This window comes from Silene latifolia, chromosome X (genome assembly GCF_048544455.1).
Source record: "Silene latifolia isolate original U9 population chromosome X, ASM4854445v1, whole genome shotgun sequence".
Taxonomy (NCBI): domain Eukaryota; kingdom Viridiplantae; phylum Streptophyta; class Magnoliopsida; order Caryophyllales; family Caryophyllaceae; genus Silene; species Silene latifolia.
In genome coordinates, this window is record NC_133537.1 from 333,705,422 (window position 1) to 333,777,510 (window position 72,089).

Genomic DNA, 72,089 nt, shown 5'->3' on the forward strand with positions numbered 1-72,089 from the left:
GCCATCTCGTCCAAGAGCTTCTCAAATTTATCCCACGGAAAGGAACCATCGGGGACGACCCTTTTTATCGCCTCCCTGGTCGCCTCCTCGGCCTGGTCCCGGAATTGGGCGCACATTTTTGGGAGAAGTTCATCTTGGAGCATGATAATGTCCTTCTCCTTTTGAGCAATGACAAACACTGCGCGTCCCTAAGCGCCTCACTTTGGTTGTGGAACCGATTCTTCCACTTTTCCCCTCGGCAACCGCGGCTTTATGAGCGTCCTTGTACCTATCCCGCTCCTCCATCATCTTGGCGTAGCGCCATCGCCTTCCTCAACTTTGGCCCTCTCGGCCCCCCGCCTTCTCAACCTCCTCCGCGCGCTCTCGCGAGTAAAAGAAATCCGTTTAAACTTCGCGGCCTCCCCTTGCGGAGAGAGGTCAAGTCTAAGCTTCGCCATCGGCGGCGCAGCTTGGCCCATGGTTTTCTCTGCTCCGCGATATAGGAGCCGGCTTGTTGGGTCCACTTCGCCACCCCTCTTATACATTCTCGGACCCTCCGCCACAAGCTCGGAGGCGAGAGATGTTCGAGCGGAGGAGTCAACAATGACATTTCCGTCACCCGCCGTCTCGATAGCCTCTCTGCCGCTTCCCCGATTGCCGTTCAATAAGAACGGCGCCGCCGAGGAAGGATCGCAAAAAATTTGCACAAAGCATCCATGTCATGTCACCGTGCACCGACACATCGAAAGCGGTCGTCTGGGATGTCCGGCCGAACCACCAAATCCGAACCACAAGTTAGATCTGTACCCGGTTTGGGCCCTTTTTGTTCGAGGGCGGATGGATCGGTTTTCTCCCGCAACAACGGAAGAAGACGGTGGCTCTTTCCTCTTCTCCCCAACAACGGTAGAAGCAAGCGGCGGCTCCTTAGCAATGGTCACCGACCCCCCGGTAATATCAACGACCTCCACAGGTTCCCTCTGAACCACTGGGGTCGAAGAGGGAGCAGGCACAGACGCCGCCGCCGCCCTAGTCGCAGCCCTCTTCGTTCTCTTTGGCACGCCTCCGAGAACCCTTGCCTGAGCCGCCACCGGATCCACCCCTTTTAACTGCTTATCCATGAGCTCGTTGGGAGACGGTCTGCGATCGCGCATTCCACCGTAGGATGCCGCACAACTACCTTCCCGTCCTTATCAAGGCCTAACCGCTTCAAGGTACTCTCGGACAGAGATCCCGGCCAAACCGGTCTGCAAAAAGAAAACCAAACAAGAATTACACGACAGGAATAGAACATAGCTCTAAAAAACAGGAGCATAACAGGCAAAAATAGGCCTCACACCGACCCCACTCACCCTGGCTGAGGGCCGGTATGAGGCCGACGTGACCGAGCAGCTCATCTTGAAGAATAATCGAGTCTGGGGCAGCCATCCCTTCTCAAAGATCGAACAAGTGATCGACCGCTCCTCATCCTCGCAAGAAGAGGAACCTTCGAAGCGCCCATTTTCACCTTACCCGGGAGGTACATTCCTCATACTCTTCCCGGTTCTCACACCGCAAGTAAACAGGCTCGGAAAGACCGGGGCAATGGGTAATCCTCCCAAGCACTTGGACATAAACCCACCGCCGTTGTCGGTCAGGAAGTAAGCTTGTTCGCGGAGATATAGCCCGGCTCGTCGTACGCCGTACCACCCCACCTTACCAAAGAATTGACGGTCGAAGATCGTGAAGTCGGCGGAATAAGTTGACCGTCGGGATCTCCCCCTTAAAGAGACAAAGCCACACAAAGCCAACTATCGTCCTCATGGCCAACGGATGTAGTTGGGCCACCGCGACGTTCACGGCTCGATAATGGCCACGACGTATCTATTCGAGGAAACCGCAGACCCCATACTCCGGATGCTCGATGTACACGCCGGTGTGACCCGGTGGAGGGCAACAGACCGCCTGACCCTCTTTAGGAATAACGATCTTATACCCCTCACCGAATGAGAAATGGCCTCCGAAAAGTGTCCTGCCGGAACAACTGCCGAACTTATGGAACCAACCACGTTCAAGACCGTCAAATGACAGGGCTCGCCATGATCCGGAAGACATGCCGACCTCCCACCATCGGAAGGGGTCCCCTCATCCTCATCGCATCCTCACCCTCATCCTCCCGTCCCTCCGGAATTGGTGGATCGATCGCGGGAGAAGGAGACCTAGGGCCCCCAAACCTTATCGGAATGGCGTCTAGTATCTCCTCCCCATCAAGACGCAACAGGGAATCCTCCGTGCGAAGTACTAGTCCCGGCGCCGATGCAGGACATAATATCAACGGTTATTTAACAAAATAAAAAGAAGAAGTTTGTTTGTTTACCTTGAAGAAAAAAACACTCGCCGGAATAACAACTCGAATGTTAGAAAGACGAAGCCCTTGCAAGTTTAGAGAAGAAAAATTTTGGAAAATGAAATTGGTGACCAATTTCACGAGCAATCGCCCTATTTATAGGGAAAAGCCCATGAAGCGGGACCAATCGAGAATGACCCATGAAGCGTCAACCAATCAAAGCATGCGGACACGTGTCGGACATGCAACCACGGATGTCAATCGTTGCAACAAGCGGTTGTGTCAATCAATGCAACGGTGACCAAACGTCTTCAACACGCCTATTCAAATCTCTCCGCCTATTCAACTTCCTCAACAAATTCCCATGCACCTTTTCTCCGCCGGCCACATGATCGACCAAGCTAGACACCGCCGGCGGGGGGCAATCATAAATAACCGCAGCCTCAACCCCGGTCTCGGCGGCGTCCCTTTCTTTTCCACATCGGATGCCCAATACACATCCATGTGGAGGGGGAATATGGTACGGCCTAAGAAAGACCAGCGAGAGGCAAAAGAAGCCGCCGAAGAAGAAGCCGATGCGGGGAAAATTTTCTACAAACTACTTGCGAGAATATACGCTCGAAGTACATCGAAGCCCATACCACGGCATGACTACGCGGGGGCAAATTGATGGGGCATATTCTCGCACCGTCGACCAAGTCAACATATTGAGCAAGGTCAAAGATATCCACAACAAGTCAACGACTTAGACAGCCTAGCCGATGCCGCCCATCGGCTGCTAACCTAGGTCCCGCACGACAACCCGCCAAATAGGGACACTTATCCGCGTACTCATATCCAAGACCCCTCGGCGGTGGGTCAACAGCGCCACGGCCAAAGCCCATAGGTCCCTCGGCCGAGGGGTAGATCGATCTTTCCACCCGCTAGCCACTTGGCCACTTGGCCACTACGTGACAAAAGGTGAAGTCTATAAATACTCCTCAACCTTCATTGAGGAAGGGATCCCATCCAATCCAGAAATACACAACTTGACCTAAATACACTATTCATCTGGTATAATCTTCCTTATCTCTCTACAATATATTCCTGGCCAATTAGCATACAACTTATACATCTGAGTTTACTGACTTGGGCGTCGGAGTGGGTACGCTTGGCTCAAAGCCAAGCCCTCAGTTCGTTCATTGTTGCAGGAGAGGCCGAGAGGAACGATTAAGACCAAGGGAGAATCCAACTCAAGACATCATTCAACAAGCCACGGGTGGTAACTATACTTGCTCTGGAATTACACCCGGAACAGTTAGAAAACCACAATATTGATCATACTTCGAGTCAAAATAACAAATAATGTTATGTAAATTATGTCTGAATTAATAAGGATTTGGACCGTGTTTTAAAATCAACATATATTTGATGCGATAAATCAATATCCTGGACGAGAGACTCATCAATATTTGTTGGACAAGAGACTAGACTTAATCCTAATGGTTAGCTCAAAATATCTCACTCGAGAAAACCAAATACCTATTGCTACTTTTTTTTGGTCTAAACCATCCGGTAATCCGAACCACATTGGGCCGACTAATCCGGATTTCGGGGCGTGTCCAAGGATTACGGTATTTGAAATACCTATTGCTACTTAAAATGGCTAATTTTAATATTGTTTAAGATTATCAGCATAAATAAAGGTATAAAAACTAACAACCTTAACTCATGATAACTCGATCAAATACAATTGACTAGCTGGTAACCACTAACCTAGGGCTTGCTTGGATTGAGGTAAAAGGAGAGGAGTGATATGTAAGCTGCATTTTCCTTGTTTGGTATGTGGGTAATTATTCATCTTCTGAAACTATTACCCTCATTAAAGGGTAATACATTACTCGCCCTCCCTCCGGGTAATGATTAAGGGAGTAAAACATCTACTCAGTAATCATTACCTTTATATGTCAAACCTTTCATAAATGAACTAATTACTCAAGTAAGTAATTAGCTTACATAGTAATTATTACCCAATTAAAATTTACCCCCGAACCATTCCATGAATTTCAGGCAAGCCCAGATAAATTGATTACATAAAGGAAAAAAAATGAGGCAATGATCTGAAATCTAAATTGACTCAAAATATAATACACCCCGAGAGTTCAAGACTAAGCCCACCGAGACCAAGAATGAACCATAGGCCTGATGAAGATACATTGTTTCGCCTCTCCGTGATTTTACACTCTTATTGAATGAATTTACAATCCGTTTTAATTTCACAAGTTCATTCATAAACTAATTAAATTCACTTAAAACTTACAAAAGGTCTGAAATTTTACGAGTTTGAATCATTTTACCGGTTGTCCAAAAAGGGTGAAATTGGCTGAAAAACAAAAAGTGAAATAAAAGCATAGAAGAAAGGCACCTGTTTGAGAGAATGGTCGTTAACAGAAGACACCATAGAAGCTGAGCAAGCAATGAGGAACACTCCTAATTCCAACACAAACTCCATTAACGGCTCTTCTGATCTCAAAGACCCTGTTTCTAATCTTGATTCTCGATTTAATCTAACCCTCAAAAGTGTTCAAGGGTACATTTATTCTCTCTTTTTACTTTGGTCCTGTAGATTTGGATCACCCTAATTGTAATGTTTTTTTCATGATTAATTGTTCTAATTTTGCATGGATTGTTCATTTTTATGTTGTAATTGAATACCCATTTGGGAAAATTTGTTAGATCTCCTGGGTTTTCTTTTGGGTGAAGTTAAATTAATCACCTTTTTGGGTAGTTTGATTTATATGATTATCTTTGAGTTTTGTTACTTTGTTGTTGTAATATGTGATTTAATTTTGATGTTCTTCAAATTTTGTTCAAAATTGAAGCTTGATTGGGTGACCATGGTGGCATTTGATCCAATTTATGTGTGGAGTGAAAAGATAAGACATTGTTATGTGCATTGATCTTTAGTTTTGTGTTTTTGTTTGATAAGATGCAAATTGTTACATTCATAAGTGAGCTCAGTCAAAAAGATACTCATTCCGTCTCAATCATTTGTTTACCCTTTTTATTATTTGTGAGAGGTATTTTAAGGGTTCCTCTAGGGTCAATCAATTTGTTTCATTTCTCCGGGGCTCCTCGAAGCTGGAGTATTAGATGCTAGTACTTCAGTTTCTCGCAACGTAGAAACCTGAATGATGTAGGAAAGCGTGTAGAATAGTAGGAGACCAAACATGAATAACATGGTGATCATTAGAAGTTCAAGGATTAGATATGCTTGGGTGTAGCCTTTTCCATATTGAAATTTTATGATGAAGTTTTGGAAGATAGTTCGGGTTAAGGCAAGAAGATGTATTCGATTTTATTATCATGTGATTGTGAGTTTTCAGTTAATCCCTTTGGAAAAATTCTACTTTATTCCATCAGCTCTCCAGGTGACTGATCCTAATTCTAATTCGGCTAGTTGACGTACGTGGGGTTTTCCGATTTGAACTATTTTATTACAATGTACTCCCTACGCTCCTTCTTCCCCAACCCTAGTAGACTATTCATCAAGTTGCTATGTAGTGAGCCTAGCATAACGAAGTGAGTCAAGAGATACTATGTTAAGGAGCTACGGTTTGATGTTGATGAAATGAGCTTAACATTGTAAATTATAGCATTAACCTTTGTCCTTTGACACTTTGGGGTAATATTGTTGCACATTGCACACAAACACGCAGACAGGGTCTTGATAGTTAAAACTAAAATTTCTGAAAATTACCTGTTTTGTACTTTTGTTAATGATTTGCGTCATGCCTTACGTCCAGTATGCTACATGTAGGCTACTCAAAGGTCGCAGTTTTCCTGGTAAAGTATTGTTGAGCCGCCGGTCTGATCCTTTGGATACCACTGGGATTTATGGATCTCCTAGGGAGTTCACAAGGAGTTATTCAGAGAATGATGCTGGACCAAGTGAACAAGGGGATAACTCCCCCGAGGCAAGTAGAATGAAGTTCCCCTATGCATTATTTACTAGTGATGAATACCTATGAATTATGATACTTCTTATTTGTTAGCTAGTTTTCAATTCTTTATTCATTTGAAGCAGGAACAATTTAAAATAAAAAAGGCTACTGATTCCAGCTCTGGTACAAGTCAGTCAAAACCTCCAGTATCCCCAATGGACACATCAAGAGAGTCTCAGAAGGCAGTAACAAGTGCTAGAGCTACAGATTCAGCAAGAATAATGAAATTCAAAAAGGAGCTTTCTGCACCAACTGTTACATTAGGTACTATAAACTTTGTCCTTGTGTGATTTTTTTTGGGTTTCACACTTTCACATTTGCTAGGTGATAGTTATCGTATAAGGACTGAGTTTGAGACTGCATAAATATATCGAGGTATGTCTTATATGGGACATAATCTGACAACTGGTGTTTAAATTTGTCGTGAAGGAATTCAACGATAGATCCGACGTCTTTTGAATTCATTGCTGACTAAAAAACGGTCTGATATTGAATGTCTGCTATGACTATCTTTGTGCGATGTCTTAATAATAAGGCTCCCTTGTTATACTGTTAAGCTATTTTTGGTTGCGAAATTGGTATGGGTAATGATTGCATGTATTAAATGTTAGGTTTTCGTTTGCAGGCGTTGTTAGTTCCAAGTTGTTGTATCATTTGCCAGTTATTTTGACATATATTAATATTATTCTTCTTTGCCTAGTAAAGGGATGATGTAGCTTTACTTTTTCTCTGGATGTATATCAATCAAACACGTCAAATGTTAAGGTTCTCTGATGAGTTATGATTATACAGAGGAGGTGCTTATATATAAATAGCACGCTTATTCAGTATTCACTCATAAATAAACCCTAATATCGCACTTGTTATTTTACATGTGAATGGTTGCGCTCATTGTACCTCGCTGACACTGCTGGTTGTCAGAATACGTGTGGCTGTATGTATTGTTAATTATTTTAGGCAGGTGTTGTTTACTCCAGGATCTTGTCTCTTTCACTGATTATTTTGATGTATATCGATATTATGGTATAGCTGTATTTTCTTTATGTGTTGGCCTCTAACTCTTAAGGTGCAGTTGACTATGACTTTTCCTAAGTTACATTATCTCGAAGGTGTAACCGTTGGATCTTGATTATATATGATGATGCATATGATGTATATGTAATATGCCTATAATTAGACGGTAGTGAATACTTTCTAGATCAACATAAAATACTTGTGCATGATGCGCTAATTGACTGAGTGACTGACTGACTGCCTACAATCAGTGATATGTACACTAACTAATGGCAACTTATTGAAATTGTAATATTTTGCTAACATTCTCCTTTATGTAAATAGGTATCATTTTGTCTTTCAGACACTCACATCGGTCACATGTGTGATTTCAGCTACAATCTTGTATGTGGTAGCCTGTCAGATACCAGTATCCTGACTATGTTTGGTGGGGATTGAGTGTTGACCAGTGACTCAGGACAAAAATATACATTAATTTTCTTACTAAATGGTTCTGACTTATTCATTAGATGACTTCCAAAGCACCCGATTATCTGAGTGTAATGTGTATAATTTCTGGTGCAGGCGTATATAATTGGATTCATATAATAACCAATATATCTGTCTAGATGCAAGTTTTGATCCCCACAGGCCTCACCTCTAGTGAACTATTAAATCACTTAATTATTGGATTGCTATAATTAATATTATTCCATATGCTGGATGCAGCTTAAACTAAATTAAAACATGTTCTTCACAGTAACTTGTATTACATAATGCAGAGAAGTTACGTCAGCTAGCATGGAGTGGCGTGCCATCTGATATGCGCCCTAATGTCTGGAGACTTCTTTTGGTAAGTATCATACTTTTAGAGCTGTCTAAGTTGTAAGATTTTAAAGTATCCCCAATATCCTTGCGCACATTGCAGGACCCTTTTTTTGTTTGTTTCCTTGTTTCTTGGCAATGTTAAGGAATGGAATTATTTTGACTGCATATTAGATGACTCTAATGTCTGTGAGAGCTGGTGCACAGAAAACATGATTCTTTAGGATTAGCAGCAATGCTCGTGTGTAGTCAATCTGAAGGCCTTAAAAGCAGTGAGCAACGTGTTAGTTTACAACAAATGCAGTTCATGCAATTACTGGAACAATTTATATAGTTCATTATAGATCCATCAAACTACTTGACGAATTCTGTCAGGTTTTGTAGCTATCCCAATTCATTAATATGCGGCAGAAAGGAAATTAAAAACTCTCTTCGTTGTCAGGACATTATGAATCAATAACCCAAGAGCGTATGAGTTCGTTAAAACATGAAATAATGACTCATGGTTTTGAGGTTCAAACCCTTGCAGGAGGAATTTGGCCTGAAATTATGTCTTGTTTAGTCAGAACATGTCACCTTGGTAAAAGCTATGGCTAACTTCACGTAATTTGCAATATATCCTGTATGCCCTTGGTTTACCCACACCAGAGCTAGCGGTTGCAAGTTCCCACGTGATAAAAAAAATGTTTGTTTGTGGGGCTATGAAGTTAACCATGCATTTGGTGTTTTATGCACTTAATGTGACAACTAGTTTAGATCCCGTGCAATATATGCACGGTATTTATAAAATTTTCACTTTTTAGTGTACTTCGTATTGTTTATGGATTTTAAATTGACAATTCACTTATTTTTTATGTTTCTCATCACTTTATTTTGATTTGAGCAATACAAATTAAAATTGTAAAAAGTCGTGAAATGAGTATTTTAATGAAAGTTTTATTTTTACGGAGAAATTAATGATGTTATTTTTAGAATATTTTTACTATTAACATTTTTTTGTGCAACTTCTATCATTAAAAGTCAATGAATTTTCATCGTACAATTATTTTTTAAAAAAAAAGTATACATTTTTTTTATCATATACTGTAATAATGGAGATAAATTTATGTAGAATGTGAAATAATATAGAATTTTTTAAATATTAAATTTATTAAAAGATTGTGCCATTATTACCTACCATACCTATAATATATGCTAAAAATACTACGCTTTATTTTAGGAAATATGGTTTAGGCGGGAAAAATGAGAGTTTCACCTTTTCTTTTAGTAAATAGGGGATGCATATTTTGGTATTTTTATTACAACAAACAAATTTGTTTACAGAGTATGGTTTTTATGGTTATTATTTGAGGATCAAATGGTGAGCTTTCTCATCTTTGAATGCACTTTCTAGCCAAACGCTCTCTCATATGATAAATTTCTTTTCGATCCCAAGTGAGTTTGCTGTCTTTGTTTATAAGTTTGAATATGAACTGACAACAGGGATATGCACCACCTAATTCAGATAGAAGGGAAGGAGTTTTGAGGAGGAAGCGCCTTGAGTATCTTGATTGTGTTGCACAGTATTATGATATTCCAGACACTGAACGTTCGGACGATGAAATCAACATGCTTCGCCAGGTATTTGAATGAGTTATTAAATAATTCTGACTCCCTTTCAATTTTCATGCGCTTACTGTAGCAGGTTTAACTTTTGATTGTGTGCTCTCTTTGTTAACTAGATTGCAGTTGACTGTCCCAGGACCGTTCCTGATGTTACATTTTTCCAGCAACCTGCTGTTCAGAAATCCCTTGAGCGTATACTCTACACATGGTCTGTAATATTTTCCAATTTTTTTTGTTGCTCGTTTTTGGTATAGGAAATGACATTTTTTAAGTGACACTACTTCATTGGTGATAGGACATAACACCATTGTGTGATTTCAATTTTCAACATTAGGGAAAGTTAAGGTTGTGTACATTTGTACTCGTATTGCTTGAATCATGGCAATTTGTGTTTTTTTCCCCTACTCTAGTTTCCACAGTGCTCCATTTTAAGAAACTACTAAAGTTTTTTTAATGCTCAAATTAGTTCGTCATTTTGTGTTATCAGGGCGATTCGGCATCCTGCCAGTGGTTATGTACAAGGAATAAATGACCTTGTTACTCCGTTTCTGGTTGTATTCCTGTCAGAACACTTTGAAGGAAGCATTGATAATTGGTCGACTTTGGAGTTGTCTGAAGAGAAACTTACTAACGTTGAGGCTGACTGCTATTGGTGCCTATCAAAATTGCTCGACGGTATGCAAGATCATTACACTTTTGCTCAACCAGGGATCCAGAGGCTTGTTTTCAAACTGAAGGAACTCGTTCGAAGGATTGATGGTGTGTCCCATTTCTTGAATTGCCTTTTTGACCTAGTACTCATATCCTTGATGAATTTACTGGTTCGTTTATTTAAAAAGGTGGAAGTTTTGCCAGTGTTTTCTAGGTCAAGACGACTTCCTGTAAACTAAATTAGCCGTTGAGCGTTTTTATAGCTTGCAATTTTCCGAACTGATCTCATACATTTTTCACTACTGAAACTTCAAACAGATCCTGTATCAAGACATATGGAAGAGCATGGACTTGAGTTCCTTCAATTTGCATTTCGGTGGTTTAATTGTCTTCTTATACGCGAGGTTTGTTTCAAAAGAAACTTTTACATACTTTGTATTTATCTCCCGTTTATTCGCGTCCTGTATACATTGAAGAATGGGTTCTCCGAAAGGATTTAGAAAATCCCAGCCACAGCTTCACAACTACCACCCCTTCCCCTTCTTAACGGTAGTTTGGGTTTAAGTGGGTTTCGGGATATTAAAACCTACATTCCGGTTTTAAGTGGATTTTAGTGGCATTACTTGTAATAGGATAATATGGACATTACCTCTACCTAAAATCAAAGAAAATGACCTAGAAAATCACAGTTGCGAAAAAAAAAATGTGGAAAAGCCTTTCTTTTGGAATTAACAAAGCTACTGCATCGTACAGATCCCTTTTCACCTCGTCAACCGCCTCTGGGATACATACCTTGCTGAAGGAGACGCGCTGCCAGATTTTCTCGTGTACATAGCTGCCAGTTTCCTTTTAACAGTAAGTTTTACGTTTCTGATCTTTTGCCTATATAATTAGTCAGTATATTCCATTTCCTGAATGCCTCTAAATAAACTCATCTTAATTATACCGTCTCAGTGGTCAGATAAACTACTGAAGCTTGATTTCCAAGAGATGGTAATGTTTCTTCAACACATTCCAACATTGAATTGGGCAGATCAAGAGTTGGAGATGGTGCTTTCGAGAGCATTCATGTGGCATTCTATGTTCAACAGTTCTCCTAGCCACTTAGCTACGTAATTAAAAAGCGGTGCTATTTAATCGACATCCTAAGTCCTGTAATGGTTTTCCAGTAGCTATTTTAGTTCAGAAAGATGGTCCTATCATTACTTGGCCTTGTAATATCCGTGCGTTCTTTCGTTCTTCACAACCGTTGCTTATAGTCGAAATCATTTGTGGATGAGTCTTTCATATGTTGTGATCAGTGCCATGTTTTTTTGTATGCTGCTCAGTAGTTTGTCGGAAAAGTGTATAGGGACTCGGTTAAACCGGCGTGTTCGGGAATTACAGAGAAAATAGAGTTCTGGTCTTGTTTAAAACATCACTTGTTATTGTCTGTCCCCTTAGGAATCAAGCGTTCAATGTGTACTTGTAATTTAATGTTCTCATCATTGATTTTACGCGGTTTTCAAGATTTAGGCATTAATCTGCTAGTAACACAGCATGATATCCTGCAAACCGATCAAAATCGATAAAAACTAAACCGTTTTTTGCGCCTTAAAAGCAAGATTAATTCTTTTTTAGAGAACAATTTTTTTTTAGACTATACACTCTAATATTATTTCGGCTATTTCGCTACTAATTATGAAAATAAAGAGTGATTTTGGATAATGGTCAACAATAAAAAGGACTCGAAATACACCCGAGAGGGTACGCAAAAGTGGTCTCAATTCAATAATTTAGTGAAATACGGTTCGTAGAAGCAAGATTTCAGCACAAACCCTAAATTTTTTTTTTTTTTTTTTTTTCTTTTTTTTTTTTTTGCGGTAAAACCCCCTAAGGGATTAAATCATATCATTAACATCGTGGAAAATAGCATCAATAATGTTTTGAGGGGCATTATCAGACCAAATACGTTTCCTCTCCAACCACGGACTCGAATGAGCTAGCAAATGTGCCACACAATTCGACTCCCGTCTAACAAAAGAAAAGACAACCGAACTAAAGCTATTACGTAAATGAAAAATGTCATCATAAATACGGAAAATATCCGCTCTTCCTTTCTTCTTTTCCCGGAGATCCTTGAACACAGCTTGACAATCGCTTTCCACCATGATGCTCGTGTGTCCCCTGCTCCAAGCCTCCTTCATGCCAAACAAGATCGCCTCCGCTTCCGCTTTCTTCGCCTCACCCACAACACGGTTCTGCAACACCGCTGCCCACAACAGCTCCCCACCATAATTTCTAGCTACCGCTCCCAACCCCGTCCCCGTCTCTTTAGCCACCCTTGCATCGGTGTTAATCTTGACCACTCCCTCAGCAGGCCCTTTCCACCCTCCCCTATCAACTGCCTCCTCACCTCTGTTCCCTCTAATATCGACCCCCTCCCCTGTTCTCCTACTCCACCCAGCTCCTCTACATCCCCCATCAACCTCCTCTCTCCTCCTACTCCCCTCCGCATCATCAATCTCCCTTAGCATCTCCTGCACCCTGCGAATCACCAGCTCACAATGCCTGCCCTTCCCCTCGAAAATAGTGTGGACAGCGGGCCGCCCACGGGGGCGCTTGGTGAGAAACGAAACAAGCGTTTGCATTTTGTATGGAGTCGCCACCAATTTTTATGGGAAATTGGAACCGTTCGAATACCTCGTGTCATGTCAAGACACAAAGTAGTGACATGAACACTAAGCAATCGTTACCCTTAGCATTCTATGTCTAGAATGACTCTCGTGGATGCCAATGAACACGGGTGCTCACGGAGATCTGGAGTAAGGGGTGAGGGTACGTATTAGGAAGCTCTTTTGATCGAACACCTAATCCCGCCCGCCTCGATAGCGGCCTCTACTAATGATTAGGGAAGTTATTCGTACTTGATATATCGTCGGTTGAATGCATGCAATGCAACATCCAAGTTTTAATCCTAGCATGTGAGAATTTAACTAAGTCGGTTGACAATTAAGTTAGCAAACAATTGATGTCGAAGTAGGAGTTAATACTCATTTACATGTGAAAACATACAAACAATAAATGGAAATACAATAAATTACAATAATGGAGATTACATTAATTACAATGGATTAGGCGATTTATGTCGAAAATACCTTTTAAAACGGATAATTTGATAAAAAGAAATAAAAGAATAAAGGAAATAATACGAACAGGAATTAGCGTGATATTACGGATATTAGTTAGTAAATACGTAAGCTAATTAAACTAGGTCGAGGCAGAAACGGAGTTCAGGGACAGAACCCATCCTGGAACAGGCGCAGCAGGACTGCGCCCTCTGGAAGAGGCGCAGCAGTTGCTGCGTCTGTTCCAAGGGTGAGTTCTGGCTGTGAAGCCGGAACTGCAAATCGTTAGTGTCGATTGGTAAATTTAAAGGACGATTGATAATATTTACTCGGATGAAAGTGATTAATAGATTAATTACATGTGAATGATGGTCATAAAAGCGATAAACATGAATGAGACGGAATTAAACGGATTAATTACATGAAATTATGATGATAGATTGAACGATTAATTAGTGACATCGGTGAATGAAACAAACTAAACATGATGAATTAATGACAAATTAGTGACGAACATGTGAATAAACAAACGAAAACTATATCAATGACGAATTCCAGAAACTCAATATGAACAAATTGAATCTCTACAACCCGGAATTGAATTTAATGACGAAAACCCGCGAATATTGGATTATAAGGGATTTAAGTCGGATTCGAATAATTAAAACATGTGAATGAATTACAAACAATATACATGTGAATTATATGCTATGATGACAAATTAACAAACAAACATATGAAAACAAATAAGAAAGACGGAATACAGAGGACGAAGAAGAAGAAAAGAAGCAGGAACTGCGGCAGCCTCACGAAGAGGCGCAGCAGGAACTGCGCTCCTTCGAAGAGGCGCAGCAGTTGTTGCGTCTTTTCTCGACGCCTGTCTTCTGGAAATCCGCAAAAACAGGTTTTAACAAAGGGTTTTAGAAATCGGTTTTAACGGTGTATTCGACATAAACCTTACAATGATGATACGATAAATAAAATACAATAAATAAAAGAGGAATTTACACCCTCAGACTTACATGTTGACGAAACGAGATGAACTAAGATATCGATTAGTGAATGCTCGACGCGAATGCAAAGAGAGTGCCCTCGTAAGAGGAAAACGATTGATTAATTAAATTGATTGAGTGTAGTTGGTCAAATTGGTCGGTCATGCAACGGAGAGGCTGGTGCCCGGAAAGATCCGAGCTTACGTGGTCGGAAGTCCAAGCACGTAGGCGCCAATTAGTAAGAACGAAGTCTAGAATGCAAAGGGAGAAGAGAAGGGCGGACACTCGCGTGAGAAATATGAGGAACGAAAGCTCCTATTTATACTAATCACGTGAAGGAATAGGGTTTCGGAGACTCTTTGGAAGTGAATCTCGGAAAGATATAAAAAAGATACGTAAATCATGCAAAGAAGGGCCGGGAAGAGGCGCGGCAGCCCATCTGCGTCCCTTGGAAGAGGCGCAGACTGCTTTGCGTCTATTCCCGTGGAGGTTTCCTCCTGCTGAAGAAAGATTTCCGCGTTTGAGTTATGGTAGGACGGAAATAATTCGATTATCTTGTGAATATTACGGGATATTATTTGCCAAAAGATAAAATTTGTGAAATATGGAATAGAAATATCCGGAACATTCCGAACATTCCGACTCGGGATTTAACAAGTTATCGAGAAAATGGAGACGGTTTTTGACCCGGACTCGAATGTACTCTAATTACGCCAAAACGACCGTATCGGGGACGTAGATGACAACTAAGAGGTCGATATTAATATTTGAGCAAACACTTGACGATAATCTTACGAACTGTCACAAATCGTTCCGCGAACCAAACATGCGGCCCAATCATCACCGGGTGGTTTGCGGGAGGTGCGAAACGAGGTGTCTCTGAGCCCCCACTTTGACCGAGGCTTGGACAAGGCGAAAGTCAAAGTATAGCCATCAGGTCAATCGAAGATTACAACCTGACGACTATGGCGACGCGAGGCGGCTCAAGGGGTCGAGCCGAGGACCTATCGTCGGGAACATTTTAGAGTCTGTCGACTATCGGGGAGGGTCGTTTAAAGTCCATTAGACTACGTAAGGAAGCTCGCCAGCCATAAGAAGAGATCATACCTGAGACTTAATCGAACTTCGCGGGGAAACAAGAAATATTGAAAGCAGCAGGACGTCGGTAGAAACTGCTGGGGAATCCGCTTGCGTCGGTCTCAAGCGAACTCTGGCGAAACTTGAGGTTGAATCTGCTTGCGTCGGTCTCAAACAAATTCTTGTTGGGAAATATTGTGACGACTAGGAACATCTGGATCGTCGCGAGAGAAATCTTGAGTGAGCAGTACTGCAAAATACTACTGCGCTGGGGACAGACGACTAGGAACATCTTGATCGTCGTGAAAGAAATCTTGAGTGAGCAAGATCGCAAAATACTACTTTTATTTGGACATAATGATCTTGAGCAATACTGCAAAATACTGCTGCGCGGGATAAAATGAATTTGGACAATACTGCAAAATACTGTCGCGCTGGATAAAACGCGGACCGGAACGAAAGAAAATCGTCGAAACGGACCAAAAGAATATAATAGCGTTGAAGAAGAGGCGCACCAAAGATGGGCCCACAAATAACGAACTCATAACGAATTTTTGAAAATTCGTATGGAGGGAACACAAGGATGAGGCGCAGCAAGAGCTGCGTCTCTTGGAAGAGGCGCAGCGCCTGCTGCATCTTTTCCCCAATTTGGCTATTTCCGCGTAAAAACGCGAAATCAGAAGGATTATGTTTCATTATTTCGAAACTCAATTTCTTCAATTTCTCTCTCAAATCTTCACCATTTCCGTCGAGGTTGGATTCAAAAGCTTGCATTTACACATGACTAATCGAGGTATGTGTCTTAATCTTGCATTAATCATCTGCATTTGTCGAATTTTGAGCCGCGAGAATTAGGGTTTTCGACCCTTTTGATCGAAAATTTGGGGCTTTTTCCCCAAATGGATTTGCTTTGCCAAATTGATGCTAGAAATGGATAGTAGGCAATGTTAGGAACATAACCATGTATTCGCTTTGAATTTTCATCGAGTTTTGAGCCCTTGAGCGAATTTTGAGACGGTTTCACAGCTGAACCGTAAATTGCTTCGAAAATAGCCTTAGGAATGCCCATTGGCGATGAAATTTGATATTTGGGAATTTTGGTTGATGGGTAAACTTCCTGCCATCTCGAAATTTTGGTTGGTGACAACTTTTTCGGGGCACCTTTCTAGGGCATAATCGTCGTTATAACGAAATGCTGCCGAATTTTCGGCTTGAACCCGGAACTAGGCTTTGACTTGGGCTTGACTTGACCCAATTTGTCACATGAGTGATTGGGTTGGTGGGAATATGGCCAAAGATGGCCTGGAAAGGGCAGTTTTCAGGGCTCTGGAGGCTCGAAAACTCCTTAACAAAGGCTTGTCGTCATGTGACGCGGCCTAAATTTACTTTAATGTTGCAGGTGATGAGGCTTCTACTTCTGGGAGGACTCCTATGGAGATAGACGTCGTTATGGTTGAGGAGGCTTTAGAGCAGGCCTTCACCGATGCGGCGATGACTACTGGAGACGAGGCTCACGAGGAGGAGGCCGTCGAGGAGGAGGAGGAGGAGGCCCCGAGACGGGCCAACGTGAGGCGAGGAGGTCGTCAGCTGAGGGAAGCTCCCGCGTGGGCCGAGACCTGGGAGAGTAGACACCTCGTGTGGGCTGCAGAGGGTCACCTGTCCTACAGGACGGTGAAGAGCTTGGTAAATAAGAATTCACTACTCATTACCTATTCTCTTTCATTCTTTTTGTCCAAACTTCTTGCAATTTTCATTCAAAACTAAAGATAGCTTTGTTTCAAATCATAATAGGAGGCCGGGAACATCAGGTCGTTCTCGGGTTACACGACAGCGATGGAGCACTATGAGCGGCTGTCGGCGGAGGAGAGGGCCATGATCGAGCGTGGGGCGTTCGGTCCTCTGGTTCAGGTTTGGAGGGATATTGTGAAGAGGAAGTTGCGGGCTAACCTTAGCCTGGTCCGTGCTTTCTTGGATCGATTCTGGGATACGACTTCCACGTTTCACCTGCCTTTTGGTGAGGTGGGAGTTACTCTGGAGGATTACGGCATGATTTACAGTCCGCCGTGTGGGACCGAGGAGATGGTGTGGCCGGAGACTGCTATGAGGGCGGATTCGGCCGAGGCGAGGAGGTTGATCGGCTGGAACTTATCGCCGAAGGCTGTTGCAGTGCCGGGTTTGGTACCCAGTACCTACGTCCGAGACTACTTTGCGGGGAAGACCCCGGAGCTGGTGACGATCGATGGGAGGGAGACGGCTCCTCCTCCTGTCGGTGACCGAGCAGCAGAGCCGTCCGTGGCTTTGGTGGTTCCTGTCTTCGATTTACCTCGGAGACAAGGGCGAGAGGCTATCGACGAAGCTTCTTCCCTTCCTTTCTGACCTGAGTTCCCTAGGGCGCTGGGACTGGGTCACTGCTGGTTTTGCGGTCCTCATCCGCTTCATGAGGGCCATGGTTCGTCCGGAGTTGATGGAGAAGGGGACTTCTCCCGGCGCTGTCGGACCTGGACTACTGTTGGAGGTATGAACCTTCCTTAGTAAATTCCTTTCTTTATTGAATCACGAAAGATCGTCATTGATTATTTTGTTTTATAGGCATGGGTGTACTCTTACTTCCCGAGTCTCGCGCCCAAGAGGACAGAGCCGCTGGAGAAGGCCTATCCCGTGGTGAGGGATTGGGTGATGTGCCGGACGAAGAGCAAGCGCTCTTCTCACAATGTCTACCGGCGGGATGTGAACGCCCTTCAGCTGAGCAGCGTGAGTATCCCACTCGTATTTATTTATATTTCTTGTACTTTGCTTCCACTTGATCGTAGGAATGATCTTTGCCTTATCTTGTCGCAGTGGGTGCCCAGACCTTGGGCGGAGTACGCTGGAGCGCCTCCTTTTGTCGCTGAGGTCCTTCGACCTAGGAGCTCGAGTCGGCTGCTGTTGTGGACGTCGATGGGTCCTGTGTGGTATCTGGGCGAGCGTTTGGCTCGTCAGTGCTCTCGGGGCGCGTTGACGGTTCCCATTGACCCTCCGAGGACGATGTTCAGGGAGCCTACTGAGGCTGAGAGGGAGGCGGACTTGGCTGGTGCCAGTGGCGACGACCTTCTTCTGCCTGGCGAGGACTACTCAGCGTTCCTTTACGGGAGGTTGGCGTACTGGCCAGTAGTGGTGAGTATCTTTTATTTTCTTGATTTGATTTCGGGAATTACGATGAAAGATCATCGATTAACGAGAGCTATTTGTCTTTGCAGGAGGTTGAGGCGGCGGGCATCGAGCCCCCAGTATACCCCGAGACCCTTGAGTACACTGACGCGATTGGGAGGACGACGATCTCCGAGTTGCGTGACTTTGACGTAGTTGTGACGGATCTTTGGCCTAGGCGGGGCAAAGATCCGATTCGGAGGGTGAGCCTCCAGCTTATATACCTTTCGTGTAAGAACACATTTGATTGAATTTGTTCACTTTACTGAGAATTTCTTTTGAAATGCAGGTCGCGCCATCTCGGTTCGTGGCATTATGGAGGGTGGCCAACCGCCTACGAGCTACCGCCATCGAGGCACTCGTCGGTGGTCGAGATCGTCAGGTATGAACCTCATTTGATTTCTTTTGATTTTTTGGTTTTCAGTTTTGTTTGAGTTGATTGACATGAGCCAATTTATTTTCGTCTACTGGTGGTCGTGAGTGGAGCGAGAGTTGACCCAGTCTCGGGAGGAGACGGCTCGCTTGTCGAGGGAGCTCGAGTTTCGGGACGCCGAGATTGCTGCTCTTACGGCGAGGGTTGATGAGTTGGAGGGTGCCCAGCAGTAGTTTTGCGTAGCTTTGTAGACTTGTACATCTGATTTTGAACATTTTTGGACTTGTTTGGGGTGCAAGCCCCCAGTTTGCCTGGACTTTTGACTTGATTCGGGGCGCCAGCCCCCAGTTTGCTTGTACATTTGTATATATGATGGCCTGAGTGCCTTTGCTGCTGGGTTGTGTTGCTTGTACCTGCAGGTTAGTTCTTGAACAGGTTTGGTAGACAACGGTTTACGCCGTCATGCTGCCGAAATTTACATGGAAATCTCACCAAAACATACATTTTATACACATATGGCCTTAATTAGCGCAAAAATGAGACTCAAAAGAAATGCAAAAAATTTGCCGGAAATGACCGGACGGTAGGGAGGGTTACCCCCTAAAAAAAAAGAAAAAAGAGAAATCTACAAGTGTAGAAATGAAAACAAAAGAAAATTATTTCCTAAAAAATGAAATTTACTTCCAAAAAAAAAAAAAAAAAATGAAATTTATTTCCTAAGAATAAATAAATGAATTAAAATAACAAAAAGAAGAATTAAGTGCGATGAAAATGGCGAAGGTGTCGACGTCGCCTCGAAATGCGTGCCCACGAATTTAGGAAATTTGAAACATGGTAAACTGCTCGTATTTACCAAAATAAAATCCCGTAGGAATAGGAAATTATTCGTTATAGAATTAGGAAAGATCCAAACGCGGAAATCACAGAAAGTTAGTCTGGGGAAGAGGCGCAGCATGAGCTGCGTCGCTTTGAATAGGCGCAGCAGGAGCTGCGCCTGTTCCCAAGCTTGTCTCTTCTGGCGGATTTTTGGAAACAACAATTAGTATAAATAGAAGCGTCGACGAAGCTTTAAATCATATAATTCTTCCGTCTCTTCTCCGTTAATCCTCATAAAAAAACTCCCAAAATAAATTTTCAAGAGAAAATTGTCATCATGAATACTTTGGAGATCCGCTTGAAGGAATGGACTAATGAATTCTCGAATGTTGAGAAGCACGACATGGGTGCTCATAACCTTGGGTCTCTATTGAGTTTGAAACTGATTAAGGTGGTAAAACCGTTCTTGGATGCTTGCCTTGACTACTGGGACCCAAATTGTCATGTTTTCGCGTTCCCAGGTGGCGATATTTGTCCTTTTCAGGAAGAAATTGCTGCTATTGGTGGGTGGGACCCGAGCATCTACCGCCATTCCTTCCACTTCACAAGGGTATAAGACCAAATTCAGAGACTTGCTCGGATTGACTAGACTCGAGGTGGATCGCTTGGTTACCCCGAAAGGCGTGAGAATCTTTGGACTTTGTAGACCGATTCATCAACGGGTGACCCCACTGTCTCTTATGTTGCTAGGAGGAGAGCATTTGGCTTTTGTTTGCTGCATGTGTATGTCTTCCATGGACACGTTGATGAAGATTTGCGAGGTGATCCCCGTCTTTTGGGTCTTATCGAACAAATGGAGCTGCGCAGGAGCCCAGCTTGCTTGTGCTTAGGAGAGATTATCTTGGGTTTGGATAATAGGAAATCCAACCGCGATCTTCCATTTTTGGGGAGTCCCGTTATCCTACAGGTAAAAGACACCCTTTTTTTTTTTTTTTTTTTTTTTTTTTTTTTTTTTTTTTTTTTTTTTTTGTTTGGTGTCTAATACCTGCTTTTGGTAGGTTTGGCTTATGGAACGGCTCCGACTGCTCGAGCCCCCAGTTCATGCACTTTCCTATCATTCCCGTATGATTGCGATGAGGACGCGGTTGTATATGGTGGACTTCACTCGGGTCTGCGACTATTGGAAGAACAAGCTGAAGAATGATGATGGCCCGTTGATTAGGTGGGTTGTACCATGGTGGCACCTCAAGTCATCTTTGGAGTGTCTTCTTTGGATCCCACTAGGTCCGTGCGCATTCCGGGGTTGGAGTTCATGGTATGCATCTTTCCGGAAAGATTGATGAGGCAAGTTGGGTTGAAGCAGACTATCCCGAGGCTTGATACCGTTCCGCAGATTGCTGTAGCGCTTACCACCGAGAGCCGAAGAGAGTGGGCTATCAAATGGGCCCAAAGGAACATGTGGTTCTTGAGCTTCTCCGCCAATGCTTTGTGGGTGTCGGATTCTTATCTGAGGTGGAGAAAGGCTGCAACTTCGGAAGAACGCGAGAGACTGAGGAAACGCGAGCCTGTTGACTACAAGGTGCGCGAGGGAGAGAAAGAGAAGGAGAAGCATCTGACAGAAGGAGAAGAAGAAGCTGGATTTCAGGTCATTCATCCTTCGAAGAAATCAAAGACTACTCCTGTTGCGGAAATGGTGGTTGGCAAGAATGGAAGAGTCAGGCCTCGAGAAAGACCGTTGGTGATTATGTCTGAAGTGGTGCAAGAGCGCCCGGCTCGAGGTCGTGACAAGAAATATGACAAGAATGACAAGGGCAAGGGAAAGATGGAGGAATAGCCCGAGTCCTTATTTATTATTTGATTATTATTATTATTATTATTGTTGTAATAAAAAGGAGGGATTTTTAGAATCCTAGCCTATTCTATTTTTATTATGTAGCGTACTATTATTATTAGAAAGCGAATGGAATAAAAAAGGTTGAATGGTTAAGAAACCGCTGTGACTTTCTTTTATTATTCTTATCGAATTTCAAATGCAATGCAAATGTCCTTCTATTTACATTTTAGGTATATTGGGTTGAATCCCGTGAAGGATTGCCTACGTATTCACTTAAAAAAAGCGAAATCAAACCCTTGCGCGTAGTTCGAGTAAATGTAAAAGAATAATTGTTCGAAGCAAGAGCTTGTAATGAACATAGAAAAATAAGCATGAGCTTTTGCTTGTTCTCAAGGTGCGAATTTAGTTTATTTGATGATATGAGGAAGACAATCTTGTCAAAATGCAAGAGCATAGTGACACTTAGCTTATTTCAGCTTGGCCAGGGGCCGTTTATTTAGTGCCACAAGAGCGACACATGGGTTTACGCGAGGCGCGTTTTTGTCCTATTCTAGGCATAGTATCGTTTCAGTTGGTCAAGGTTTGTAGGGTTTGAAAACTCGTTCCCATCTAGGTCTGTGATTCTAACCGCACCCCCTGGAAGTATGGATTTGACTAGATATGGTCCGGCCCAATTAGGTTTGAATTTTCCCCTTGGGTCGAAAGGTAAAAGAGCTCTAACCGATTTGAGTACTAAGTCTCCTTCTTTGATGTTTCTTGGCCTAACTCTTTTGTTGAAAGCTCGTTTGATACGTGCTTGATATGTTTGGACATTATGTAAGGCGCGTAGCCTACGTTCATCCAGGAGGATGAGTTCTTCATATCTATCCCTCTTCCAATCGGCTTCAGGGATTTGACTTTCGAGTAGAATACGCAAGGATGATATTTCTAGCTCGACTGGTTGTACGGCCTCCATGCCGTAGGTTAAATAGAAAGGAGTAGCCCCAGTGGGCGTCCTAACTGATGTACGGTACCCCCATAAAGCAAAGGGTATCTTGCTTGGCCAATCTCTATAGTTGTCAGTCATTTTCTTGAGAATTGTGACAACGTTCTTGTTTGCCGCTTCTACCGCGCCGTTAGTCTGTGGTCTATAGGGCGAAGAGTGGTGATGCTTAATCTTATATTTGGCCAGCAATTGCTCGGTTTCAGCTTGGAAGTGTGACCCATTATCGCTGATGATCTCATGTGGGCAACCATATCGACAGATGATGTTGTTTTGTATGAATTTTGCCACATTTTTAGCCGTAAGAGCAGTGTAGGAAGCCGCTTCTACCCACTTGGTGAAATAGTCGATTGCTACTAGAATGAAACAGGTGACCTCTGTTCGGCTGGGGTTATCTTCCGATTATGTCAATTCCCCATGCGGAGAATGGCCAAGGAGATGTCATCGTGTATAGCAACGAAGGAGGGACATGTTGTACATTCCCGAAGATTTGGCAATTGTGGCAATGTCTCACGTATTTGATACAATCAGATTCCATTGTGGTCCAATAATACCCTAAACGTGTGATTTTCTTTGCCATCATGGGCCCACTCATGTGGGGACCGCATTCTCCGTCGTGGACTTCTTCCATCACCTTTCGTGCCTGTGAACGATCAAGGCAACGTAGGACTACACCAAGAGGTGTTCTTTTGTATAATTCTCCTTGCATCAGAATATATTGGGAAGCTAATAGGCGTATAGCACGTTGTCCCCTCTTGTCCATAGCCGGTGGATAGGTACCATTAAGCTTGAAATTCAGGATCGCTTGGAACCAGGGTTCCTGTGCGATTTCTTCTTCATCGGTGATTTGATGGACATAAGCCGGCTCTGACCGTCGTTCGATACACAAAGGCATTTCCATCATGTGATCTGGCATATTTATCAAAGATGCGAGTTTCGCAAGAGCGTCTGCAAATTGATTTTCCTCTCGAGGTAGGTGTAAGTAGGTCACGTGATCAAAGAATTGAGCCACTTGGTCTATCCTAGCTTGATAGGGTGCGAGGCTTTCGCTTCGGATTTTCCAGGATCCTGTAACTTGGTTGATGATCAGTGATGAATCCCCATGTACTCGGAGGTTTTTGATGCCTAAGCTTACTGCCGCTTGTAGTCCGATGAGACAAGCTTCATACCCTGCAGCGTTGTTTGTCACCTCGAAGTCGAGTTTGACAAAGATTGGTGTATGCTCACCTTCGGGAGAAATGAGCAACACTCCTATTCCGAATCCTCTTAAATTTGATGCTCCATCAAAGTATAGGTCCCAAGAGTCTACGTCTGTTTGAAGTATATCCTCGTCGGGAAATGACCAAGTGTCTATGGTTTGTGCGTCGTTGATAGGATTTTCTGCGAAGAATTCGGCGACGGCGCGATCTTTTATAACTTTCAGTGGCACGTATTTGAGGTCGAATTCTGAGAGCATCAGAGTCCACCTTGCAAGACGTCCGTTGAGGACGGGTTTCTCGAAGAGGTATTTGACTGGATCCATTTTGGAATATATCTTGACGGAGTAGCTAAGCATGTAGTGACGTAGCTTCTTCGTTGCCCACACAAGAGCGAGGCATGTCTTTTCGAGTTGTGAGTATTTGCACTCATATTCCAAGAATTTCTTACTTAGGTAGTAAATGGCTCTTTCTTCACTTCCTATGGTTTGAGCCAGCATAGCACCCATGGCAGTTTCAGTTACTGTGAGATATAAACCAAGAGGTTGATCTTGTTGTGGCGGCATGAGCACTGGTGGTTTAGCCAATATCTCCTTGATTCGGTCAAACGCCTTTTGACAATCATCATCCCACATGGTGTGGTCTGTTTTCTTGAGTTTCTTGAAGATAGGCTCGCAAATCATGGTAAGTTTCGATATGAATCGACTTATATATTGTACCTTTCCCGGGAATCCCTCGACTTCTTTTTCTGTTTGAGGTTGTGGCATTTCGATCAGAGCTTTGATTTTTGAGGGATCTATTTCTATACCGCGTTGGCTGACGACATATCCCAGGAGTTTTCCGGATGTTACCCCGAATGTGCATTTCTGAGGATTGAGTCTCATGTTGTACTTTCGTAGCCTTGCGAAGAACTTGCGAAGGTTTGCAATATGTCCCTCTCTTTCCTTGGATTTGACGATCATGTCATCTACATATACCTCAACTTCTTTGTGCATCATGTCATGTAGGAGTGTAGTTGCGGTGCGTTGGTATGTAGCTCCGGCGTTTATCAATCCGAATGGCATTCTTTGTATAGCAATATGTTCCCGTTGGGTGACGAATGCGGTCTTGTGCATATCTTCCATGGCCATCTTGATTTGGTTATAACCCGCATATCCATCCATGAAGGATAGTAATGCGTGGTCCGCAGTATTGTCCACCAATATGTCAATGTGAGGTAGAGGAAAGTCATCTTTCGGACTTGCTTTGTTCAAGTCCCTGAAGTCAACACAAACACGGATTCTCCCATCCTTTTTGGGCACGGGTACTATGTTAGCTACCCAGTCAGAATACTCGGAAACTTTGATAACCCGGCTTTGAATTGTTTATCCACTTCTTCCTTAATCTTTAGAGCCCATTCTGTTCTCATTCGTCGAAGCTTCTGTTTCACGGGTTTGAAAAACCGGCTTAATCGGAATCCTATGTTGGCGATATCCTGTCGATCCCTGGCATGTCTTTGTAGGACCAAGCGAAAACGTCTTTGAATTCATTTAGGAGGTCTATGAAATCGGCCCTTTCGGTAGAGCTCAAGGTAGTCTCTATCCTAAGTTCTTTGGGTTCTAATTCGGTTCCTACGTTGATGGGTTCAGTATCTTCTATTACTGGTCCCCCTTCCCCTTCCTGTAATATTTCTTTGGCTACGTAGGGAGGTATTTCGGTCAAGTCTGGGTCTTGGTCATCCTCGGTATCATCATAAAATGTAATTGCACTCGAAAGAACACAGAGAGTAAGCGAACCTGATTTATTCATATTAAGATTTGAGTAAAGTTGAAACAAAGAAGCCAACCGATCCATGGTCAGTGGCGGCAAAGGAACGATGGTGGGGCATTCCCGAACTACCGTGACTACTCGAGGCTAAGCTAGGAGAAACGAAGGGAGTGGGGATGACAACAGAAGTAGACTCTCTAATGACTTCTCTAGACTCCGACTCTGACTCCGACTCCGACTCGAACTCGTCGTCTTCTGGTTCTCCTTTGAACATCTCTCCTTCTCCGGTAGTGAGCTTGAAGAGCCTTCCTTGGTTGTTGGTCCATTTGATAGATTTTCTCCATCCTTCTGCTTTGCTTTGTGTCGATTTCTGTGATCAATGCGGTGGGGTTGAAGCGATCGTCTTGAAGTATCATAGTAATGATCTCATCCTGCGCGGCCCTAATGAATCGGTCTTCTCCAAACAATAGGCTAACAGCTTTGTTCGTCGAAGCAAGGTGCTTGACGGGTTTTGACGGTAGGAACCGTTTCGGGAGGAATGAAGTAGCAATCGTGAAAGATCTCGATTCCGGCCAACTTCCTCTCGAGATAATGCCAAGGTTCGGGAAATCCATGGAAGAGTTCTGAACTTCCTTCTTGAACGAAGTACCCATTTAGAGTGGGGAGGTATGGCCTCATTTGGACTCCCACGTGCTTGCGATTTTGGACTTGAGCGAGCATCTCGAGAACTTCTTCTTTTGTGGGTTTATACCCTAGCCCAAGTGGTATCCTTGTCGAGTTGCCTTTCTTGTATGGTGCGAAGGTGTTCTTCCGAATTGGGTTCAAAGGCATTCCAGGGAAGTATCCCTGAGATTTGAGTATGTGGTTGACCACCAAGTTGGAGTAGGGATTATAGTATAAGGGTGCCAACTCACTTTCTATGACATTCACACTTTGGAAGCCCCCAAGTTCGTATATGGGATCCGCAAGGACTTGATTGTTTGATTGCTTCTCGATTATTGCCTTGATGGGTGACGAAGTGATCGTCACAACTTTGCCATTTAGTGGGATCTTGATCTTTTGATGAAGGGTGGATGTTACCGCTTTGGAAGCGTGAATCCAAGGCCTTCCCAGAAGTATGTTGAATGAAGCTTCGATGTCCACTATTTGGAAGTTAACCTTTCGTTCGATTGGTCCCGTGGCTATGGTTAGGCTAGCAAGTCCAACCACTTTTCGTCGTGTACCGTCGTATGCACGTACACCTTGATTTGTAGGAGTCCAATCCGACTCCTTCATGCCTAGCTTATATGCCGTTTTGAGGGGTATGACGTTGACCGCGGAGCCATCATCTACTAAAGTCATTGGCACATTTTTCTTTAGACAAATGACAGTGACGTATAGAGCAAGGTTGTGACTAGCGCCAAAAGGTGGCAAGTCTTCATCTGAGAAAGTAATAGGATTACTTAGCCTCGGTGATTCTTGGAAGACCAAGTTGACTACATCTTCAGGAGTGGAGTTATGTGCTACATTCAATTTGGCCAAAGCTTGCAGTAAAGCTTGGCGATGCGGGAATGAGCTTGCCACTAGTTGCCAGACTGAAAGATCAGCCTTGGTTTTTTGTAATTGCTTGAGCAAATGATCAGTGGGGTCATCTTCGTTGTCATTTGGTGTGATGACGTTGGTTGGACCGTTTTGAGTAGTGCTTTGATATGGGTGACCCGAACGAGTTAGGTGATCCACATCTTGGTCTTCTCCATTTTGGACTATTTCCTTGACCAAGGAGTTTTCAATGAGGTATTCGTCTTCATCGTCATCGGCCCAAACCCCATTGACTGCAGCTAGTTCCTTCATTCTCATGATATCACTTTCTAGTTGTACGATTTGATCGACTAGTTTATCAACCACGGCGACTACTTCTTGCATAGTGGCATTTTGAGAGAAGATCAATGGTACACGTTCTTTAGGCATTGCATTGGGATGGCTCAAAGCCGTTACCATGTTTTCTAGTTCCCACACTTGTCTATCTACACTCCTTGCCCATGCGATGAAGTCGGAAATAGTAGGGGAGATGGTAGAGTAGAGCCTTTCTTTCTCAATTGCATGAATTTCATTTTCGGTGGGAGAAATGAGGTGTAAGCAATCTAAGGTAGATTCGTCACTTGTAATCACTAGAACTCCAAGAGGATTCTGAGTGTTGTTGGGCTTACCTCCTGGTGGAATTGGAAGTCGACCATCTTCGATCATATCTTGAAGCACGTGTTTCAACTTGTAGCATTTTTATGTGTCGTGCCCTTTGCCCCTATGGTATTCACAGTAGGAGTTTTCATCCCGGAACTTGGACTTTCTTTCGGGTTCGGGAGTAGGTCCAATGGGTTGGAGTTTACCTTGCTTCATTAGCCTTTTTAGAGCGTTGGAGTATGTGTCCCCAAGGTTTGTGAACTTCCTTGGTGGGCTAGTTTTCTTGGATGGCTCGAGAAGGTTAACTTCGTCGGTCTTGCTAGTAGAGCCGTATGAACGACTTGTGGACCCTTGATATCCTCGACCTACCGTTTTGGACAAGAGTCCTTTACGGATGTCATCTTCAATTCGTGTCCCTAGTACGGTTAAGTCCTTGAAAGTCTTGATGTTTTGATATCTCAAGTGACTGGCATATATGGGTTTGAGATTATCCACGAACTTTTCCACGAGAGTAGCCTCATCCGGGCGTTCAACTAGTTGAGTACTAGTCTTCCTCCACCTACTTAGGAAGTCGGTGAATCCTTCTTTGTCATTTTGGGTAAGAACCTCTAGAGTACGCATGTTGACTTAGATCTCGGCATTGTCCGCGTATTGTTTCGAGAATTCGATCGCGGCGTCCTCCCAAGTAGCGACCTTTTTGTGATCTAAAGTGTAGAACCATTGCTTTGGGATGGTGTCAAGAGATGAAGGAAAGATCCTTAAGAACATCTCGGGTTTGATGCCTTTGATAGACATGTAGTCCTTGAAGGCACGGATATGGTTCAAAGGGTTCTCATGTCCTTTAAACTTAGGGATATCCGTCATGCTAAAGTTAGTGGGCAATTTGGAATTGACGGCTTCATATTTGCGATTGTTTTCCCTATAAATATCATCCCCCTTAAGGTACATCCATTGCTCCTCTAGGTATTGGAGTCTTTTCTCAGCTGCGGTTGTCCCTAGGACAGGATTCTCATCTTTAGACTCGTCATCGGAAAATTGCAGTACTTCACCTTTAAGGGGAGGCAACCTCCCCTCTACATCAAATATACGACCTTCGATAAGTTCAAGGCGGTCATAGGTTTGTTCCTGAGTGATTTGCATTTGGGTTATCGCGGCTAGGATTCGATCATTACTTTCTTGAATTTGCTGGAGGTTTGTTTCATCACTTGACCTAGGCATCTTGGAAACTGGATAAGAGATCGGCGACGAATCAAAACACGATCGACCATTCTATCACACTTACTAAAAGAAGAAAAGTTTTGACTCGTGAAGTGGGTGTGTGCCACTTGTGTTGAGTGAGTTTTGAAGAAAGACAAGGTCTTTGGAAATGTGTGTCCTAGTCAACTGTAGTGTAGTTGTAGGAGTGGACTCGAAGTGAGGTTTTGAAATGGGCTTGTGGCCCGAATTTTGACTTGACAAACGGACAGAGTTTTGACCGGATTTTGCGCTAATTAAAGGCCTATTTTTTCGAAATTCTTGTTTGAAAATGAGGATTTTGATTTTTTTGAAAATTCGTCATGGTTTTGTTTAGAAGTGGTGATCACGTAAGGTTTACACATTTATACAAGCATTATAACGGGATCTTTGAGTGCATTTAAAAGGGTTTTGGTTTAAAGGGTGGGTTGCCATACCGAACCATCAAACCCGAAGTCTGTGGAGAGGCTCGTGCCAAACAAGAGTAAGGCCGATTCCTAGTCCATTTCCTCAAGTAGTGAAGGCCCTTGATACAAACAAGAGTAAGCATCATGGTATGGATGACGTCAATCGCTATCCATCTTTGGGCCCAAATAAGAATTAGGACCGTTTAGACGGGACGATTGGTCGAATGGGTTGGGTTGGGCCTAGGAAGGCCGAATAAAACGGTCTAGGAAGACCGAGTTATGAAAACCGACAATTGTCTTGTACAAACTTATTCCCTAACCTTGTTCAAGTTTCACCCTTGCTACACGTAAGTGTATTATCCCCAGCGGAGTCGCCAAACTGTGGACAGCGGGCCGCCCACGGGGGCGCTTGGTGAGAAACGAAACAAGCGTTTGCATTTTGTATGGAGTCGCCACCAATTTTTATGGGAAATTGGAACCGTTCGAATACCTCGTGTCATGTCAAGACACAAAGTAGTGACATGAACACTAAGCAATCGTTACCCTTAGCATTCTATGTCTAGAATGACTCTCGTGGATGCCAATGAACACGGGTGCTCACGGAGATCTGGAGTAAGGGGTGAGGGTACGTATTAGGAAGCTCTTTTGATCGAACACCTAATCCCGCCCGCCTCGATAGCGGCCTCTACTAATGATTAGGGAAGTTATTCGTACTTGATATATCGTCGGTTGAATGCATGCAATGCAACATCCAAGTTTTAATCCTAGCATGTGAGAATTTAACTAAGTCGGTTGACAATTAAGTTAGCAAACAATTGATGTCGAAGTAGGAGTTAATACTCATTTACATGTGAAAACATACAAACAATAAATGGAAATACAATAAATTACAATAATGGAGATTACATTAATTACAATGGATTAGGCGATTTATGTCGAAAATACCTTTTAAAACGGATAATTTGATAAAAAGAAATAAAAGAATAAAGGAAATAATACGAACAGGAATTAGCGTGATATTACGGATATTAGTTAGTAAATACGTAAGCTAATTAAACTAGGTCGAGGCGTAAACGGAGTTCGGGGACAGAACCCATCTGGAACAGCGGCGAGATGCGCCCTGGAAGAGGCGCGGCGATTCTTGCGTCTGTTCCAAGGGTGAGTTCTGGCTGTGAAGCCGGAACTGCAAATCGTTAGTGTCGATTGGTAAATTTAAAGGACGATTGATAATATTTACTCGGATGAAAGTGATTAATAGATTAATTACATGTGAATGATGGTCATAAAAGCGATAAACATGAATGAGACGGAATTAAACGGATTAATTACATGAAATTATGATGATAGATTGAACGATTAATTACTGACATCGGTGAATGAAACAAACTAAACATGATGAATTAATGACAAATTAGTGACGAACATGTGAATAAACAAACGAAAACTATATCAATGACGAATTCCAGAAACTCAATATGAACAAATTGAATCTCTACAACCCGGAATTGAATTTAATGACGAAAACCCGCGAATATTGGATTATAAGGGATTTAAGTCGGATTCGAATAATTAAAACATGTGAATGAATTACAAACAATATACATGTGAATTATATGCTATGATGACAAATTAACAAACAAACATATGAAAACAAATAAGAAAGACGGAATACAGAGGACGAAGAAGAAGAAAAGAAGCAGGAACTGCGGTAGCCTCACGAAGAGGCGCAGCAGGAACTGCGCTCCTTCGAAGAGGCGCAGCAGTTGCTGCGTCTTTTCTCGACGTCCGTCTTCTGGAAATCCGCAAAAACAGGTTTTAAAAAAGGGTTTTAGAAATCGGTTTTAACGGTGTATTCGACATAAACCTTACAATGATGATACGATAAATAAAATACAATAAATAAAAGAGGAATTTACACCCTCAGACTTACATGTTGACGAAACGAGATGAACTAAGATATCGATTAGTGAATGCTCGACGCGAATGCAAAGAGAGTGCCCTCGTAAGAGGAAAACGATTGATTAATTAAATTGATTGAGTGTAGTTGGTCAAATTGGTCGGTCATGCAACGGAGAGGCTGGTACCCGGAAAGATCCGAGCTTACGTGGTCGGAAGTCCAAGCACGTAGGCGCCAATTAGTAAGAACGAAGTCTAGAATGCAAAGGGAGAAGAGAAGGGCGGACACTCGCGTGAGAAATATGAGGAACGAAAGCTCCTATTTATACTAATCACGTGAAGGAATAGGGTTTCGGAGACTCTTTGGAAGTGAATCTCGGAAAGATATAAAAAGATACGTAAATCATGCAAAGAAGGGCTGGGAAGAGCGCGCAGACCACTGCGTCCCTTGGAAGAGGCGCAAAGACTGCTGCGTCTATTCCCGGAGGTTTCCTCTATTTGAAGAAAGATTTCGCGTTTGAGTTATGGTAGGACGGAAATAATTCGATTATCTTGTGAATATTACGGGATATTATTTGCCAAAAGATAAAATTTGTGAAATATGGAATAGAAATATCCGGAACATTCCGAACATTCCGACTCGGGATTTAACCGTTATCAGAAAATGGAGACGGTTTTTGACCCGGACTCCGAATGTACTCTAATTACTGCCAAAACGACCGTATCAGGACGTATATGACAACTAAGAGGTCGATATTAATATTTGAGCAAACACTTGATGATAATCTTACGAACTGTCACAAATCGTTCCGCGAACCAAACATGCGGCCCAATCATCACCGGGTGGTTTGCGGGAGGTGCAGAAACGAGGTGTCTACAAATAGCAGCATTCCTGCTCTCCCAAATCGCCCAACAAGACAGCATAAACACCTTTCTCTCCTTCTCATCTCCCTCCCTGATAACACCCTCCACCCACTCCCTCACCCTCTCAGCCCTTACGTCCACCTTCTCCTCCAACCCAACCCCTTCCCAAACCCCTGAAACCCACCCACAACCCCAGAAAACGTGGAGACAAGTCTCCATATTGCAAGAACAAAACGGACAGTCCTCATCCCTCAGCGCTAACCTACGTCCAATGTTGTGCCTGGTTGGTAGAGCATCATGGCATAGCTGCCACATGAAGATTTTAACCCGAGGTATGACCGGCGTCTTCGATATTGCATTCCACAGCCACTTGCTACGCCCATAATCCGATTGTTCCGCCTCTCCTCCCCTTCCCATCAACAGGTGGTAAGCTGTCCTCACCGAGTATTGTCCGTCCTTTGTGTGATCCCAACACCAATCATCCATGGGCTTAATGTCGCTTATCCGTATTGTTCTAATGCGCTCTTGTTCGAAGGGCAAAAATAAAGCACCTATGAGCTCCTCATTCCAGCCGTTATAATCGTCATTCATAAGCTCGCTGCGCCACTTTCAAAGATATGTCACTGCCATTCCGAGGAGAAAGAACTCGTCGCGATTGGGTATTCGGGATCCAAGGATCCAACCACACCTTAGTGCTCCATCCATCCCCAATTCGCCTCCTCGCACCCGACGATATCACATCCTTTGATTCCCTTATACTACGCCATGTAAAGCTCGGATTCGACCCAATTTCTGCCTCCAAGAAATCACAATCAGCAAAATATTTGCCCTTTAGGACTCTCGCCATCAGGCTCGTGTCCTCCGTCATCAACCTCCATCCTTGTTTGCCAAGTAACGCCTTATTAAACAAACGAAAATCACGAAAACCAAGCCCGCCATTATCTTTGGACCTACACAAATTCTCCCAAGCAATCCATGGTATTTTCTTTCTTCCATTTCCGGCCCCCCACCAAAAGTTCAGAACCAAACTTTTAAGATCATCGCAAAAGAAACCCGGGAGCTTAAAAACACTCATCGCATATGTCGGAATTGATTGGGCCACCGCCTTGATTAGAGTCTCCCTCCCAGCCTTGCTTAACATCATACTCCTCCACCCTTGCAGCCTTTTATTTAATTTGTCCCTTAAGAGTTGCACCAGCTCTCGTTTCGAGTTCCCAATCACCGTCGGTAGCCCCAGATATTTCCCTTGCTCTCGGACAGCCCTTACGCCCAGAATAGAAGCCACTAGATTCTTCCTATAATTGTGTGTACCTCTACTGAACGAGATTGTGGTCTTGTCGAGGCTAACCAATTGCCCGGACGCCTTCTCATACCGGTTTATAACCGATTTAACCAAACGAGCCTCCCTTTCATTTGCTTTAGTGAAGATGATACTATCGTCAGCGAAAAAAAGTTGCGACACCATAGGTGCCACCGGGGCAATCCGGATACCATGCAGGTTACCCATCTCCATCTCTCGGCGAATCATACTCGAAAAGACCTCCGCGCATAGGATAAAAAGGTACGGGGATAGAGGGTCACCTTGGTGAAGGCCCCTCTGAGGTTTGAAGCACTCGGTGTAGGACCCATTAATTGTCACCGCATAGGTCACCGACCGCACACAGAGCATCACCCTATTGCACCAACTCTCGTCAAACCCCATAGCTCTCAACGTACCCTCAAGGAAACTCCACTCAATCCTATCTTAAGCCTTAGCCATGTCAAGTTTTAAAGCCATATGTCCTCCTCCACCCCGGGAATTCTTCATATAATGGAATAGCTCAAAAGCCACCAAGATGTTATCAGTAATAAGCCGGCCCGGCACAAAAGCACTTTGGTTTTCAGAGACAATATCTCCAAGGAACCTTTTCAATCTATTAGCAAGCACTTTCGACACAATTTTATAAATGACATTACAAAGACTAATCTGTAACATCCCGTAAATTTGAAGACCTTTATTATATTTTAAAAGTAATATTTTAATCTATTTTAATTTTATATTAATTTATTTGAAATAAAATTTATTTGATAAAATATAATCTCATTTTATTTTGAAGAAATGTAATTATTTTGGATAGTTTAGAAATGTTTAAAAGTGATTTAAACTATATTTAAACCTTTTCCCTTGATAAAATAGATTTCGGATAAAAGTCGTAAAATTGGGATTTTCCCATTTCTTACGGTCGTTGGGTAAACGAGTTTGGATATTGGGCATATGAGTACTTAATCTTTTAGTAAAATCGTGTTTAAGAACTTTAATTTTCTCGGAAATCGCGTTCGACGAATATTTTAATTTCAGTAAACGAACCAAAACGTAAACAATTGAAACTCACCCAAACACTCTACCCCAAACCATGCACCCTCCATCCTCCATGGGTCTCCTCTTCATCTTTCATTTCCTCCATAATTCACTCTCTCTCTTCCTTTCATCAAACACCAAAAATCTATCAAAATAACCTCCTTACAATCCCTAAATCATTCATAAATCCTTCATTTCTCCACCAAATCTCATAAAAATTATATATTTGGAATCCTCTCTTCAATCCTCATCTACTAGTAAGATTTATTTTCATTTCCCCCAATTTTGTCTTAAGACTCATCTTTTAGGGTTTCGAATTTAAAGCTTAATAATTGTGTTTTTGTTGTTCTTATAGGTGAAGAATTTGAAGATGAGTTAGGTGACTCATATGTTGTTGAAGATGAAGAGTAATTTTGGGTTTTAGAAACTTTCTCAAGTTATTATTTGTCTCTTTGCTAGCTTAAGATAACTATTCCGAGTTACTCGACGATTTAATGTCACATAGATGTTGTGTTTGTTGTTTGTTAAGTGTTTAGGTGATTGATAATGTGTTAGTTTCGTTTTTCACATGTTTGTTGTTGAATGAGTTTGTATGAGAAACCATCTCATGGTTGGTTGAAGAGTTTTAAGCATGTTGTTACATTGATTTTCAATTGGGTAATAAAGTTGTGATGTTTGGATGAATTAATTGTTTGATTTTGGGTCAAAATCTTGTGCTTGAATCCATCAAGATGTGTGATAATTACATTCTTGTGGTTTCTATTAGGCATTATTGTTGTAACATGTATATTTAAGAGAAATTTGGGATGAAAAATTGGTAGAAATCGACTTTGGGAAAGTGCAGGAAATTGTCGTGCAAACAGTCCGGTGGCAGGGGAAAACCGCAGGCTCCGGCACCCACCGCAGGCTCCGGCCGACACCGCAGGCTCCGGCCACTATCGCAGGCTGCGGTTTAAGCCTGACCAGTTTTCGTAAAATGGCCATAACTTCTTCGTTACTTATTTGTTTGAGGCTTATGACCTACCGTTAGAACCGTAAGAGGATAAGCTATCATCTCCAATTAGTTTCACCTTATTTAGATATTTAGAACTCAAGTTATGACCGTTTGAAGTTGACCCTTGTTATAGTCAAGTACTAAACTTGTTGTTATAGATTGGGTTTTGAGTTTCTTGTTGGGTATGCATCTTAACTAACCTTGGTTCTAACACTTGTGTATGGTGTGTTGAGACTCTTTTATCATGGGAGTACTAATTTATCGTAATGTGGGCCAAAATGGGCCAAGACTCTGAGCTGGGCTAGTTTGACCGAATGAGTTTGGTCAAACTAGGTTTAAACCGGTCAGCCTCGATTTGACCAATGACCCGTCGCGGGACTCGGGTCGAGGGTTTGTCTTTGAGATGAGATTGGTTGTATTGGATGTTTTATATTGATGCCTTGATATTTGTGATTATCATTTCACATGTTGGTTGTTGGATGCTTTGGATGCCTTATGCTTGAGTCTTGTTGCCTCTTTGCCATTTTAGCTTGTTCTCATGGATTATGGTACTGTTGGTTAGCTGGAACTTGGATTATTATTGATATTGGAGATATTGTTGGATTGTTAGCTGAATATGCTCTTGCGTAACCTTTCATATGCTAGGGTGTGTATGATCATTTGTGTGTGCAAGTTTGGACTCTTTGCCCCTCTTATGGTTAATTGGACGTCCTACTTGTCTTGTGTGGTGTGGGCTAAAGTATTCAAGCTGGGACTAGGTCCTAAGTGAGTATTTCGGCCTTCGCCATAGATAGGCCATTATAGTCTTTGACGAGTGTATGTTCACCGCTTAATAGCCTTTGTGTCTTAGCTTGGTGGCACTAGTAGAAAAAGTCTCATTGACATCGGTTATTTTACCCCATTTACATCGCTTTTGTGGCGATGTTTCTGGGGGCGACGTATTTAGTATTTTTACTTTTACATCGGTTTTAGAACCGATGTAAATAGTATACAATTAACATCGGTTATAGGTGAAAACCGATGTTAATTGTGTTTCAATTACATCGGTTTTGGTCTAAAACCGATGTAAATAGTATATTATTAACATCGGTTATAGGTGAAAAGCGATGCTAATAGTCTCAATTACATCGGTTTTGGTGCAAAACCGATGTAAATATCTCTTAATTACATCGTTTATTAACTAAAATCGATGTTAATAGGCTGTTTTTAATTTTAAAAAAAAATTATTGAGGCGTTTCTTATGGGTAGAACGCCTCAAATGAGAGTTGCCATCAATTAAGAAAAATTACACTTCCAAATATAACAATTTATAAATAAATACTCCAAACTTATAAATATACATGTGTTTTGAACATAAATAATTAGATCTACACATAAACAGATACCTATAGATACAAAATGTCATAAAAAAAAACTAACATAATAGTTTAATACTCCTCGTTAGTTCCTTATATCCGAGCTCCTTCTAACTAGCAACATCGCATCCAGTTTTCAGCTTGGAAAGGCTCGTAGCTCATCATCAGTATAAACAATATATCTGTCATGCACAACACTTGTATACCATACCTAGTTCAGGCTCAACAGACTCGTGTCCCGAACCTAAGTAAAATAGATAGTATGTATAAGTGTATAAGGAGTGTATAGCTCAAAGATCAAGTATTTCAGGAGAATATCAAAACAGATTTCAAATCAGGCAATCTATATACAAAATCCAAAGATTGTACCACTGCAAGATAGTCAAGGATCGCCAAATGTTGCAATATGTCAATGAGTAAGAATGGTACCTGGATACCCTTGTATTTAGCAATCCCTTTAAACCAATCAAGTATGTAAAGTAACCATCATTATCGCGAGACGCTATATCCCCTATTAACTCGTGCATGAACAAGTGTCGTGCCTGAACAACTAGCAAATGTGACATACTCATTTTGCAAGTATCATTAACAACTATTTTGTGAAGTGGATGTTTTATAACTTTGCCGATCGAGGAAATACAATCATACTGAGACACCATTTTGATAACAATTTCAACGGACTAAAAACAACTTCTATTTTCACCTAGCATTATTTTGAGGGGAAAAAAAAGACAAGGGAAGAATTTATATTCTGCATTGTTCCAAACCAGTAAATCATCAAGTTATACAACAATAACATTACTCGATCCTCAGACGGTCGAACAAATATCTGATAGTCTATTTATCACAAAACAAAATTGTGGTTTCTAAATGCAATATACGGAGTAATCCTTATTCATCAAGGTATAGTATGAATGAAAAAATATTGAAAACTCACCAAATAAAGGCTTCTATGAACATTATAAATGTGGATAGCAGCAAGAAAGGACAATGTGTACTAGTAGCTTGTAGTACTAGTAGCGTTTAGCGACATGACAATAGCTATAGGTCTATAACACAGGTCAACCAATATGTACAACAAGAACTAGTAGGCGACCAGAGCCGAAGAAAAGACAACAAGCGACAAGCACCACAACCATTCGGCAGCCAAATGACAAGTAAGCACCAAACAAATAAATCAAATATTTTCTAAAATCACCCATGAACAAAGTTCCATGTTATACATATACCGATTACACATAATTTCCAGATTGAAGTTGAGCTACCTCTAGAATAAAAAATGGTAGTAAGCCTTCAATTTTTGCAAAAGTCGTATAGTTTAGAACAGACCAAAGTGCACATAGCTTAATAAAACTTACACCTCATATGTATCTTTGTTATAACTAAGCTATACCTGCCAATATACTATAATAATCTTGATCATCTAACAGCTAGCGTCCATTTTCCATCACCAAACAAACCCACAACAAACAGTCAAACAATAAACCGTAATTACTCAATGTTCAAAATGAATTTTCAAAATTATCTGATATACAAATCTTCAACAAAGCCCAACTTATATTACTTAACTCACTTCAAGATCACATTACTCCCTCCATTCTAAACATTTGCTTACCTTAGATTAAAAAATTCTAACGAATATAAAAGGTAAACAATTGGTGAGACGGAAAAGAGTAACATGTTCAAGGAATAGAAAAAAAGAAAAAAAGAAAAAAACAACTGCAATAAAGTCTTATGCATGTAGGATTAAAAAGACCACCAAAGACAGACCATATCATGTAATTCTCATGAAACTGCATTTTAAGGAATGGCTCTATCATATAATTGTCTATAAAATGGTTTGTTTTTCCTTTGGAGTCATACAAAGTAATCAATCAAGTTTCAAGTTTTAAATATGTTGCCATCATTCAAACAATAATGTTATATGTGAGATTTATTTCAATCAAACGTATGAAATTTAACTGAACATGGAGCATAGTATCCTTAAACATTAACACAAAGCTAGACGGAAGTCTGTCACTAGTAAGAAGACATTTGCATGAAAACATTCAATGTTGACAATTACAATTTGCAACAAAATAAGAACACTTACTCAGTTACATATCCATATCGACATAGTTTCAAAATTTCAAGCCGCAATCAATGTACGCTGATGTATGGAGATTGCACATAAAAGCGAAAAAGCAAACATGCTCGAAACTTACCAAATGTTCGAATAGCCTTAGCATTTGAGGTGTCCTAGCTCTTGGAGTCAGAGTTACAAATTAACCGAACCTTAAATAAGACCGTTGTTGCATATAAGAAACTTAATTGATGGAATCCTGGCCAAAGCAACAATGTGTTAGATGCATTGTAACTTATAATATCTCACAACCACCTCCCTTTTTTAACATTATTTTAACCAATTGTAAGACATCACAAGCTTATGACGCGTCACAAACGAGATTATTTTTAGATAATTTGGGTCCAGAAAAATTGAAACTAGATAATTTTGCCGTAGTTACCTCCTCTTAACCCAATCAAAATCTCTCTTATAAATGTGGTTGAAGTCAATGAAGCCTGATGCAACAAAATGATATATACATAATACATTACTATTTAGCTATATGACAGTAGCTATTGAAAAGAACAATATTACCTCTTAAAACAAACCAGGCAAAAAACAATAGCTATACAAAAAAAAACATCACAGAAATATGGATTCAGCATGTTATCTCACATATCAGAGCCCTCATTTCTCTTAATTCCACTTGAACCCTTCATAACAATCCTAATATACCTTCTTTATCCTTCTTGATGAAATTAACCATCCTAATTTTAGACTACACGAAATTGAGTCTCAAATTGAATCACGAGCCATTTCAATTTGAAAATTAGGGTTTTACCTAATTCAATTCACAATTATTTACATACGAAAAACTCAAATTCAATCCCCAATTAATTACATATAAAAAAGAAGTTGAAAATTAGGGTTCTTACCGCCGAGAATATTGATGGTCGAAAATTAGGGCGTAGGTGTTGAACGACGTCTACAATGAGTAACAGTTGAAGCGCGATAATGGTGAGGAAAACGACGTGATGATGGCAGAGGAGGCGGCTGTACTATGGTCGTCGAGGGTGGTAGGGAGACGGTAGGGGGCGGCGGCGGCGGCGGCGGCATGCGAGGGTGTTTGCAACTAAGGGGTTTCCTTCTCGAGAGGCGAAGGGTTTTTTATCTAAAGAGAAGTTATGTGATATGTCGTGTAATCTAATCGTGTATTGGAGTTTTGGAATAATAATGGAATGTTATTGTTACATCAATTCAATAAACCGATGTAACATTAATACTACTTCGTGTTATCTAAAAACTTGACATCGATTCTGCTAAAATCGATATAACAGGAATAAATTAACAACGGTTTTCAAATAACCGATGTTATTAATTGATGTAAATAAAAAAATAAAAAATACGTTACATCGTTTGTTAGGAAAACTGATGTAAATAGTTAAGGTTATAATATTTACATCGGTTTTAGTAAAAAGTGATGTTAACGTGGCGATGTCAATGAGACTTTTTCTACTAGTGTGGGTTTATATCCAAGTTAGGGCATGACCTCCTAACGTACTCGTAGAAGTATGTGGTCAGCTTAAGTACTAGCCAACCCTTTGGTGGACTCCTTAGGGGTACTTATGTGTGTGATCATGGGTCTTGGATGCGGTACTTTCCGCATGTCGCTAGGTCTGCGCAGGTTTAGGACTAGGGTGTTTACCTTACCTCGTGGTATAGACTCGAGTTACAGAGTGACTATTGACTGTCCTAAGAGTTTATGCATGTCTCTAGATATATTGTCCTTTCTTGTTTGATGATTCTATGAATCATAGAAGGTGAGATGCAAGCCGGCTATGGTTGATAGATCAGTTTGGATTCCCGGATGTTATGTGATTCACATGATAGTGTAGTATGAGTCGGTCTAGTATTCACATGCTAGGACTATGTGTTGTTATATTGTTGTTCACATGATAGGCACGATTGTCTAGCATCTATAGGCTAAGGCTATGTGTTATTTATATTCATATTCTTATGTTTACATGTTATATTAATTATGACATTTCGTGGCTGCGAGAACTCAGAGTTACTCCTCACTGACTGTGGCTTTCGTATTTGTATAAAATGCGATTGACAGGTAGGTGATGTATATATAGGGTTCATGGACGAGCTAGCGAGCAAAGTAACCTTGGGACCTAGATTGACTTTATTTTATTGTGACCCTTAAACACTTTTTATGTTATATACCTTTTAGGGACATACTAGTTGTTGCACGGCGCGCGTTGCGCGCCGTACCCCAAGTTAGTGTTACTCGCTTACTATACCTAGTATACTAATATACGATTGTTTCCCATGTTGCGCAATTATAATGGTAAACCACTTAATTAAGTGCAAAATAGAGAGAAAAACTGGCGTAGACGCACACTTCATAGCACAATATTTTAGAAGCACATAACAAAGATTACCATGAAACAGGCTCTTAGCACACTCGGACATACTACGCCTTTATGTGGTTACACAGAACCACGTTTTTTGTACAGACTCGACGTAGACGCTTAGCATAGAGGAACACACAACGATCACGCGTGTTTACACATACATGCGACTTTCCAAAAGAAACCATCTTGAGTGGTGAGTAGACACACATACATAGTTGGAGACATTACAATATATAAACAATTAAACTAACTATATATGTACCTCACACATATCCATACACAAATCTCACTCAATTATTTCTTACCAAAAAATTCCACACATTTTCTGCTGAAATAAGTCAAAACTCTGTGTTCTGACCCATGTTTTTCATTTTCCCATAATTCTATGATCAACCCACTGTTCTTTTACTTTTCTCTTTGCTTAAAATGGAGATTTTTTTTTGCAGGTTGAACATTTTTTACAAGAAGAATTTTAGACGAGAGGCAACTCAATTCCAATTTCAAGTCATGCAGATCACCCATCATTAATATACAAGTATTTGCCTGATAAGAATATTGTTATACAAATAATCAATGCATAACAATCAATAATATTAGAAAGGTGGGGGAAAGTAGCAAATTGCTCCAAATGATTGGGGTTATACACAGGAAAGAACAACAAAATAGGAAAGAATAACAAAAAGTGGAAATATTAACAGGCCTGTAACTGGCAATCTTTTTACCACTGTCAAAAAAAAAAAAAAAAATTGGAAATATTGGAAATACATGGTCAGAAGAGGTTAAAAACTAAGATCTATATTTACAGAAACTGGAAACAAACGATGCCAAGATTCCCTGAGTTGGTAGGACAAAGATTATTGCCAGAGAGAAATGATGCCAAGTTCTGGTTTTCCACAGTGTACTTGTTGTACTCTCTCAGTAAGATGGAAGCAGAGAAAAATGATTGTTTCATAGCTATGTTAATTACACACGCAAATCAAGCAATAGCTAGCCCTATGCATCAAATCTGATCCTAACAAAATGCAGTTATGAGTCATACTTTTCACATATAACACAGAATATACAAATGCAATATTTTAGGTGCCCTGCTATTTAAAATTGATGATTTCCTATAAAAAAAGCATAATTAACCAAGCCTTATCCCATTCAAACAATATAATGAATTACCGTAACTGGAGATGTAAAGCTATGTTAATTATTACGATATACAATTTTTGAGTGTGCAGTGTGTTATTTAGGCATGCTTGAATCATTTTTCATTCAGTTTAGAGGCTGTAAATTCAGCTAGAAAGGGAACGGAAAATGTTTAGGGCAAGTATATAGCATTGGCCCATAGCCGTGAGATCAGAAGACATATTTAACATAGATGCATATGTTTAGATAGATAGCTATGCATGGCATAGAAGAAAGTTTGTTGTTTGCAACGATGTTTAAGGCACGAAAGCCAATAATAATACAACTACTAAAAACCGAAAATACATCTAAAGGTCGACCTGCACCCGGACTTGGCAGCTGGAAGTGGTCTTTATACCTGGCAAAAGGTGCACCATACGCAAAAATATCCCAAAATTTTGCCGACCTTTTCTATCCTGCATCACCTTAGTCTAGAGATAGCTGCTTAAGCACCCACTTAAGCACTCGGCTACGAGAGAGAGATGTGGCTGGGCCTACCTGAATGTATAAGCTGTTGTGACGAATTTTGGTCTCGATTATGTTGAGGTACTCTGCTTTTTCCTGTTTAAAATGCATACAAGCCATGTTAGTTTTGTAGGGTACGCTTTTATCCGAGTGCGAGGTTGTAGCAGGTGGTATAGCTAATAAGCAACTATTGGTGGGTCCAAAGTTTTTTAATTTTAGACCGTGTTAAACCACATCACTTTCAATAGCCTAAACTGTTAAATGTAAATTATATTGCTTTGAACCTTTTCTTGGTGAATACCTCTGTAGGCAGCGAGTACAAAGCACTGGCCTTGGTTTCTAGTAGCTTCTCGGCATCCTCAGTGAATGCAGTGAAAGCATATGATCCGGTTGCATCAATTGCTTCAAATGTGACGTTCATTCTAACATTTCACATCTTGGGTTAGCGGCTGCATATAAGTTTGATATGTGTGTAAAGCATAGTGCAAAGATGCAATCGGTTATTTTGTTACCTTGGGGAGGATATTGCACCCTCTCGCCCACATGCCTGGCAAGTGTATGTAGCATCAACGTCCTTATCACTGCGTGTGCCACAGTTGTTACAGCCCAGGTAGAAGCGCACATCTTTCTTGTCAAATTCCGGAATCTTGACATGCAACCAATGCCTTTCTTCTTGCAAGGTGGTCACCACCTGAAAATTGAGTGTCATATAAAAAAAGAGAAACGTTTATTGATAGCCAGAAATACAGTTGAAAGTTTGTTGCTGACAAACTCCGTAAACAGCTACTTACTCAAGCTATTATTTGTTTCAAATTAGGTATTTACCTTTTTCTCTCGAAGTGTTTTTATTGTAATTGTCCTCCGCTGAATTTTACTCAAGCTATTATTTGTTTCAAATTAGGTATTTACCTTTTTCTCTCGAAGTGTTTTTATTGTAATTGTCCTCCGCTGAATTTCTGGTAGGCGGACCTCCAATACCTGTTGAGCCTTAGCTGCAACCATGCCTTCGTTTGCCTTTTTCCTGTTTGCAAAGTCGCCGACACAAATTATGTAGCGCTTCCAGGCCTAAACCTTTCTTAAAAGCTAAATAGGATACCATTACTTACCAAGCACGGATTGCATCAGCTTTTTCCCCAGCCGGGTCAAACTTGAAAAATGTTGCATTAGTTGTGGCCAGTGAGAAGCCTATTAAAAATGGCAAACAGAACAGAATTATTATTGCATTCCTTGTGATTTTTTTTTTAATGGTAAATGTTAGAAGGTATAATGTCCGGCACCTTTGTGATAACAAGTTCTCAGGGACGTAAACCCAACAACCGGAAAAGATTCAGCCATGTTGTGCACAGTTGCACCCTCTTTTACTGCCAGATCTGCCCAGACTGTGACTGTCATTGGTTGCGTTGTGCTATAGTGATTGTTGAAAGTAGACATGGGACATATATTCAGTACAAGTGTTGTGAAAAAAAGTTGTATACGAAGGCTACCAACAAAAACTTTGCCTTACCTGTGATCGGCGATCACAATTTCACGGACCTCCAATTCCTGACCTGTCTGCCTTTTTATGGTCCTCAGGGGTTCCACATAGATCACAATCCCTAGAACGTCTGCAATTAAATGCAGAATATTTTTTAATCGTAAAATTAGGGACATTTAGCAATGCATAGTGCATAAAAATTTCTTCTTAAAAGATGAGACAGGAAAGACCGTGTCAGCGTGTATTACCATAGCGATCATCAATTGTCATTGTCCGGGGGATGGAAGCCAGCACTATGTAATCTGGACCAGTAGGAGGTTGTGAACCTGGTAGAGGCTGAATAATTGTGCTATTGTTGAAGCTAAGCTGATACGGATGGTCTTCAGGATTTGTTCGGTATTTTTCAGGAACAGGCTTCAGTTTAGCATTGGAAATTTCATACTCCATTTTGTCTTGTATAACATCCTCATATGCCTCTATTTCTTCATTATAGAGGGTTGTTTTGATTCGACCGCCCTGCAGTTATTTCACCATAATAAATGTAGAGTCAAACGCATTGTCATTATATCGTGGCTGTCTGAATATATGTTTACATATGCTGACTTTGTTTGTGGTATCTTTGAGGTACCAACTTCTACTTGTCTACTTGTTTGGCTACACCTTGCGGCTATTCTAAAACTCCACAAATTAAATGGACATATTTTTACTTGAACAAAAGCAGAAATCTTCTAAGCGATTCATGAACCAGGAAAAAAAAGAGCCACACGGTTTTCCCTATAACCATTCATTTTACTCAGTTACCTTCTTGCAGCTCGCCTTAGCCTTATATCAAATTCTAATGCTATTGTAGGAATGCCAAAGACAAGAAAGTTTTCCATGAACCCTGAACAATGGGCTGTTTAAAACTGTGAGCGTAGCTACGTTTTTTAGAGAATTGCTAAATATCGTGTAATAATTTTGAGGTAAGCAAGCCTATCTTAACTTCATGGCTTTCATAGTATCAATTCACATATTCCTAATCTAGCTTACCTACAACACTGAACACATGAACTTGGAAATATTTCACACTTACCTCTTCATCTTCAAAGGTGATCCTCTGAAATGTTAAGTCTTTGTTGTTTGGGGAAGTCTGGCTGTTATTCTTGACTATGACCTTGAGCTTAATAGAGTACGGCCCCGTCTTATCAGTGAGGTCTTTCACAAGTTTTTTTTCAGGCTTCATGTTAAGCTGACAAAGGAAGCCATGTAACAAACATGCCAACTTGTAAGCTAAATTCCAATACCTAAAACGCTTAATAGCAAAATAACTATGTTGAAAGCACAATGGTTACCAGGCAACTAATATGAAGTACATAATTAAGCCAACAACAAGCAAGCCATTTTCATCACGTCATAAAAATTAGGTACGAGGACTAAGCAATGAAGGAAATGAATACTGCAAGCTATTCTAGTCAATAATTACAAAGAAATTCACTCACTACTGCAACAAAGAAAAAAACTGCATAAACATGAGTAACTTGCAAATTTGTTTCAAACAATGAGTAGCTTGCAAATTTGTTTTAAAAAAAACCTGCACACCGCAAGTTATTCTAAGGCTCTTTGTTTTTTCACTTCAAACTTTATGTAATGTAACCAATTGCAGCTTCCCACATGTGCATATTTAACATAGTTCTAAACTCTCTCACTTATATGGAGTGCTACCTTAATCCATGGATAAATTAGGCACAATACTCATATGTTTATCTCTTAAATGCAGTTTCCATTGGAACAGTTCGCACCAATAAACGTACTCTAAAACACAAATTTTGAGGGTTGGGGAGAAAAATTTGATTGCACAGTAAAACACTAAATGGCAAAATCTAATTGTGTAATATATGTAAAGAAAATAATGAGGGATACTTGAAAAAAATTAATCAATCACATGGATTGAAGTGGACAATGAATTTAAGCAAAACTATGATACACAGAAGAAAAAGAAGAAGATATTAAAAAGTATGAAGTGGACATACCTTCTATTTTTTCTGGAATTGAGGACTAAGTTTGATGCAAGAATATGTGTTTGAAGTTGAAGTATGAATATCCTTATATATAAAGAGCCTGAGGTTGCTTGGCATGGACTTTTCTTGTCGTACAAAAGGAATACTGAAATGTCTATTCCAATCTCAGCATAAGTATAGGCCTTACAGGTTACCATTGCTTCTATGATATTGTGTATAGTCAATCTTAAGTCTAAAATATCACATGTATAGTCAGTTCATAGGCAGCACAGTCACAAGTCACAATCATAGTCATAATAGCAACACAGTCACAAGTCAAAATCATAATCATAATACTATATTCTTAGATGGCAGTGCATATTGGTGGTTATCTGTGGGGTATTATCTACCTATAAATCTCAGTTTAGTTTAGTTTAAATGATTTAGTAACGACAACGGAACTATAATAACCCGAAAAGTGAAGCCGCGAAGGCGTTTTCTGTTATAGGGCAACAATATGAACGAATCAGGCAACCCAAATATTGGGCAGAAGATGAAAATTTTAATTAGATCTTGGATGTGCAGTAACACAAAATGACTTCAATAAACGATAAGGGTGATTGTAAGTGCACCTTTGTTCTATGTTGTAAGTTCGAAAGTAATATCTTTTTAAATGTAAATTAGAAGCTTCATCCTAGATATATGTTTTTGCTAATTTAAATGCTGAATTTGGGGAAACTCAAATAAATGACATAACTACCTATTTCGTAAAGAAAACAAGTCAGTACTGGCTCACAAAGCAAGAATTGCATTAGCGTCAAATATGCATACAGTTGTTGGGCCAACTAAGTGTTATAAATACAGAGGATGAATACTCTGTTTGAGCATTCAACATTGTTGCTGGCCGACGCCTTTTCAATAAAAAAGTTATTCGGGCTCTAGAAATTAAATAGCTTTGATTTCAGTGAATCTTATCAGCAAAAAAATGCATGCAGAAATTTCTAAAGCAACCAAGGACAGTCCCCATGAAACCGTATGAAGCCTTGTCCGGTTTGCTTTATAGTCTACACGGCTCACTGATTGTGTTATTCATGCACCCAAAATAAAGTGGTTATGGCTAAGGCCAATTCTGCCTTAAACTGCATGCAGAAATCTCCAAAGTAACCAAGGGCAACTCCGATGATATAATACGGAGTTTTGCCCGGGTGTGCTTTGTAGCCTACATGGCTCACTAATTACGAACTGCAAAAACCCTGAATCTGAAAAGAAAAATTTATAATACAACTTCGTGGAGGCTACATCTCTGCCCCAATCAGTCTTCTTCCCACGATTTGCCTGCACATGCAAAAACCACACACAAGAACTGTAATTCTAAGCAACATCAATGTTAGGTTATTGTATTCCTAAATACCCTAGGAGCATTGGAACACAGAACTACTATTCAGTTAGATTCATAGCATAGTCCTAATATCAGGTTTCAAGCATCATATTTATAGCCCTGATGCAGTTTAGGCTACATGTAGCAGTTCCGTAGACAAGGCGCAAATGCTACCTTCAACCAATTGCTAAATTAGTATCACATTGTAAAGGGTGGTTGTCAAATTCCAACATAAAGATAAGCAATGTGTACCTAGCATCACGGCTTTATCCCGGCTCTTCTAAGCATCTCAAAGGAGATGATATTTTTTAGCTCAGATTTGTCACCTTCATCTTCGGCCATCCCATTAAGCACCTTTAGTTGTTTTGCTGTTCTGGCTCTAGAAAGAGCCACGTATAACTGCCCGTGTGAAAAGCATGGCTTTGGTAGAAAAACTCCAACGCGTTGCAGTGTTTGCCCCTGAGCTTTGTTTATTGTCATCGCAAAACTAAGTTTAATTGGAAACTGTTTCCTCTGGAAATTAATGGGGAATTTAGAGCTTTTAGATGGTTTTAGAGTGATTCTTGGAAGAAAAACTCGCTCCCCAGTGTAAAAACCAGTAGAAATTTCACATTCAATCATGTTCGGGAAAAAACCCTTGCAAATAAGGCGTGTCCCATTACACAGGCCTGCTGCAGGGTCGATGTTCCTTAATAAGATGGTGGGAATTTTTTTAACCACCAACTCGTGTGGAGTCATTCCAGGAGGGCAAAGTGTATTCAGAAACTCAGCAGGATAGACATTTGAGCAATCATCGACAACACTGTCAAAGCTCTTATAACTATAGCTATCTCCAGGAAATTTTTCTATCAACAATTTGTTGATAGCATCAACATCAGAATTTCTTGGCGTCAGTATTGCCCTATCATTGAAAATGTCTGGGCTGAACGAACCTTGGTTCACCTCAGGGAAAACATCGTCAACAAGTGCCTGGAGTGGACAAGGATCACATGTTGACTGTAAGATCAATTCTGGGGGTAACTTCACATATCCGTCTTCTGTGGTTTGTAAGTCCCCGTTTCCAAGTTTCAGTAGAAAGTTAGAGAACTCCGGGTCTGCACGCGCTCGAATGTTTTCTGTGAGCTGAAACTTTTGAAGGCTTGGCCACATTTCAGAACTAACTATGCTAGCATCTACGGCCTCTTGTTGAGTACGACGTGGCAAAACAGGCAGCACCTGCCGGAAATCGCCACCGAAAACCACTATTTTCCCCCCAAACAAAACTGTACTACTACATACATCCTGGAGCAGCAAATTAACAGCCTGAATGTTTTCTTTTTTGGCCATTGAGGCCTCATCCCAAATTATGAGTGAAGCTTCTCTTAATAAACAAGCTAGACTGCCCTGTTTTGGAACATCACAGGTTAATGATTCATCAGTATCCAGTGGTATTTTGAATCTGGAATGAACAGTCCTTCCAGTCGGTAAATTAGACGCTGCAATCCCTGATGTTGCGGTTGGCAAACATATCTTTCCCATTGAACGAACCTTTGCATACAACGCACCGTATAAGAAAGTTTTTCCAGTCCCACCTGGGCCGTCAATGAAAAAGGCTCCTGGCCTCCCATTCTTCACATGTTCCATTATTGCTTTATACGCAGCTCGCTGGCCTACATTTAATTCTTTCCTAGATGCTAGTTGTGCAAGAGGCACAGGAGCATTAAGAGCGTCAGTAATATCCCGGGTGCCTTGTATTACCGCATCTTCTTCAAAATGTAAGTGTGCGAGGCCGAAGTCTGCAAATGTCTTACCCATGCCTTCTAAATACTGCTCTACTTTTGAAGCTGTCATTAGCAAGATCTTGTGCCCGTCATCACCATAACTTTTTTTGAAGTCTTCTGAGAGCGCTGGAAAATATTTGTCCCAAAAATTCTGGGGGTTGTTTGGGGAGCTGAATATCAGGATTGTTGCGAATAGCCGACGGAGAGCATGTGGCATTTCTACCTGAACGGCTTCATCCATGCAGCTTTCCGCCACATTATCCTCCTCGAGTAATCCTCTTCTAAGAGCGGCTTCCTGAAACGATGCAGAAACGACGCCGTCAACCGTCAACAAGTCTTCGAACGATTTTGGCCCTCTGACATGTGCGAGCAATACCCTAAGGTAGTAACGCTCTCCTTCTCCTGGAGCAGCATGTGCAACTCTTCCAATAGAAATTCCACGTTCCCTTGCTCTCCAGCCCGTTCGATTTCCATCCCAAACAAAATGTTCTGGGAATTCACTATATAGGTACTTTGGCCCGTCGTCATTTTCAGAGTTTGCGCGGAAAAATTCAGTCAGCATAGTCTTTATTCTGTGCTCATCGGCAACTATGTCTTCTAACGATTCATGATTAGCAAACCTGATGAGCTGACTATTAGGCAAATGCACAGGCAATGGCTGTACTGGTGGGTACGTGTCAAAAAGATGGAATCCAAATATTCTCCAAGCCGCTTCTGGGGGAGAAACCCACCTACCAGCCTGGTACCTCTCTATCTCATCAACGAACGTAGCTGGTCCTCCACCCGCAACATTGAAGGAGATGCGATCATGACCTTTGTACACGTACTTGTAAAGATACTTCACTGCTTTGATGGTAGTACACACTTCCATATTCATGTGGCAGTCAAACATTGCAAGAAGGTAAGGGTTATAAGGAATGACTGATCGATTATCCATTTGAACCTTGCGCACAACAACAGTTTCGCCGGTGTCCCTTCTTCTATACAATGGGTAACAGTCTTTGCCACTTGTTGTGTAGTCTTGGAACTTCCTTGGATACCCAGATTTGCAGTACCTCTTCCTGTCTTTGGTTTTCATGCATGCACAGTCAGGAAAGTCGTCCCCGCACGGTCCATGCATCATATGCTTAATAACAGCTGCCCTCAAATGTGTGTTATCTTGCGAAGGGATTTCCGCGCACACATATTTGTCAAAGCTTTCTGGATTTGTAATCTTATAATCTGTTTTGAGAATAATCAGAAAATGTGCATGAGGCAGGCCGCGTTTTTGGAACTCTACAACATGTATTATGGCTGCCACTTCCCCAAAAACCTTTTTTTCCATTATTTCCTTGCGCAGTGCCGTTAATTTGGCATTGAATATCCTTGCTACCAAATCTGGTCTATTGTGTGCCAGCTCACCGGGCGCCAACTCTGATTTTATCTCAGACCAGTTAGGATTACAGGTCATGGTTAGGAATAAATCAGGCTTGCCATATTTCTGCACAAGAGCCATCGCATTCAAATACCTACGGTGCATATCCCGTGGCCCACCGAGAAAAGAAGGCGGAAGAATCATTCTCTTCCCAACATTTGACGCACTATTTTCGCCAAGCTCCAATGTGTCAAGAATGCCTTGGTAGAGGTCTGCTCGAATCGCATCTTGGTTCAACCGAAAAAAGTCAAGTCTTGTGTTCTCAATTTTCACATACATATCAACAATGAATTGCTGGAATAGCCTTCCGCCTCTAAGTAGGAAGTTACCAGGCCGAATTTGAAATTTGTAAGCATAGTACTCTCGGCATGATATGCGCTTGTCAGCCTTTGTGTGCCTCCTAGCAGCGTCTGTACAGCACTCGACAAGTTTTATGACCAATACAAACACTGTGGACAGTGATTAGAAGAAGACAGTGCATCATATAATTGTTAATGCCTATGTCCATATTTAACATTTGTACTCATTCTACTTTTCTAGAAAAAAATTCTGAGAGAGGCACCTGTCTGTACAGAATTGGACAAGTATTATGCCAATACAAATATTATGGACAAATATTATGGACAGTGATTAGAAGAAGATAATGCATGATATAACTGTTAATGCATATGTCCATATTTAACATTTGTACTCCTGAGACTTTTCTAGAAAAAAAAAATTAACAGAGAAACGTTGAACTGCTGGTTTCACATATGAAACTGTATTATTGTAATTTGGGTGATATTGATAAAATAGTTTTGATGCTGTAAATTAATTTTCAATTGTAAAAGAAGCTAGCTTTCAACTAAATAATGGCTATAGGTACTATATTAGACCAGGAAGCAGCACAACTTCTACACCTACCTATGCACATCATGAGACATTGACTTAGTAGTTACTTGGGCGTAGACGAAATACCAATCCGCTGATATTTAACAAGCATCGTTGTAAAAACACTAAACTGATATGCTTTCCTCCCCCAGTAAACAAAGTAACCAATTCAATCCAAGACCCAAATAATAAGGCACGATTTTCACCAGGAAGTAAATAATTAAACCTTCTCTAGATGTCTTTGATGATGATGTTTACTAAGGGTGACAACAATTAACATAAAGCAACACCTTTAGTTTAGCCACTTACTTTGAACCTCGGCTGCAATCAACATATTGGGTTCTTCATCCATCGCCGCTGAAATTGGAAACTGAGCATCTTCAAATGTGCCCGCAGTAGAAGCCGACACCTTCTTAAGCCCCTGTCGCCACCCGCTTTCTCCCCTCGGTAATAACAGTGGATATTGCAGCGGATCATAACAGCCATAGTAATGTTTAATTCTATGTGTGTGGTCAGCTTTTCCATATGCAACTATATGTGGTCCTTCATTTCCTTCGTATGATGTACTGTCTACCCAAACTGCGGCCACCTCGTCAGAGGTAGGTGCATTGTAAACGCGCTGGTCTTGTCCTGGGTTAGAGTTAATCACAATCCGTGTATCCTGGGTGACCTCGACTTCCCGAAGAGACCTAAAGAACCTACCGTAAGGGTTTGCATCCATAAGGCCCATCAACGACGTAATTAGTCCATCTTCTAGTTCAGGGAACAACCCAAGGCGGTTAGCCTTCTCATGTTGGCCATCGTAGAAGTACAACTGCAAATACCTAGGTATACTGTCCATGGGTATTAGATTAGGAAGATAATGATAGACCTGACCATGTGCTTTGAACACGTAAATGCCCTTATGAGTCTGCGCATCAAATGTGCCGCCAAGAGATGTGAATGCAAATAGGTTATTATATAATCGTGAATATGTTTGGAAATGCAGGGCATCTGGGTCACTTGCAGTAAAGAGGCGCATCAGCTCATCTGGGTATTCATTGCACACCAAACTAACCTCGCCATCGCAGCAACAAAATCCTTTGGTCTCGTACTCAAATTTTTTAGCATGGCATTTCTGGCACATTGTCGAAGGTTTGAGCTTACGTGCCTCGGTTGGTATAGGTTTACCGCCTAGCGCGTCAGGTGTGTCTGCATAACAAAAAATTAGCAACTGTTGATGAGTTTGTTACCTATGGCAACTCCGGTATAAGCAAAAGAGAATTGTTGGTAGCCACAACAGAGCTTGCAAAATTACCACACGCGATTTATAAAATATTTACTCATAATCGGTAGTAAATCTTACGACCCAGTACACTACACTGCATAGCTGAAGGGGTCTTTAAAAAAATCTTATCTTGAATAGTACAGTTCTGTGGCAAAAGTAAACAAATTAATTGCTCACTTTTTGGTCTCTTACGGCGCTGTCGCTTAGCAACCGGAGGCTGTTGCATTGGTCCTTCAGCAGGTGATGGTGCTCGTCTGGATCTATATGGAATATCCTGTGAAGCCCTGGATGAGCCCTCACCTGTGTCCGCTTGCACATTAGGTACACGCCCGCTCCTCGCGCTTTCCCGATAGTCTCAGGCTTTGATTGACTCTGGACAACCATTTTTAAAGGGTTGTAGTCAACATCTTATGCCACATTCTCAACATAATTTGTCCCGAACGCCTTTGCAAGGTAACAGTAGGTTCGTAATGCATTTGTCCAGCTAGTTTGGTTCGTTTATAACTTGCATTCTTCAATTGCGCTGTTAGATGTTTAGCCATATGTAAACAACCTGAAAATTGAGCAGACCATTGCAAAGACGTGGCACTAAAAATTGTGACTACCGAACATAAACACAAAGTATTAAATGTCTGTGTTGGAATTACCCACGACATCAATGCCAAAACCAGACACCTAAAACCTAACAAATGGCAAACCTGTATCCTCGTTAGCTTCCATCAGCACCTTTATGAATTTCCCCCCGCACAAACAACTGGCTGCTTTTAATCAGCATGCAATCTTACATACAGTTGGTGAAACCAGGCTAATGATTGATTAATTCCTGCACCACACAATGTTGTCAAGCACACGGTTCAATGGCCAACATTTTAGATGATATATCCAACCATTGATCCATGCAACACAACAAATAACCTCAAAACATGCATGCATTTTTTTTCCTGCACAAGTATATTCAATGTTTCTAAGCAACACCTTCATCATGTATCGATTGCACAGATTTGATCTTACACATATATTTTATCTTGTTCATTTCCCGCCATTCGCATAGGCCAACACACATAGAGTTGCATTCAGTTTCATTTAGTATGGAAAGGACCACCCAATTAGACATTTTAAAATAGGCCTTAAAAACACACACATGGGATAATAACTCTCTTATTATTAGCCATAAACAGGAACAGCGTTGCTTTGCTTACATCCCGACCACAAAATACATTTTCCAACGCTAAAAAGGAACTAATAACCAAACTTCAACTATGTTACCAACTCTACTAAGTAGGCAACAAAGTTGAACATTAGCCAATCCCAAAAACTAATGAACGCTACAGCGTATAGCAACAGACTTGCTGATCCTAAGTACATTATTATAATTAGCTAAATAATAGCGCGAGTTCGCCTAGACCCACTAAACACCAACGCTACAGCGTAGACTTTCCAATCCTAAGTACATTATTATAATTAGCTAAGTAATAGTGCGAGTTTGCCTAGACCCACTAAACACCCTCCTCTGCTCCCCCAGAGACGCCTCCAGAGACGCCTGCACCTTTGCCTACAAGTAGCACATCAGCATTGGGTATCTGATACATTGGGCCCTTGTTTGTAGATGACGACGCCGCAGCCATCCAAACAGATTTAAGCTTTTTGGGAGGTGGTGGCAGCGTCAGGCCAGTGCAGATCTGGTTGTCCGGGCCATCGGGTGTAACACACCCTTCTCCTGAGGGTGCTGCCAATCCCATTGCCCATAGGTCTCTTTCCATCTTACCCTTAACAGCCAAGTACCGTTCGCGTTCCACACCACACCTCATCTCCGCATAAATCATGTTGTAGTAGTTTGCGTCTTTCACACCAAAGCCATAGATGGTTTCGAGGTAGGCAACAATTTTTTTAGCCAAGGACTGTCTAGCCTTTTCGAGAGTAGGGGAGCACTCCCCAATAAAGTGGCACACCTTATTGTAGCTGTTTTCCCAATTAATCCTCAAGGTACAAACACGGCTATCATCGTCAAAGACCAGGTCCTCAACTTCAGTTGTACTAATCTGGAAAGCCGTGAAAATCTGGATCAAAAGCCCCCAAAAGTCAATGGTTACTATCTTAGCTCCATTTCCTAACGTGTGGTTATTTGGGTCAGCGGCTCCTAACATACTAACTCTAGCTGGCACCCTCTTTATCAACTCAAGAGCTGTCCTCTTGTCCTTATAGAACCTTGAACAGGCCTTGTACATCTCCCTCCTTTCCAGGTTCACATCATCCACTACCACCCTCCCCTTCTGGACTAAGTAATCCACTGCTTGCTCAGCAGCATCCTCCTCAGATTCAGCAAGAGTTGCCTTAGGGGCACCACTAAAAGAATATGCAATTGGGCTATGGCTCCTCCTAAGCAACACACACACAGCATTTTGTGTCATGTTAAACTGGCTGTATAGCGGTTCAGTCCAGCCCAGCTCCTCTGCAATATTGCCCAAAAGAGCACGGTATGAAATGCTGAACAGCTGACTGTGTGATGCCATCCTTAGCCTAACCTGTAAAGCGAATAAATCAGTAACCCAGCAAAACCCACCCGCGGCTATTACTCTTCCCTAACAAATACATCGGGAATCCTTAATAGGATACTGTGGTTTGAATAAACAACTGCAATACTTCTTCAACTGGGCAGGTCAACTGACTCCAGACCAACTACACTACAGCACATTCCCTGCGCTTCTAAACAACCAACAGCACAACCCTATCAGTCAGCCTATCTGTGGAAACCATACAACCACACTAACGGACAAACAGGTGAGGGGTATAAGCATACACATCTGTAATATTGGCTATGCTACACTGTAACTAATCACAAAAACAAAAGTTGTTCCCCATGCCGCACCATTTTTCGCCAACGGTGGCCTACAATTTGTAAAAAAACACAACTCACACAAGTAGGACCATCCACTATCATCACTACCATCAATGATAGCCATCACCTACATGGTAATATTCTCATAACCACAGCATACCCATCTCTGTAAACATCGCCAAAGCATATTGCAAGCACTTAAGTTGACTCAATAGAGGGATGCGCATTTAGTAATCTTAACCATCATTCTCATAACTCAAGCATTTTTTAAAGTATAAGACTTTCCTCTTTTTAGCATCTAATGAATATTTAGGACTACACCAAAACACACATAGCTATGGTTAGTGAATACAATGTGCACACTCTGGTACAATGGCCGTTACTTTAGAAATGCTTTAAACCCAAGGAACATTGAACCTATTAGTTATGACTGCCAACCAGAATTATAACACCTTACACCAAGAACATACAAACTATAGACAACATATTTTGCAAAGTAAGCAAAGATTTACATAGTTGACCATTTATTTTTCAATGGTAATGCACAATAAGCAAAAGAGAAGCCTAGATAATACCCTTTAAAGTCACCTAATAATACAAAAACAAAGCCAAACACAAGAACATAGAAACACTTTTGAAGGGAAGTAATCAAAGTTTAGCAATAATGTACCTCTTGAAAATACGATAACCTTAATGTTGCAATGCCCTGCGCAAGAGAATTCAAACTATTATGTTCATCCCTTTATTTTGAATGGCAAGTCTTAATAAGCAAAAGAAAAGGCACAACTATTTTTTAAAAACTTTTTTACTACTACCAAAACAGAGAGTAAGGCTTACCTATGCAAGGTAGATAAGCATTTGCCTTGCTTACATACACTAAGCCAGCTTATATATAGTAGGAGTAAGGATATTAAGCATTTGCAGCTACCCCACTTTACAAGGGCATGGTAACTCAAATCACCTTGCCACCTCTCCTAATTGTAAGTATGATGTAACCTTACTTGGTCAGCTATACCGATGTGATTAGTCTCTAAGGTTTAAGGTTATTTCTTTTGTCACAAGGGACCCCAATGCTTAGCAAATCTGGTCAGCTATACTGATAATCATGTGATAAGCTAAATCCATAGGATTTGTCAAATCTTATGCAATCATGTTAGTCTATAATTTTCTACTAATATAGCCTATTATTAGCATGTCCTTCAACCTATTATTAGCATGTCCTTTTTTGTTTCTCCTGCTAGTTTGCTTTGAAATCAACAAAATACAAAGCACACCATTCAGCTAAAGAGATACTCCTTTGATATGAATAAACAAATCGTTTTCGAGCAACAATAACGCGTCACCAAAAATAGCGAAGCGAAGACCATAGGCCTGGAATCCGCTTCAAACCCGAAATAATAATAACTAATTAATACATTTCTCTTACTTAATTCACAAATTCTCATTATAGACGGACACTATCCGTCTATACGTATAGACGGATACCACTTACCCTCACAAAATACTCGTTTGCCATAAAGTGGGAAGCACATGGGGGTGCCCCACCTTGTCCCCCTACCCATTTTATTAGAGGTCTTTACCCGTCTGTTCGCCCCACCCGTCTATACTAAGATCTATTGTACTTAATTAAGAAAACCATATCATACACGTAGCAACTATACAGCTCAATTCATCCTTTTTTATTATCGTAGATTTTTTCTATAAAACGACCATTAATCATTACCATTCGTTTCTATCAAAATTATGAGCCTACAACCATAATCTTTTCAAAAGAGTCTAAGACCATATATTGCAAGAGCTGAAGACCATAAATTACAAGCATTTGTCACAAATAATTGAGAGGCTATCACACCATTAATAGATTGAAGAAACTCTTATCGCTGTGACTTCAGCATACACTCACCATACCACAACCTTCAACCAATAAACTCCACTCTTTCAGTTAATCCAAACACCATCTAACATAAAATCCCAATATATGAAATTATAAACACAACCTATTAAAATTCTCATTCCGATGTTGGGACTGCTGTCTCGTTTGCCTCTCTTCTGCTACTATTTTTCTTACTCACTTCTTCACTCCTTTATCCTTCCCTTCTTCACTCTTTCAGTTAATCCAATTTTTGATTCACACACACTTTTTTAATCCCTAAATTAAAACTACCCATTTACTTTACTCACCATTTTCAGCCCGCGATTAAGACTACTGAGTTCAATCAATACGAAAACCTGATTAATAACAGGCCAGGTATATTAGCACCAAACCCGAACTTGTGACCCAAGAGAAAACCTGGAACCTCGTTACTGACAAATGATAACAGGACCGAAATCCGTCTTCGAATTGAAATGGTAATAAGCAATTAGCCGAGCCATTTTTTTTCAGTTGGTGTTTATTTGTCCGCGGTTAAAACTACTCAGTACTAATTTATATGACCATAGTATAATTAATCTATATAGACTTACTACTTCCACGGAAAAATTACCCGGAATACCAGCAAGGCCATGGAATAACCAATTGCCATTGAAGCGCCCATCCCCAGAGTCACTAAGGCCGTGAATAAGAGAGCAGCACTTCGCTTATCTTTTGTTCAAAACACAGCATTTCGACCGCCGTTCAATTATTTCTACTTTTCCTTCTCACCTCACTTATTTGCCTCACTTCCTTCTCTTTCCTCCGCCACACATACACTCGGTTTTCTACTCTTCTCTTGCCGTGGCCAATCCATAAACTGGAATAACCATGTTCCATTTATAATCATAGTATTTAAATAAAAAAATTAAGAATTTGGGAATAGCAAAGTTTGCTGGCAAAGAGAAATAGTACTATTTCTCAATAAAAAAAAAACTTGGTAGGAGAATCTATGGATGTGGAGCAAGTAAATCGCGAAACGTGTTGAGGCTAGGTCTGAAAAGTGACAAGAAAAGAGCTGGCAAAGAAAAGTACACGTGCATTCTCATTATTACACCTTATAAGAGGCAGGTGAAGTCCAAAATAGAAGTAGGCCAATTAAACAGTCAGAGGAGAGCAAATAAGCACAGCCCAAATAAACGGCCCACTAAAGGAGAGCAATTGCACACTGTTCATTCGTGAACAGTAATATATCTTACTCACTTTTAGGTAAGGTGTATAGATATGTCTCCCTTTTTCATATTTGGGTTGTATAACTTTGTTTCGCGACTTTAGCAATGTTTTATTTATGAGATTTACTTCAGACCTTGCATGTTCGACACCTTCCCATTTGGATATTTTTATAACAGGTTCAAGTTTCGTTTTCGGTTTTAAAAATCACAGGTTTTTACCCAAATGAACCTATTACAAACATATCCATGCAGTTTTTATCTAGAATTATGCGTTTACTTTTCCGCAATGAATGAGGGTGTCACAAATCGGTCGGAAATCAGCCATGCTACTTGCCTCCTTCTTCTTGGGTATAAGAACTATATGGGTCATGTTTATTTCCTCTGATATCCCATCCCCATTGAGGATGGCCAGACAACCCTTAATCACCGAAGCGCCTACAATGTGCCAATAAGTTTGAAAGAAGAGTGCATTCATACCGTCAGGCCCGGGGGCCTTTAGAGGGTGCATCTGGTTTAGTGCATCAAGGACATCCGCCCCAGTGTATGGCTCCTGTAAGCCCCGGTTCATGTCCCCCGTCACCCTACCCTCCACTCCGCGAAAATCATTTACCATCAAGACCGGTCTGGATGATTCAAACAGCTGCGTAAAATAATCCACCGCCACCTTCTTGATTCCCTCTTGCGTTTCCACCTTGCGTCCTTGATCATTCATAATAAATTTAATGTGGTTCTTTTGCTTCCTCTGTCTCGCTTTTCGATGGAAATAAGCCGTATTTCTGTCCCCTTCTTTGAGGCATAAAACCCTTGATCGTTGACGCCAGAATTGTTCTTCCTGCTTGATTAGCTTGGCTATTTTCATTTTAATATCCCTTCGCTCCCTGACATTGCTTTCAGTCCGCTCACAAGAATATTAAGCTTTACGAGCTTTTTCCTATGAAGTTTGATATCTCTCACCAGCTTACCAATATTAGCTCTCTTCCATGCGGATAGATTAGTTGCACATTTCGTCAAATTAGTCGACATATCCTCCCCCGGGTCCCAAGCTCGTCTTATCGTATCCTCGCATCCGTCTTCACCTATCCACATCTGTTCGAAACGAAAAGGCCGGTTACCCTTCTCCCTCTCCGATTGCCTGCTATCAAGAATCACCATAATGGGAACATGGTCCGACCAACCCGGTTCCAAGTGATATAATCTTGCCCTCGGGAAAATATCCACCCAAGATTCCGTCACCATTGCTCTGTCAATTCTGCTTTGGCGATTATCAATCCCCGCTTGACCATTGTCGTATGTGAACTCATACCCGTTAAAAGGCAAGTCCCTAAGCCCACAATCATTTACCGCATCCCAAAAATTAGTCATTTTCCATTGAGGTCTCGTGCCACCCTTCATTTCCGTCCCAAAAAGAATCTCGTTGTAATCACCTATGCATAACCATGGTGTATCATTATCTGCCGCCAGTATGCGTAATTGCTGCCACGAAAGATGACGATCTTGGACAGCAGGCCATCCATAAAAACCCGTCAATCTCCATCTCCTTCCCCCGAGGACCACTTCCCAGTCCATATAGTGCACTGTAGCAGATTTAAAACTAACCTCCAACCCCTTACGCCACCAACACGCAAGCCCCCCTGAACGCCCAACACTATCCACAGCCCACCCGTCGTACTCTCTCATACTATGTACAATGACTGTCATCTCAGCACCACTTAATTTAGTCTCGCACAAAAAAATAAAATTCGGGTTCTCTCTACGGACAAGGTTTTTTAATCCGCCTACCGCAGCCGGGTTGCCCAATCCCCTGCAGTTAAGGCTCAATTTTTTTTGCGCCTTAAAAGCAAGATTAATTCTTTTTTAGAGAACAATTTTTTTTAGACTATGACACTCTAATATTATTTCGGCTATTTCGCTACTAATTATGAAAATAAAGAGTGATTTTGGATAATGGTCAACAATAAAAAGGACTCGAAATACACCCGAGAGGGTACGCAAAAGTGGTCTCAATTCAATAATTTAGTGAAATACGGTTCGTAGAAGCAAGATTTCAGCACAAACCCTAGTTTTCTAAACAAAAAGACCTCCGGCGGTAGGAGCGATCAAGCCTATCCATGTCCGAGTTTGCCTATGGAAATATAAATGTAAAATAGGCCACAAGCCCATCTATAAAAACTCCAATGAGAATATAGCCATTATTGGGGCGTCTGCGGACATCATCGGGGCGTCTGGGAACATCATCGGGCCGTATGGGAACATCATTGGGGGAGGGGGAGGGGGGGGGGGCGTATGGTAACATCGTCGGGGCGTATGCTCGGAACATCGTCGGGGCTTCTGGGAACCTCGTCGGGGCGTATGGGAACATCGTCGGGCTGTCCGAAATTAGGGAAGTAATCATGTGTTGCAGCATGTCCGCACGTTTTATTGCTACCACACTTTTAGCAGAACATTTCTCCGCACCTGTATTAATTAATGAATCGATATTAATTACTCCTATCGTTTCATTTAATCAAAGATAAACAAATAATTGAGGTGAATGAGTTCTATTTGCAACACGTGGAAAAGTTGACGAGTTTTGAAATAATTTAACCAATTATAATATAATACTATGCGATTTAAAAGGGTAATTTAATTTGAGTGGAATTATTATTAGGGTTTTTTTTCTAAAATGTGTGCTAACTGCTTCTAAAGGCACATGTTAATAATTCTTAAAAGAATGTTTAACAATAAATATTATGGAGAATTGAAATTATAAACCAATTTTTCAGATTTCAATGTCATATTTACTCTTAATTTTTTTTAAGGCTTATTAATTAACATGTGCCTTTAGAGTACATTTCAGAAAAACCCTTATTATTAAGTCAAACCTGCAGCGCATTTCGTCGCAGCCATACACACGTTCAACGAAAAATAGACAAGAAGGGCATCGTTGCAACATCATACGACGAGCAGCATCTAAAAAAACGTTATCAACATTCACAACAACGCAATCTCGTTGGTGAGAAGTAGTCCATTTCGCACCACAAAGGTAGCAAAGTGTTGGGAAATTAGCGTCAATCTCCCACGCGCAACGGAAGCAACCAATTGACAAGTAAACCGTAAAAGTAAATAAATGTAAGTAATAATAAGATGAGACGGTATTTTAAGGTCAAACCCAGGGCAAAACCTTCCAAACCGGAAGTAAAACCCACTAGCCAAAACGACTAGAATCCACTATAATAATATAGTACCAGTACAACGTAACCGTCCCGAATTAATACCAATTCGAAACCCACAATAATATAAGATAACAACCTCTAGCCCTCCAGTAATACTAGTCAATGCCACTAATATCATCCCTAGAGTAACCTCCTAAATTATTGTATAAAAAACACCCGTTGTACTGCCTCTCACCCTCAAACCCGACTTGCTATTTACCAAGTTAAGTCACCTTGTTTGATATTTTGTTGTGAGATATATTTTCCAAAGAATTTGACATCCTTTATATAGCCTTGCAAAATGACGTTATGATATACCACCATAAATCACTTCACGTTACAAACAAATGAATTAATAACAATTCATATGTTTTTGCACGTAATGTTAAACATATGAATTAACATTCATTTAACATTACAATGTTACATGTGCATCATTTAAACATGTAACATTTCCCATTAAATCTTGTGTTGGATGTTATCACCCAACAAATCTCCCCCTCCAACACAAGAGACCATAACCGAGGAATCAACCATTGGCCTTATGAAATTCCCAGCTGCACACCCGAGTTAGTATCCGGTCCTCACCCTAACTCACTATCACGACCAATGCACCGTGTACAGCCTAAAACCAGTCAATGACGTTACTTGACTCCAGAGAGAAACCTCTTGCTCTCCACTTTCCTACCAGCAGGAATTTTTTGCGCCCGTCTGTAACCTGAAAACAATCTACCTTCATCGCCTCTTCCGCAAACGAAACACGTGCACGACTTTTCCGTTTCCAGCTATCCTTTGAGGTTTTTACTGCATATGCATCCAGACGGTATAAACCACGACGTAGCTCCCTCTTCATGAGGACCATAGAACCCTTAGTCACTTTCATTACTCCTCCATGAGCTTTACACCCATCACCTTCGGAGTCCAGTTGACTAACTGAAATTAGATTCCGCCGCAACTTTGGAACATAAGCAACCTTGTCCAAAGTGTGCACCACCCCATTTGACATTTTGATTTTTACCACCCCAACACCCATGACATCAACTATTGAGTTATCAGCCAAACTTAATTTACTAGCCACGCCTTCTTGGAGCTCATCAAAACTATCCTTCCAGGTGCAAATGTGGTTGACACAACCAGAATCTAATATCCATTCTTCCTTGGAAGACACGTCGTTCACATCCGTGACCACAAATATGTCACTACCATCGGTAAAGAAACAACCACTACTTCCTTCACCGGCAACCAAGTTGGTGTCGCCTTTGTTTTCTTCATTCCCGCATTTCTTAGGACAAAACCGCCTAATATGCCCAAGGTCACCACACTTGAAACACTTCACATCATTATTCCTAGAAGCGTTCCTTGATCGAGACCTGCCATGCTTCAATCCATCCTCCCTGTTAAACGATCGACCTCTCCCATCTCGAGCAACTGCAACTGTACCCATACTATCACTCCGTACCCCAGCCTTGTCCTTCTTCCTCGCATCAAAGGACAATAAAGCTGTTTGTGCTTGCTCCACCGTGATGGTGTCTTTACCGCACAAAATAGTATCCACATAAGTCTCATATGTGTCCGGGAGATAATTGAGGAGTAGTAACGCCTTATCTTCCTCCTCAAGCTTCACCTCGATCTTCTTTACCTCGTCTAACAGTCCATTGAACAAATTCACATGTCCAATTAAATTTTCATCCTCGTCCATCCTCAACCGATATAACCGTCGCTTTAAAAGCAACTTGTTGGTCAAACTTTTCGCCATGTAGAGCTTCTCCAACTTTTCCCATATCACCGATGGAGAGTCATCATCAAGAACACAATTGATGACTGAATCCGAGATGCACAACCTAATAGTACTTGCACACTTGGTGCAAACCTCTTCCCAGTTGTCATCACTCATCTTCTCCGGCTTACCATCATCTCCTTTCAAGGCTCTAGCCAAGCCAAGATGTATCAGGAGATCCTTCATCCTTCTTTGCCAAAGGGTGAAACTACTTTTACCATCAAATTTTAGTACTACAAATTGAGACCCCATATTTGACATCCTTGCCAATTATAAACCAGCCACCGAACCGAGCCTAGTGGCTCTGATACCACTGTTGGGAAATTAGCGTCAATCTCCCACGCGCAACGGAAGCAACCAATTGACAAGTAAACCGTAAAAGTAAATAAATGTAAGTAATAATAAGATGAGACGGTATTTTAAGGTCAAACCCAGGGCAAAACCTTCCAAACCGGAAGTAAAACCCACTAGCCAAAACGACTAGAATCCACTATAATAATATAGTACCAGTACAACGTAACCGTCCCGAATTAATACCAATTCGAAACCCACAATAATATAAGATAACAACCTCTAGCCCTCCAGTAATACTAGTCAATGCCACTAATATCACCCCTAGAGTAACCTCCTAAATTATTGTATAAAAAACACCCGTTGTACTGCCTCTCACCCTCAAACCCGACTTACTATTTACCAAGTTAAGTCACCTTGTTTGATATTTTGTTGTGAGATATATTTTCCAAAGAATTTGACATCCTTTATATAGCCTTGCAAAATGACGTTATGATATACCACCATAAATCACTTCACGTTACAAACAAATGAATTAATAACAATTCATATGTTTTTGCACGTAATGTTAAACATATGAATTAACATTCATTTAACATTACAATGTTACATGTGCATCATTTAAACATGTAACATTTCCCATTAAATCTTGTGTTGGATGTTATCACCCAACACAAAGCAACCGTGAGCACCACGGACAAAACGATGCAGCCGATTTTCCTCGACTACGACCCTCATCGTCAGCTATTAAAACTTCACGGCATCCATGATAAGGGCACACTATCCGTCTTGAGTTGCTTTGGTTCACTAAGGACTCAGCCAGGAGTTTGGTCCATTCGAGAAACACGGGTTGGGATAGAATTCTCGAGCAGCCGACCGGGTCGGCATTGGATGTTGGGTGTTTTGGTTTGTTTGATTTTGTATACGATGTGTTTTGATAAACATTCTTCGCAATAAGGATGATTAATTATGCATTTTGTGTCTTTGTTTTTATATATTTCAATGTCTACAATTACTTTCTTGTGTTGGAAACATATTCCACATTCTCTTTGGATTTTTTTTCTTCTTTTTCCACAACATATTGTTGGCTAGTTTGTTGCAATTCTTGGTGTTTGATTTATGGAGGTTTTTGGAATATATACTTGTAACCTAGCTCGTTTCTTTAGCTGGTTTATACTCCGTATAATTGATCTTGACATAATATTACCTGTTATTATTAGACAATATTAGGATTATTGTATTTGAAAGAAGCTAGAAAAATATTATCAATAAGGAATACTGCACAAAACACAAAGATACGATATTCCATAATTTTACGTAATTTAGATATGCAGTACGATTTTTACGCATTAATTTCCATTGTGTACGGTGTACCTCTACTCAGAAAATGCTCTAAACCTAATTTCCGAAATTACTAACCACAAAACTTCTCAATTCAATCAAATTTTATCAATTATGGATTATAATTTGAGTATAATTCATGTTATTGATTCGTTTTTTTTTTGGTAACGGTAAAATTATAATGTTTACAGACTAATAGTACGATTCACTAGATCGTACATACAAATTACATTATTAAAAGAGAAAGTACGATTTCCTATTAATAGACTATGGAAGATGAGATGTCGGGAATCAACATGTTGGTGGACATGAGCTTCATCATGCACGGCATCTTAATGGCATGAGACTTCCAAAGACCGACGAGACATTTGCTCTGACGAGTGACAGGAACAAGATGCACTTACGCCACATGGACGTAGAAATGAATTGGCGAAAGCAAGCCAAATAGTTCGTTAAATGCGTGTTATTGATCAAATTAATGTTTTTTTGGGTTTTTTGTACTTATTTTGTTTTACGTAGGTTTTGTTGTTCGATAACGAAATCGTCGATTGAATGTTAAAAGAAGTCATCCTCATTTGACCGTTCACATCAATCAACATAATTATTATGACGATGATCAATGGATTATCATGACACGCAGACACAAGTTAATTAAATTGCTTATAACATGAATGATGAACTCAGTGTTATGCTCGTATTTTAATGCTTGCGGAGTAAGTTCTTGGCTGATTTTTGAAGGAGAAACCATGCAAATGTTGATCAAAATTATATAAGACATGTAGTTTATAGTTGTCATTTGTCACAAATTCTTGTTTGTGACGGCACATATCCGTCACTTTTGAGTGAGGGATACCATTTTACCTCACAAAGTACCCACTTTTTCTCTCTCTGCAACACTATTCATGTGGTCCCCTTTCTCCACTAACCCATTTTGTTACCATTTTAACTCACAAAATATCCGCCACAAATGGTAACCCGTCACAAGGGAGACCAATTGGTCATTTGTAATCCGTACAATTTTGTACGATCACCGATCACAGACAATTCAATTTGTGAATTATACAACCAGTTGTATATATTATACGGTATAGAATATGAGTTTTGTGATAAAGTATCCGAGATTTATGTTAAATAATATGAGCTTTATTAAAAAATGTTGAATTCATCCATTAAAAACATAAACTTTGAATTAGTTCGGAAAAAATACATATAAGCTCGCATTCTTATACCTTAGTTGTATCATGCTACTTATAATACAACTAGATGTATAATCCTATTTGTGCTAATTAAGGGTTGGAAATGGACGGTGGTGGGCTGTGATTTGGTTCACGTAGGAAAGGTGCTAGAGAACGATGGAGAGGAGAGGGAATTTTTGGTTGGAAAATGAGAGGGGTAAAATGGTAAAGATTATATTATAAAGAGTAAGTAAATGTACTGCGAAAATTAAAACTCTTTTTAGATTGGGTTTTGGAGACTGAATTTTTTTTAAAAATACATTATTCCATAATTTATTAGATTTTTACATTAACCAACAAATATAAAAATTTAATTGATAAAATTAGGTAACAGAATGATTTAATGCAAATCTTATCTTTATTAATTCAGAAGACAATACTCAATCCAGGACGTGCCACATCATTAATACAACCTTTTTTTTTGGAAATTCATGTTATGGTGGGACCCGTTAGTGTGGAAAGTATTTATTTCTTCAGAATTCCGCCAATACAAACATGCGACAAATTCCGTCTTAGAACAAATACTATGAAATAATACTATGGAATAATTTTATATATTCCGAATAAATAAAATTAATGGCATATAAGCGATATGAATTACAAATCGTAATAAATGAAACTAATTACAAATTATAGAATTTACATAATTTTACAAAAAAAATTGAATAACAATAAAATTACATAATTACGAGAAGGATTTATATTTAATTACGGGATTGAATTACATATAATGCAAATAAATTACAGGCATAATTTTTTAAAATTAGATAGTACGATATATTTTTTTAAGCAAAATCATGACGGAGTATTTACTTACAGTTAAAAACTCAGCAACTTAATTACTGGCCGCACATACCGAAAATGGTAGGTGACAATGATAGGCTACGAGTAAATTTACTCTTCAACAAATGTCGAGATGTTCATTTCCAGTTAGATCGCTGATCTACATTAAACATGTAGATCACTGAAATAGAATTATTAGATAATTACAATAGAAATGTAAAAATAAAATATTCATCAAAAAACGTTCATACCGTCCTAAATACATACCCGTGCAATTTTGCACGGGTTTAAAACTAGTACTAGTTTAGACCTCGTGCATTAAATGCACGGTATTTAGAGTTTTTTTTAATTAATTACTCCGTACTTATATAATAATGGGAGGTTATTAATTGTTCATATTTATCATCATTGTAATTTGTTTTGAGGAAAAAAAAAGTTATAACTGACAATTAATCAAAAGAATTGAGTAAACGTGCTAAAATATATTTAAAACAAAATATTTTTTAGACCACAAAGCTACTGATTTCAATTTTTAAATTCTTATTTTATTTTTCTTAATCATGAAAGCAATAATAGCGGTTTTGTACAATTTTTTGCCAAAATAGGCGTTTTTCACCAATTAATTATAAAAATGGGTCGATTTTGAATTTATTACCCAAAATGGTTCCACGTCAACATCGAAGCTAGGCTCTAATCCAAGTCGCCATGTCGGTCAACGACCTAACCCAAAGAGTAACCAAACCTGAGTTTTGCAGTTAAAAGCCTCCCGGAGACCAAACGCCATGTGGGTAGGCGACATCGCCAAGGTGCTTGGCGACTTGGGAAGTCAGTATGTGAGCCTATTTTGCCCAAATTCTGATTCTGATAGGTGGCTCAAAACCAAATCGTCAAGAGGGCTGGCGTCTTGGGCTGAAGTCGTCACCTCCCTTGGCAACCTGTGTCTTTGTACACCGCAAAAACAACATTAATTTTTCATATCCGGTATTGTTTTCCATATCGTTCTTGCATCTCTCCACATCCTTATCCTCGACACTTGATAAACAACAACAATTTTGCATCTCATATACAACATTATTGTACAACATCATCATGTGTTACACAAACCAAACGAGACATTTGAAACCAAATCAACACCAAACATTAATGCTCAAATCAACACCAAACGAAAAATGTGTTTGAAGATTGACCAAGAAATACCCAAATGCTTGTTTGATATTGCTTAGAGACTAATAAATTGGCATTTAATTGAATCAATAAAAAGATTTAGGATAGTTTTTGGACAAATTGCGTTTTCGAATTGGGTTTTATGGTTTTTCAATTTGTTTTTTGTTTTTTTTTTTTTTTAATGATGAACACGGGAATGGGGGGATTAATCTCTATTTTTAGCCTAAAATCAAGTCGCCAAGCAAGGTGGCGATTTAATTTCTCAGCCCAGGTTCGATAATCTGATCTTACGTGTACCAATTTTGGGTAATAAATTTCAAAACGACTCATTTTGATAATTAATTAGTTAAAATTGCCTATTTTAAAAAAAAAAAATTCGGTTTAGTATCTTGTTTTATACGTAGTATGAGTCAAGCTATTCTCCAATAAAAGCGACAATAAAAATTTTGGCAATTTATGTTTTATATAAATTTTATTTATATTTTAATCAAGAGATTATAGATTAGATTTTAGTGAAAATAACACAATTTGATTAAAAAAATATTAATTTTAATGAAAAGTAATAAATTAGTGAAATAAAATAATTATTAGTTTCCTTATTTTGTGAATGCACTTAATTATACTAGTTTTCTATATTTAAGAAGATGCTTTTTGGAGAAAAAAATTGTGAGCCTCCTATTATTTTAGTAGATAGGAGATTTAATATAACACCCGCGAAATTAACTTTAATTGGTAATTTATTAAAATCGCTAATTTAAAAATACTCGATTTTAATTGGTATATTATTTATTTGGTTTTATAATTTCAAAATCGTGTTTTCGTTTCATAAAAATTAATTTCGTTTTACTTGGACCCGGAATGCCTTAAAAGTCGTAGTGTGGGTCTTTTTAGTGCAAAACCGAGTCACAAACCAAGTACCTTTGTTATTGGGCCAAAACAAACCTATGTACCATCTTTAAAACAATAAAAACTCCTTCTTTTAGGGTTTCCTTTCTAATTTTTCAGCAACTTTTCTTCATCTTCTTTCTTAGGAAAAATGAGATTTCCACCATTAAACCTTCAAAAACTCAAAGCTTAAGACGGATGTCATTTCTTCGTTTCTCAGTGGTATCCTATGATTTTTGTACCAATCTTCGCCTCTCCTTCTCCTTCTTCTTTATATGTAAAAGTTTTAGTATTCTGGAGTAGTATTAAGTCAGAATCGTGTTATTTGAAGTGCTAAAAGGTAACAGTGATAGGTTACTCGACATTATGTCAAATTTGTGTGTTTATATAAGAGAATTTTTTGTTTAATTAGCGTTAGTTAGCAAAAATAATTAGATAAGTAGCGTTCATTTGAAATAATTTGGGTTCATATAAAGTAATATGATTAATCATGTTTTTTGAAAGTTACAAATGAAGTTTAAAATCTTAAATTTGATTTGGCATTAATTTAATCATATTTATTTCAATCTTTTTATAGTAACAATGTCTTTAATAGCATACATGTGCAATTGGCACGGGTTTAAGGTTCCGTTTGGCAAGACATTTCAGGTACCTGATTTGGTCAAAGTAGCTTATTTGATCAAAATTTCAGGTACCTTATTTTTTTGTAAGCGTTTGACAAATAGCTTATTTAACCAAATAAGATACCTGAAATGAAATGCTACCTAGAGTAGCATTTGAGATTTCAGGTACCTGATTTGATTTGCTTTTCCGTTTTTACCCCTTAAATTTATACTATTAAATAATTATTATATCCTTTTACGTCATTTCATTAAAATCAATTAGCTTTTCAATTAGTTTGCCAAACACGTTTTTATATAATCAACTACCTTATCAGTTACCTTTTCAGGTTTCAGTTAGCTTTTCATTTTCAGCTACCTTTTCAGGTTTCAACTACCTTTTCAGTTAGTTTTATCAAACATAGCCTAAGACTAGTTTTTATATGAAACCGCTAAGAAACCTAGCGCGCGCGGCTTCACTTAGTTTTTTTATATATATAAAAGGCAAAACCGCTAGGAATCTTAGCGGCTTACTATATCAGTGTTGGGAAATGTGTCCTCAACAATAGTGCGATCATATGATTTAAATATCATTATTAAATCTCATTTTAAAGAATACATTTGGGAAGTATTTTTACTGTCAACTGGTCCACACATATCGGTAATGATTGGCTGACTAGAGTTTGACATTACTGTCGTGCGACGGTGGTGATCAGTTGATCCCCTAGGTCATACCTATAGGGCAATACTCTTAATTGATTATTTAATTAATCGTATAATGTTACGAGTTAATTAAATTACTTGAAAATTGACGGACGATTTTGGAAGTAAAATTTACGTGTCTCATTCAGATGAGATACGGTCTGAGTAATCGAATTGTATCTTTACTCAGATGAAATTATTGTTTAAGGAAACAATTGAAATTGAATGAATAATTATAAATACAAGTTGTTGTGATTTATGATTGGCAAAATATTTTGGTACAAGTAATTATGAATTACTAAGTCAATTTTGTATATGACGTATTTTTATTAATACGTTGATTTTTAATATGTTAAAAATACATAACAAATTTATGTGACATATGACATGTAACATATTGACAAATTGACAATAATAATATGGGGTCCATATTAATCATTGTGCTGAAAAATTGAAAAGCAAAAACCATTCATATTCCTCTCCTTTTACACGTTTAAGAGGAGTTGAAAGGTCATGACTTTTCATCTTATTTTGCCTATTTATATGCTAGATATAATTCATTCAATGATTAACCAAGTATGCTGAAAGTTAAGTGTTAAAGCATGCATAAAACTCTTCCTCTTCTTCTTCACCAAACCGTGACATTGATAACAATGGTGACCATATTTTTGGTTCAATTTTCTTGCAAAATTAGTATTATCTAGTCTTCATAATATTGGTTTGATTAAGAGAAAGCTTTGGGTATAAAGCCTTGGGAGAGATCCTACACTTGGGTCTTGGGTTGTTTGTTCTTCCATTTAAGGGATAGCTCAAGAACAAAAGAGAAGGAGAACTCTTTTGTGCCCAAATATACCGATATTGCAATGTATGATTCATTTCTTCCTTACTTTGTTTTAATGTTTGCATGCATAAGATCATTAGTTAATTTTATGACAAATTAATTTTATACATATATGAGTATGTTGTTAGGTATAAAGATCTACCTTTCCTTCAATTGGTATCAGAGCAATGGTTGTTTGCATGCAAATCGGTTATAGTTTTTCCGAGTTAT

General features: G+C 40.2%; 5 protein-coding genes across 5 annotated transcripts; 1 reads left to right on the top strand and 4 right to left on the bottom strand.

Moving 5' to 3' along the window:
- The first annotated feature begins 4,561 nt into the window (after nucleotides 1–4,561).
- LOC141618816 (uncharacterized) lies at nucleotides 4,562–11,774 on the top strand. Its single transcript, XM_074435887.1, has 10 exons — nucleotides 4,562–4,871; nucleotides 6,102–6,258; nucleotides 6,369–6,549; nucleotides 8,061–8,131; nucleotides 9,586–9,723; nucleotides 9,825–9,916; nucleotides 10,196–10,467; nucleotides 10,678–10,763; nucleotides 11,113–11,214; nucleotides 11,314–11,774. The coding sequence occupies exons 1-10, from the start codon at nucleotides 4,759–4,761 to the stop codon at nucleotides 11,473–11,475; spliced, it is 1,374 nt and encodes a 457-aa protein (XP_074291988.1). The 5' UTR covers nucleotides 4,562–4,758; the 3' UTR covers nucleotides 11,476–11,774.
- Nucleotides 11,775–12,239: 465 nt separating this feature from the next.
- LOC141620905 (uncharacterized) lies at nucleotides 12,240–12,875 on the bottom strand. Its single transcript, XM_074437654.1, has one exon. It carries the CDS (start codon nucleotides 12,873–12,875, stop codon nucleotides 12,240–12,242), a length of 636 nt encoding a protein of 211 aa, XP_074293755.1.
- A 29,944-nt stretch (nucleotides 12,876–42,819) lies between these two features.
- LOC141620906 (uncharacterized) lies at nucleotides 42,820–44,016 on the bottom strand. Its single transcript, XM_074437655.1, has 4 exons — nucleotides 43,924–44,016; nucleotides 43,527–43,705; nucleotides 43,316–43,436; nucleotides 42,820–43,110 (listed from the first exon to the last, which is right to left on the bottom strand). Exons 1-4 carry the CDS (start codon nucleotides 44,014–44,016, stop codon nucleotides 42,976–42,978), a joined length of 528 nt encoding a protein of 175 aa, XP_074293756.1. The 3' UTR covers nucleotides 42,820–42,975.
- A 4,084-nt stretch (nucleotides 44,017–48,100) lies between these two features.
- LOC141620907 (uncharacterized) lies at nucleotides 48,101–53,537 on the bottom strand. The gene is made up of 4 exons (XM_074437656.1): nucleotides 53,454–53,537; nucleotides 53,232–53,298; nucleotides 52,196–53,077; nucleotides 48,101–51,465 (listed from the first exon to the last, which is right to left on the bottom strand). The coding sequence occupies exons 1-4, from the start codon at nucleotides 53,535–53,537 to the stop codon at nucleotides 48,101–48,103; spliced, it is 4,398 nt and encodes a 1,465-aa protein (XP_074293757.1).
- Nucleotides 53,538–59,925: 6,388 nt separating this feature from the next.
- On the bottom strand, nucleotides 59,926–60,768 carry LOC141620909 (uncharacterized). Its single transcript, XM_074437657.1, has one exon. It carries the CDS (start codon nucleotides 60,766–60,768, stop codon nucleotides 59,926–59,928), a length of 843 nt encoding a protein of 280 aa, XP_074293758.1.
- Nucleotides 60,769–72,089: the final 11,321 nt, after the last annotated feature.

What these genes read in the sequence shown, in the direction of transcription:
- LOC141618816 (XM_074435887.1), top strand. Translation starts at nt 4,759, where the DNA reads ATGAGGAACACTCCTAATTCCAACACAAACTCCATTAACGGCTCTTCT. An exon ending in TGCACCAACTGTTACATTAG is followed by an intron (nt 6,550 to 8,060) that starts GTACTATAAACT and finishes TACATAATGCAG; the next exon opens with AGAAGTTACGTCAGCTAGCA. An exon ending in CTGCCAGTTTCCTTTTAACA is followed by an intron (nt 11,215 to 11,313) that starts GTAAGTTTTACG and finishes ATACCGTCTCAG; the next exon opens with TGGTCAGATAAACTACTGAA.
- LOC141620909 (XM_074437657.1), bottom strand. Translation starts at nt 60,768, where the DNA reads ATGACAGTCATTGTACATAGTATGAGAGAGTACGACGGGTGGGCTGTG.
- LOC141620906 (XM_074437655.1), bottom strand. Translation starts at nt 44,016, where the DNA reads ATGGTTGCAGCTAAGGCTCAACAGGTATTGGAGGTCCGCCTACCAGAA. An exon ending in GGTGCAATATCCTCCCCAAG is followed by an intron (nt 43,437 to 43,526) that starts GTAACAAAATAA and finishes GTGAAATGTTAG; the next exon opens with AATGAACGTCACATTTGAAG. An exon ending in TGTACTCGCTGCCTACAGAG is followed by an intron (nt 43,111 to 43,315) that starts GTATTCACCAAG and finishes CATTTTAAACAG; the next exon opens with GAAAAAGCAGAGTACCTCAA.
- LOC141620905 (XM_074437654.1), bottom strand. Translation starts at nt 12,875, where the DNA reads ATGCTAAGGGAGATTGATGATGCGGAGGGGAGTAGGAGGAGAGAGGAG.
- LOC141620907 (XM_074437656.1), bottom strand. Translation starts at nt 53,537, where the DNA reads ATGGTTGTCCAGAGTCAATCAAAGCCTGAGACTATCGGGAAAGCGCGA. An exon ending in TAATGTGCAAGCGGACACAG is followed by an intron (nt 53,299 to 53,453) that starts GTGAGGGCTCAT and finishes CTTTTGCCACAG; the next exon opens with AACTGTACTATTCAAGATAA. An exon ending in GATTGCAGCCGAGGTTCAAA is followed by an intron (nt 51,466 to 52,195) that starts GTAAGTGGCTAA and finishes CACTGTCCACAG; the next exon opens with TGTTTGTATTGGTCATAAAA.